The sequence below is a fragment of the Eretmochelys imbricata genome, chromosome 2, assembly GCF_965152235.1.
Source record: "Eretmochelys imbricata isolate rEreImb1 chromosome 2, rEreImb1.hap1, whole genome shotgun sequence".
Taxonomy (NCBI): domain Eukaryota; kingdom Metazoa; phylum Chordata; order Testudines; family Cheloniidae; genus Eretmochelys; species Eretmochelys imbricata.
Genome location: NC_135573.1, coordinates 36,641,433 through 36,713,315, shown reverse-complemented (window position 1 = coordinate 36,713,315; position 71,883 = coordinate 36,641,433). Strand labels below are relative to the sequence as shown.

General features: G+C 42.3%; 1 protein-coding gene across 1 annotated transcript; it reads left to right on the top strand.

Moving 5' to 3' along the window:
- The first annotated feature begins 32,149 nt into the window (after positions 1–32,149).
- On the top strand, positions 32,150–68,590 carry BAALC (BAALC binder of MAP3K1 and KLF4). Its single transcript, XM_077808907.1, has 3 exons — positions 32,150–32,327; positions 64,606–64,775; positions 68,480–68,590. The coding sequence occupies exons 1-3, from the start codon at positions 32,150–32,152 to the stop codon at positions 68,588–68,590; spliced, it is 459 nt and encodes a 152-aa protein (XP_077665033.1).
- Positions 68,591–71,883: the final 3,293 nt, after the last annotated feature.

Here is a 71,883-nt window from a genome sequence, read left to right as displayed (position 1 = left end):
TATCATATCCCCCTTAGTCATTTCTTTTTCTACGTGGAACAGCCCTAATCTTTGTAGTCTCTCCTCACGTGGAATCGGTTCTATACCTTTGATCGTTGTTGCCTTGCTTTGAATCTTTTCCAGTTCTCCTATATCCTATTTTGAGATAGAGTAAACAGAACTGAACACAGCATTCAAGGTGGAGCTACACCAGGGATTTATATGGTTGCACTATTAGTATCCAGAATAATCCAAAAAAATAAGTGGAACATTTGAATAAAACTAGTTAGATCCAATTCCTTTCCTTTCAATACAATCATTATTGACTTTAATTGTCTTGGGGGTCAGGCTGACTGCTTTAATCTTATGTATACTTCTGTTGGAAAAATAGGGCAAAACACCCAATTTCCAGTAAGTTTTTGGAATATATTAGGAACAACTCTTTTGTTTCAGAAAGTGGAGAAAGTAACGAGGGGGACAGCCATTTCTGGCTTGATTCTGACCAACAGGGAGGAATTGGTTGTGAATCTGAAGGTGGAAGGCAATTGAATGAAAATGAAAAGATTTCATGATTCTAAGGAAAGGAAGGAATGAGAGCTGCAGAATGAGGACAGTGGATTTTTGAAAAGCAGACCATAACAAACTTGGGGTATGTATATACTTAAAACACTACAGCGGCACAGTGCTTTGGCATAGATACTATCTATGCCGATGGGAGGGACTTCTCTTGTTGGCAGAGGTAACTGACCTCCCTGAGAGGCCTGGTAGCTAGGTCGACAGAAGAATTTTTCTGTCAGCCTGGTGCTGTCTACACTGGAAGATAGGTCTGGTTAACTATGCCACTCACAGGTGTGAATTTTTCATATTCTGAGCGATTAGTTAAGCAGACTTAATTTTCTAATGTAAACCAGGCCTCAGAGAACTAGTACATAAGGTCCCAGGGAAAGAAAATCTAATGCACAGTGGAGTTCAGGAAAGCTGGCAGTTTCTCAAGGAGACACTATTAGAGGCAAAACTGTAAGCTATCCGGCTGCAAAAGAAAGAATAGTAAGAAGGGTCTAGGGGTTATAGTGGTTCACATTGAATGAGTCAACAATGTGATGCAATTGTGTGGAAAGGCTAATATTCTGGGCTGTATTAACAGGAGTGCTGTATGTAAGATTCAGGAGGTAATTTGTTATGCTCTACTTAACACGGTAAGGCCTCAGATGGAGAACTGTGTCCAATTCTGGGTGCCACACTTTAGGAACAATATGGATAAATTAGGAGAGACAGTCCAGAGAAGAACAACAAAAATGATAAAAGTTTCAGAAAACCTGACCTGAGGAAGGGTTAAAAAAACTAGGCATGTTTAGCGTTGACAAAGAAGACTGGGTGGTGGTAGGAAACCTGGTAAGTCTTCAAGTATGTTAAGGGCTGTTATAAAGAGGATGGTGTTTAGGGTTGCCAATTTTGGTTGGATGTATTCCTGGAGGTTTCATCACATGACCATCTTCAATTAAAAAGATTAATCTTTAATGCCTGCAGCCCCCTGTGCTGAGGCAGGACAAAGTCAGCCTAGAGCATCCCTGACAGGAGTTTGTCCAACCTGTTCTTAAAAACCTCCAATTATTGGGATTCCACAATCTCCCTTGGAAGCCTATGCTAGAAGTTAACTACCCTGATAAAGTTTTTCCTAATGTCTAACCCAGGAGCAGGCAAACTTTTTGGCCTGAGGGCTGCATCGGGTTTCAGAAATTCTATGGAGGGCCACTTAGCAGATGCTGTGCCTCCCCAGACAGCCAGGCGTGGCCCGCCCCGCTCCTGCTTCTCGCCCCCTGACAGGCCCTCCCCCCCCGTTCCTTGATGGGGGCCTCCCCGGGACCCCTGACCCATCCAACCCCCCCTCCTTCCTGACTGCCCCCCGGAACACTTGCCCCATCCAACCGCCCCTTCTCACTGCCCCGACTGCCCCATTCAATCCCCCCTCCTTCCTGACTGCTCCCCCAGTACCCCTGTTCCCCGCCCTCTGACCACCCTGACCCCTATCCACACTCCTGACCACCACCCCAGAACTCCCCTGCCCTCTATCCAACCCTCCCTGCCCCCTTACCGCATTGCCTGGAGCACCGGTGGCTGGCAGTGCTACAGCCGCACCACCCGGCTGGAGCCAGCCGCGCACCGCGCAGCACAGAGCACCTGCTTGGGCCGGGCTCTGAGCTGCGCTGCCCCAGGAGCTCACAGCCCCGCCGCCCAGAGTATTGTGCCAGTGGTGCAGTGAGCTGAGGCTGCGGGGGAGGGGGAATAGCGGGGAAGGAGCCGGGGGCTAGCCTCCCTGGCCAGGAGCTCAGGGGCCAGGCAGGAGGGTCCCGTGGGCTGGATGTGGCCCATGTGCTGTAGTTTGCCCTCCTCTGATCTAACCTAAATCTCCTTGCTGTAAGTTATGCTCATTTTTTGTCCTACCTTCAGTGGACATGAAGAACAATTCATCAGGTTGCCAAATTTTGGTTAAACATATTCCTAGAGATATCACATGTCACAATCTTTAATGAAAGATTAATTTTTAATTCCTGGAGACTCCAGGGCAGTCCTGAGGGGTTGGCAACCATAGCACAGCCAGGACTGGCTGTAGGCACCAGCAAAGCAAGCACGTACTTGGGGCGGCACAATTCCGGGGGGGCATTCCGGCCACCCTTTTTTTTTTTTTTTTTTTTTTTTGCACTTGGGGCGGCAAAAAACCTAGAGCTGGCCCTGAGCCCAACATGCCACCAGCGGCTACTGTTCATTCTTCCCTGAACTTCACTAGACACTTTCTGTAGAAGCTTCTGCAGCCTCCTTTCCATCTGCCTTCCTACTATGGATTGAAAGAAACAGTACATTTCCTTTCAGATGCTAAGGCCCCCCAAGGAAGTTCTATTTAGAAAATACCTAATATCACATGAAGACCATGCAGTGGACTCTTCTATATAGAATCATAGAAAAGGTAGAGCTGCAAGGGAGATGTTACTTATTACATAGTGTGAAGCCACCTGTCTCCCTACTCCAGCTACACAGATTTTCCTCCTTTGTTTCTGATAGAAAGTCTGTTGTTTCCTCAAACAATTAGAAACTGAACCTTTCCTGCACCCATACAGGAGTTTGAGTGGGTCTTCAAAATGATATTTTACTAATTCTCACCTCATGTGACTAATTCCTGTGTACCATGGTCACACTCCTATGCACAAGGCAAAATGAGGATTCTGGGGATAATTCTTTGGGACAAACCCTAAACATAAGGGACTCATTTTACGTATTTCACTGAGATAGGGATTCCTCAGACGTTGGTGACTAGAACTTGTCAAATTTGCAAATATTTTATCTCCATTTAAGTTTCCCCTCTCCCCATTTGTAAACATGTAATTTTGAACAATGGAGAATAATAATCATATTGGTAAAATGGTTTGTCACAATAAATTCTGGCTTATGCTCCCCTAGGAGTTTTCACTATTTGTGCAGTATAACTGGTACCTTAAATCACATGGTTTAGTGTCTTTCCTGATCAGACTGCCTATGTTTTGTAAACAGGTGTCTCCTCTTTCTGGTCACAAGTTGCTTCTGAACAGTTAATTGTTTGGCAAACCTATTGTGCAACCCAAAAGAGTTTTTTGTTTTTTAAGAGCTAATATATACCTTACATGTTCTTTTGAAGAAGTCTACACAGAAAGAAGGCTAATACTTGTACTGTGTAGCGGTAAAAATAAACCCACCTGTTTCAGTGTTCTCCATTAAGTAAAAAGAAGCAGCAATTTGGTTCACTTACTGTTTTAAGATACTTAAATCTCAGGAACAGAATCTTTGCTTTTAAAACACTAGAGGGTACTCCAGTGCTATTTTCAAATAATTTCAGGATGAAGCATTAATTGGGTATGTAACTGGTTAAATTATTTGAATTAAATTGATACTTTACAGCTTTCAGAGTAACAGCCATGTTAGTCTATATATGCAAAAAGAAAAGGAGTACTTAGTCTCTAAGGTGCCACAAGTACTCCTTTTCTTTTTACAGCTTTGTTTCCCTAATTATTTGATGTTTCAAGAACACAAGATCAATTTTATAAAAATTACTCTTCTACTAAATTTTGTGCAGGTTATTTTTCCCTCTAACCATCCAGAGAGGAGTATTCGTTGCTGTGACAATTGATACTTACTTGTTGCTCAAGAAAAACTAGAGTTCTGATTTACAAATTGTTACCTTTAAAGTTTGAAATGTAAATAGAAGGCACCCCACAGCACACTCATGTCCGAAGGATTCACCTTTTAGAATACGCTATTACTGTTTCAAGTGATTTCACAAAACATTGAATTAGGGATTGTTATATTTACTCATTCAAAACAGTGTTATGTTTGACTGGAGATGGTACGCACGTGGCAGTGTTATACATTTTGCAGTTCAGTGGTGTTATTGAGGTATCAAGTATGACTCCATAATTCCATCTTTTATTTAAAAACAGGGATTCAATGTCTTTGTTTTGTTAAAAAAAAAAAAAATACTTTCCCAAAATTTGCGGTACTACTTTGGGAACAAAATAAATATTGATAATTTACACATAAATCTTAGTTTAGGTTAAAATTAATTAAAACCAACTCCTTTAATACATACAACATCTGTCAGTCTGTTCCAAATGATCTGAACAGAACAACACATACACTTCACACTTTCCATATAGTTAAAATGCAGTTAACTGAAATCTTCTGCATAGACTATATTTGAAAAAACTAGGTTGTAATTAATCTAATTTATTGTATCTAATTGCTTAATTGTATTACCATATTGTGTAGGAGCCCTGGTCACGAACCAGGATTCCATTGTGCTAGGTGTTGTACAAACACAGAACACAAAGACAATCCCTGCCCCGAGGAATTTACAGTCTAAGATGAGAGACAACAAATGGATACAGGCAGGCGGAGGGAGTACAAGATAATGAAACAGTATTGGCCAGCATGATAGGCAGTGATACAGCACACTGGCAGCTTAACTGTTAAGTGTTTTTTGTAAGTATCACAGAAAAGGAGAAATTTGAATGAAGCTTTACAGATGTTTGTGTAAAGCTTCTCCTAAGTGTGAGGGGCAGCATGGGAGAAAGTTTGAAAATTTAACAAGTTGGCAATGGAGGCTGGAGTCATGGGTTGATCAGAATCAAGAGCTGACATCTCTCATTCACTATCAAGATGATAGGTAAGGTGGGAATAGTTTATGATCGATGCAATAGAGAAAGGGGAGCCAGTGAAGGGAGAGGTGACAAGGTCAAAACAAGGGGCTAGGAAAATGATCTTCGCAGCAGCATTCTGAATGGATGTGAGCAGCACAAGATGGCATCTGTCAAGCCCAAAGAAAAGGATATTGCAGTAATTAAGACACGAGAGGATGAGAACCTGGAAGAGTTTTAGCTGCATGGATGGATAGGAAAGATCATATCTCAGATGTCATGCTGAAGGAATCAGCAAGATTTAGATATAACTTCAGTGTGAGAACCTACAGAGGTCTGAGTCAAAGATGATGCCCAACTTATGGGCCCAGGAGATAGGTGGAATGGTGGTATTGTCCACAGTGATAGAGAGAGGTTGGGGTGAGAGAGGTAAAGGTCTTTTGGGGTTGGGGCATGGGGACAAGGTTAAGGTTTTAGCCATGTTGAGCTTGAGCTGGCTGCTAGATGTCCACAGGGAGGTGTCAGAGAGAGAGAGACCTAGATTTTACTTTGGACAGAAGAGGGCAGGTCTAGAGTAGAGGTTGATATCCTGAGTAGTTGAATTTGTGTTTGCCAATTACCCAGAGATAAGGTGTAGAGGGAGAATAGAAAGGGATCAAGATCAATAAGCCCTGTAGAAACCCCACAGAAAGCTGGAGGGGAGATGAGGAGGATCCTGTGAAGGTGCAATTAGAGAGGTAGCAGGAGAATCAGAAGAGGACAGAGTCACAGAAACCACGGGAATATTTTTAGCCTATTAAAAAAAAAAGTCAGTCTGAGAGGCTCAGATAATTCTCAAGTGTGCCAATTGTGACATTAGAACTCAACCAATCACTACACTTCTTTAGAGCTAATTTGTATGCAAAATATGGTTGTAATGACTCAGTGGTATGAAAGACACTGGACACGTCACTAGTAGATTATCTTGCCCAAATGTCATTGCTCTTTAAAGATCCTGTGGCTGTACACTAGCATGGGCATCAGTGCTTGGAAAGCTCCATACTGCACTGCTCTCTGGGTTCTGCTGCGTATTGCAGGAGCACTGCTGGAGGCAGACGTGCAGGAGGGAGCCCTTAAAATGCAGAGCCACTGGGACTTGTGGTCTTGGCTCTCTTTGCTCCTCCTGCATATAGTGCCAGTCTCACTAACACAACTCTGTAAACCAATAAGTCAATTGCAAATTAGGGCCAGATTCGCCACTACTTTTTGGCAGCCTTCTGCTGCTCTAGTGCTGTAAGTCAGCTGTTAAGGATTACGTGACATCTATTCTAATAATTTAAAAATTGTATGGTCACATTCTTTTTAGATGTCTTGCTCAGTGTTTGTGTATTACACTTTTAATTAAAACTTAAAGAAATTCCCAAACTACATTAAGATAAAGGTAAAGTTGAAAGTGTGAATCAGAAATTTGAGTTAAAGAATTATGGGGATGTTGTAGTTCTCCCCAAACCATTACAAACTCAGGAGATTCAGAATTAAGGAATTAATTAAGGATTAAAGGAAATCCAGACATGTTTGGGTGCCTCACCTGTGCATTTCTTACCCAACATCCTTAACTCCACCTGTAGTGATGCCATCAGGAGGGAAAAATATATTTAAAAAAATCAAATATCTTTAAAAATCAATCTAATGGAGTCACAAATAAAACTGGTGTGGAAAATTTTGAAGTTTTTCATCAGAAAATGCTGATTTGTTTAAATGGAAACTTTTCATGGGAACATACCAATTTCAATGAAACTTTAGTCAGGAAAGGCTTCTCAGATCCAGGATGGATTTTCAGGGGGAAGAGGGGAGAGACACCTCCAACACAGCATGGTTTGGGACTTGAAGCTACATCTCCCACATCATAGGTGAGTGCCCTAATCACTGGGTTATACAGTCTCTCAGCTTTTTTGTAGAAAAAACTTGGAAAGGTGTTAGTTTGTCCTGCTGCAAAATAGGAAATTTTTTGAAATTTAAAATCTTTCCAGGATGGGAAAAATCACTGCACCTTTAATATTAATGTAATTATTTCTACAGTGCCAGAGGTGTTTGTGGTACTTTATAGAGACAAATACAAGAAAACAAGTTCCCTGCCCCAAAGAACTTGCAATCCAATGTAAATATTCAAAATCTAGATTGGTCAGTTCTGTTTGTTGGGATGGATAGAATCCATCAGGCCTGCTGATCCCTCCCCCAGAACAGGCGCTTCTTGGCAGCCCCACAGTGGAGGGTTTCAAAGAGAGCGAGGCATGCTGAACAGCTACTGTTCTCTCAGCTAGATCCATGGGTGGAGGGAACTATGGAGACAATATGAAAATATCAGTTATTTAAGTTTACTCCAAAGGGCATGTCTATACTACCACTTTTGGAAAAAAATCACACCCGAATGACACAAATTATGCCGACAGAAGTACCAGTGTGGACAGCACTATGTTGGCGGGAGAGCTTCTCACAATATGGGACAGCCCCTCTATAAAAACCAAGACCCGTTTTCATGTTAGAGCAACCAAGGACAGAACGACAGTTTCCTAATATAGTTTTTATCTGTTTTATCTTTCAGTAACTCATTGTATACCCTTGATTGAATCTTTTCTGCCTTTTATTATTCACAGATTTTTCTCTTTTCTTCACAATCTACATCTGTACTCTCATTCAGTTTCCCTTGGTCATTGCTTCTTTCTCCTTTTTTCCTGAATTTAAAAACAAACACTTTAGCAAAGGTTGCAGTTTAGAACAGTTTATGTTGCTAAGCAACAACCTGCCTTTCAATGCAGTCTACTTTCCATATAAGCACTCTGTGTTGAATCATGGTCCATGCTCCTCTCCTAGTTACGTGGCAGTCTTACATGCCAGTTTCACCAGCTCATTTTCAGATGGTATCAGTAGAGCTGGGTGAGAATATGGGGGGAAAAGATTTTCACTTATATTACTGATTCAGTTTTGTGGCTCTTATGCGCAGACATTGGGCTGGGTGACTTCATAAGAGTCTTCAGAGAAAGCAAACATGCCATGAACATTAGTACAAATCTCTCTGCAAGTATTTGCACTGGAAATACTTTTTCAGCTCTTAAAATAAAAAAAAAAGCTCTTTTGGGTTGCACGATAGGTTTGTCAAACAATTAACTGTTCACAGACAACTTGTGACCAGAAAGAGGAGACTCTTGTTTACAAAACAGGCAATCTGATCAGGAAAGACACTAAACCATGTGATTTAAGATACAAGTCATACTGCACAAATAGTAAACTCCTAGGGGAGCATAGGCCAGAATTTATTGACAAACTATTTTACCAATCTGATCATTATTTTCCATTGTTCAAAATTACGTGTTTACAAATGGGGAGAGGAGAAACTTAAATCGAGATAAAATATTTGCAAATTTGACTAGCCCTAGTCACCAACATCTATTGAGGAATCCCTACCTCAGTAAAATATGTAAAATGAGTCCCTTATGTTTAGGGTTTGTCCTAAAGAATTATCCCCAGAATCTTCATGCTGCCTTGTGGTTAGGAGTGACACCATGGTACACAGAAATTAGTTACATGGGGTGAAAGTTGGTAAAATGTCATTCTGCAGACCCACTCAAAAACTGCTGTGTGTGTGCAGGAAAGGTTCAGTTTCTAATTGTATGAGGAAATAGTAGACTTTCAGAAACCAAGGAGGACAGTCTGTGTAGCAAAGGAAGGAAAGACAGGTGGCTTCACACTGTGGAACAAGCAACATGCCACCTAATGAGAGACATAACCTTTATAAATAGGGTCAAAGAGAGTAAAAGACTTCTAGTGTAATTGTTTTATTGAAACAGGAGTTGTATAGAATGAACTATCAAGGACATCTCCAAAGCCCTGTAGCTTTTAAAAAAGGATTACACAGGTATTTGAAGAAAGGAAATATTTCCTTGTGGAAAATTTAATAGGAAGAAGAAAAACTTAGTTCTAAATAAACTACCTTTAAAAACACCTAGGATACCACTCTCTATTAAATTATTTCTATAAAAAGCTAGAGTATGGATAGAACTGGATCCTATAATGCAGGTCCTTATCAGCTTGCCAATTAAGTAGTGTGCACATTGAGTTAAGAGACTGTGGCAGTTCAACACAAGTAATTCTGAAGTTAGAAATGTAAACAACTGCTTTGCTATGGAAACTGCCATTTTTAAAATTAGCTTCCCAGCCAATGCAAATTCATAACCATCCATCTTTTCACACATATTCAAATCTACTTTTAATTTCTTTAGTCTAAGAAGCCATCCATTTCATGTTACATCGTAAGTCCATGTTAGCTGAGAAATCTCTGTGTGAAAGTTGCTCTGTTAATGAATGCTTACTTTCTGTTGCCTTCTAACTCCCTGTAAAGTTTCCAAAAGTATTTCTACATTGAACTATAGAGTCTCTCACTCTCTCTAGCTCAGTGCCTATTTGATTTACACACAGTGGAATGGCTTCAACAGGAAAGACTGAGAGCTCCCCACATCAGAACATCCTGTAGTCCAGTGGTAAGGGCAATCACCTGAAAGATGGGAAACCCATGTTCAAATCCCTTCACATCAGGCAGAGGTGGAAATTGAAGCAGTGTGTCTCACAGCCCAGGCGAGTTGCCCAACCACTAGGCTAAAGGTTATAGGAATAATCCTCCCTCTCACCCTGTCTTGTGCAGGCTCAGGCATGTACTGCTGCCATTCTTTTAAGAAACAACTTATGCACCTGACTTCAGGAGTGCGTTCTTGGCTATGGTTTGCAAGTGGAGTATAGGTGCCTCCCTCCAGCTAGGACTTAAGTGCCTAACTTCCTGAGAAGGGCAGGGCAGTGCCCCAACCCCTCTCCTTGGCTTCAGCTATTGAGTAGCTTAGGCAGCTCCCTGCCTAGGATGCTGGCTTTTATGGATCCCATTCTTAAGCACGAATCTCTCCCCAAGTGTCGCATATGGAGCCTGGGCACCTTATTCAGACTTTGTGGATTCCACTGGGTAGCTACATGGCTAAAAGTTAGGCAATGCAATGCTTAGCATAGCAATGCCCCAAGGTGCTTATTTATGACAAGTCATCTTTACTGGGAGGAGCTGCTGTTAGCAGCCATCTCAAAGATCCAGTTCTTCACGTGCTAGTCCATATGCATATTCCTCATTAGGTGAATGTACATCCAGTGTGCGTGCATCTGAGAATTTTCTAGTCAGTAGCATCCTTCAGGGCAGCAGATGCACCCTTCCCTTCCTCGTGTACTATGTAAGAGTATAAGGGCCTGAGCTGCCTCACCACACCCAGTTCGTTCTCTACTGCCCATGGTAGGTATCGGAATAACTCTCTTTGGGATTTACCTCTGCTTAGTTAACAGTTCACTTAGGTCTCTGAATGCTTCAGGGGGAAAGAGTTTGTTCCCTCGGTGGTTGCTGGCAGTGTCAGCCACTGTGGCAGAGCATGGAAATGCCTGCCTTGAAGAACTGCCCGGCTTTAAGAACTGCCCTTTCTGTGTGGCAGTTATGCCTCTGAATGATAAGACACACACACATCCAACAAAGTGGGTATTCACTCACAAAAGCTTATGCTCCAATACATCTGTTAGTCTATAAGGTGTGTGGCAAGATGGCTAATTTTAGTCTGGTGGGTCCTGTACTTTTCTTGGCAGGGAGCTAAGATGCTACCCTTTGCCCTGCTCTTGGGTGCCAAGGGCCCCGCTACTATCCCAGGAAGGTGATAGAGGAGGGAAGCAGGGGAAGGGGTCTAGGTTTGCTCCTTGCTCTGAGTCCTAGCCCCTCTCAACCCCTGGGGGTTTCTTACCCTCATCCCCCTTAGGTGGGGTTACCCTCAGTCCTTAGATGCTGGGGGGAAGGGAGTCTCCCTGTCCTGCTAGGCAGGATCTCCCTTACTTCAATTTTTAGGTCTCTCAACTCCAGTCCCTTCTTCTTCCTCCTCTTTTGTCTGCCTGATGTAGGGGGTTTTATTAGGTTCCTAAGAGGGCCTTAATTGACTGCAGGTGCTCCAATTAACCTGCAGCCACCTTCCCTAGTCTACAGAGAACCATGCCTTAATTAGTTTTGAGCTTATATATTTCCCCTCTAGCACTCTCCTACTGCTCTCTGTATTACAGGTGCTACAGGACTCTTTGTGGTGCTTACAGATCCAGATTAACATGGCTACCCTTCTGATACAAGACACACAAGGTATCTCTTCTGTCTTAGGGAGAGACATGTCCCAGAGTGCTGTGAAATCTGCAAGTCCTTGAAGTGGGCCCAGCTCTTGAGAGAGGTATGCCTGAGAGCTATCCTTAAGGAGCAGGCAATGAGGTCAGTTTCTGACTCTAGCCTCCAAGCATCTGGACCCGCAGGAGACCAGAGGTTGTAGAAATGCCCCAGCTTCAATGTCAAAACAGGATGAAGGGTCATTTAGGCCTGCGTCTCCTTTGTGTAGGAAGTACAAGGACAGATCAGACTCTGATCGGAAGTCCTCAAAAACAAACATAGCCCCCTCCAGCTCTGGGGCTGCATAAAACCACCAGGCTCTAAGACACTAAAGGTGCCTCAAAACATAGAAAAAGTTCCCCTGACACTAGACCTGGTGCCAGCCAAGTAGACCTGCACATTAAAGAGGCTTCACACCCCATGTCTTTGGGATGAGAGCAACCAGAGAGACTGCTGGCTGACATGGTACTGGCCAGAAGCCTGACTCTATTACTAGCCATCCTATTGCCTCCATGCCAGCTACAGTATGGTCACCTCCATATTTTGCTACAGGCTTTCCATCACCTCTGGTCACTGCTCTTCCTGGCTGGCTTTGGTAGGCATACCTAAAGAATTACAAATGACACTGGAGGGACCTCCCTTGGGAGGACTGCTCACTTTTCCATGAGATCCCTCAAAAATTCCAGAGCAACATTCAGATCCCTCGGGATCTACTCTCTCCAGATAAAGGTACTTCAGACCCCATCTCTATCAACAGTGGTCATTCTTCCACTAAAAACTGCCCAAGCCCATAGGTCCCAGGCAGAGGGCAGAGAAGAAAATCCAAGGGGGGAGGGTCTACTTCTCGGTCATACCTCTGCTTTGGCTTTGACCAGGCAGCAAATCTGACTTATCACCCAAGGCAGAATACCTTTCATTCCATGTTCTTCACCCTCCCCTTCTTTTCTGGCAACTGTCTGGCTCACTTCCAGTGGACCTGGTCATAGGTGCTGACTTTCCAATGTGCCGGAGGGTGCTCGACCCCTGGCTCTGCCCCAGGCCCCACCCCCATTCCACGCCTTCCCCCAAGGCCCCACCCTGCCTATTCCTGCCCCATTCGGCCCCTCTCCCGAAGGCGCCGCGTCCTCGCTCCTCCTCCCCAGAGCCTCCTGCACATCGTGGAACAGCTGATCGTGGTGGGTGGGAGGCATGGCACAGGGAGGGAGAGGTGCTAATTGGCAGGGCCTGCCAGCGGGCAGAAAGTGCTGGGGGAGGGGAAGGTGCTGATAGGGAGCTGCAAGTGGGTGTTCAGCACCCACCATTTTCCCCAATGGGTGCTTCAGCCCCAGAGCACCCACGGAGTCAGTGCCTATGGACCTGGTTCAACATCACCTCAGACTGCTGGGTCTTAGACATGGAGCAGAGAGTCTATGCTATCCAGTTCCTCTCTTTGCACCATCCACCTTCCTTGTCCCTCTTTCGGGATCACTCCCACAAGATTCTGCTTCAACAAGAAAGGCAGTCTCTCCTTGCTTTTAGGCATTGTAAAGGAGGTTCCCCCCCCAGCAAAGGAGGAGAGGAGTTTCTATTAAACGCACTTCCTCACCCTGAAAAAGATTAGGGGACTTCACCCTGTATATAGACCCCTCAACACCTATTTCAAGAAACTCCAATCCAAACTGGTCTCCTTCACCTCCATCATATCCTCCCTGGACCAGAAAGACTGGTATGCTGATTTCAGTGATAAATATTCCATATTGTGATAAACTCAGCACACAAATGCTTCCCAAAGTTTGTGTTGAACAACTAATACCAATATTGGGTTTTGCCCTTCAGACTTCTTACAGCACGCTGGGTATTCACAAAGTGCCTTGCAGTTGTGGCAGCGCAGATCAGAAGGATGGGCATTCGGGTTTTCTTGTGCTTTGGTAACTGGCTGGTCGGGGTCCCTCACAATCTCAGGTCCAAGCCCTCAGTGTGTCCATCCTCCAGCTGTTCACATGTCTGGGCCTGCTGGCGAATGAGAAGAAATCCACACTGACCTCTATGTAGTACATAGAATTCATCAGGTTCTCAACATGGAGACGGCGACTGCCTACCTACCACTTGACAGGTTTCTTATGAAACAAGACCTATGTTCCTGCCTACTGTCCCACCCCCTCATGTGAATGAGAACTTAGAATTATAGAAGATTAGGATTGGAAGAGACCTCAGAAGGTCATCTAGTCCAACCCCCTGCTCAAAGCAGGGCCAATCCCCAGCTAAATCATCCCACCCAGGGCTTTGTCAAGACAGGCCTTAAAAACCTCTAAGGATGGAGATTCCACCACCTCCCTAGGTAACCCATTCCACTGCTTCACCACGCTTCTAGTGAAATAGTTTTTCCTAATATCAACCTAGACCTCCCCCATTGCAATTTGACACCATTGCTCCTTGTTCTGTCATCTGCTACCACTGAGAACAGCCTAGCTCCATCCCCTTTGGAACCCCACTTCAGGTAGTTGAAGGCTGCTATCAAATCACCCCTCACTCTTCTCTTCTGCAGACTAAATAAACCCAGTTCTGTCAGCCTCTCCTCATAAGTCATGTGCCCCAGCCCTCTAATAATTTTCATTGTCCTCCGCTGGACTCTCCAATTTGTCCACATCCTTTCTGTAGTGGGGGTCCAAAACTGGACTCAATACTCCAGATGTGGCCTCACCAGTGCCTAATAGAGGGGAATAATCACTTCCCTCAATCTGCTGGCAATGCTCCTACTAATGCAGCCCAATATGTTGTTAGCCTTCTTAACAAGGGCACACTATTGACTCATATCCAGCTTCTCATCCACTGTAATCCTGAGGTCCTTTTCTGCAGAACTGCTGCTTAGCCAGTCGGTCCCCAGACTGTAGCAGTGCATGGGATTCTTCTGTCCTAAGTGCAGAACTCTGCACTTGTCCTTGTTGAACCTCATCCGATTTCTTTTGGCCCAATCCTCTAATTTGTCGAGGTCACTCTGGACCCTATTCCTACCTCCAGCATATTTACCTCTCCCCCCAGCTTAGTGTCATCCACAAACTTGCCCCACACTGCTTGGTCTCATAGCAGCATGTACGTTCATTACCCAATTTGTGGGGTTGTTGGTCCAATCGCTACCAAAGATGAGGGGTTGGACCACGAAACTTGCTTGCTGCCATATGTCCTAACAATTTCCTAGTTTATTCCAATAGAAAATGCAGGTTACTTAAACATTGCTTCCAAATAGTGTCCAAAAATACCTAAAAATTCTCCAGATCCTTGTATTGGCCTTATGTGAAAGGTGTCAGAGAAGGAGGGAAGACACTGGGGGCAGAATTGTGCTCTGTCAGATCCACCTCCTACAGGGCTTCCGCTACTGAAAAATATTGGGAGCTTCAGCCCTTCCTCCTGAGCTCTGCAGTGAAAAAGAGGCACCAGGTGAGTAAAATAGAGAGAGAGATTTCATGCATCTTGTACACTGGGAGTGCAATGTTCTTTTTTTAAGATGAGTATTAATACTAGCTATCTCACCTTTCTATGGAAATCTAATTTTTGAATTGTCCCTTTCATGTCCATAGTTATATTGTCATTGGAATTGTTTACCTGTGATTATGCAGTCCTTACTCAGACAAAACCCTCGGAGGACAGTGGAAACTTTGTTTCAGTAAGGACTGGAGGGTTCACAGATTAAGACCAGAAAGGTCTTTGAAATTTTCATATACATTTTCACGCACCTGGTGAAGAGTCAGAGTCCATAACTTCTAGTTAAGTTAATGTAGACTTTTAAAAATAAATATCCAGTTTTACAGATTTCAAGTAACAGAGACCATACACCGCTGTAATTTTTCCATTGGTTAATTACCCTCACTTTTAAAAAATTTTCCCCTTATTTCTAGTCTGCATTTTTATAGCGTAAGCTTCCAGCCTCTGGCTAATGGATAGGTCTCAAAATGTTACTATAAACAGGGAATCATCATCAAGCGAGTGTGTTTTCAGTGGCATCCTGCAGGGATCAGGTCTTGGCCCTATGCTGTTTAACATTTTTATCAGTGATCTGGAAGGACACTTCAAATCATGACTGAAAAAGTTTGTAGGTGACACACAAATTGGGGAAGTTTTAAATAGTGAAGAGGACAGGTCATCCATTCAGAACAATCTGGATTGCTTGGTAAACTAGGTGCAAGCATAGGTGCTAGGGGTGCTGCCGCAGCTCCTGGCTTGAAGTAGTAATAACAACCCAGTAGAGGGGTTTGGCCAGGGCTTGTTCCGCTCCGGGGTGGCGGGGGACCACGCTGTCTCGGTACATCCTTCCAGTTGTTGATGGGGAATTAGCCTAGCCGCGGAAGTCTCTCACCGCGGCAGCAGTAGAGGCAAACAAGTTATTCACGCCCGGCCTGTGGTCAGCAGGCAATAGTGAGTCCAGGGCTCAGGTCTTCAGGCAGGAGCCCTGGACTCACTATTATATATTTATATTATATAATTAGCAGGCCCAGGCCCTGGTTCAGGGCAGGGCAGCAGAGTCAATGGCTCAGGTCCTCAGGCAGGGCTGAGCAAACACAGGTAAACAATCAGCCCAAGCTCTCAACTCAGAGGGGCCTGGGAGAGGAGGAAACATACCCTGAAGGGATAGGCTCAAGGAGCTCAATCTATTTAGTTTAACAGAGAGAAGGGATGACTTCATCATAATCTGTAAGTAACTATGTGGGGAACAAATACTTAATAATGGGTTCTTCAATCTAACAGCAAAAGGTATACACAATCCAATGGATGCAAGTTCAGACTGGAAATATGGTGGACATTTTTAACAGTGAAGGTAATTAACCATTGGAACAATTTACCAAGGTTTGTGGTGAACTCTCCATGGCAGACAATTTTTATATCAAGATTGTGTTTTTCTAAAAGATCTGTTCTAGGAATTATTTTGGGGAAGTTCTATGGCCTGTGCTATCCAGTAGGTCAGACTAGATGATCATAATGGTCCTTTCTGGCCTTGGAATTTATGAATCTCTGAAACCTCCCATTGAGGTTTGCTTGACTAAGGCTCTCACGTCACTACAGACAAAATGGGCAGCACAGGTGGGGGAAAACTCCCTTCACAGGAAAAGGATTTAGCCAGACAGTGAAGAGAAAGGAAATTATCTTTGCTGATACTGACGGGCCAGAAATACAATGATGTAACTAGAACAGGAGTACTTGTGGCACCTTAGAGACTAACAAAATTATTTGAGCATAAGCTTTCGTGATGTAACTGACACACACTTGGTTTTACTGAATGAAACCACATTCAGAAAGTTCATAGCCCTCAGACTTACAGTACATCTGATCTGATATTAAAACATACACCGAGCATCGTCATACAGAGAAGGATTAGGAGGAAGGAATAAATAATTTTCTGGGACAGGAATGGATAACGGAGATATATTTTGATACTGATGTAAATAAATCCTAATCAGTGACACTCTGATGAGTCAGCACAGTGGGTGGAAGTGATTTTTATATAATAACAGTATCATCCTTTCTCTTCTACTGCAGTGTCACACAGCAGCAAACACAGGCACTGCACAGCAACCAACGAGTCAGATCCTGTGTACCAAACTGACATGGATGAAACCAAAATATTTACAGTTACATTCGTTATATTTTGTACAGTAAAGAATTAGTAGTTGGTCCCAAGGGACCACTACCTCCTGCTTCCCTAGCAGCTGACCACACAGCAGCCAGAACTTTTGTGGTAATCTAACAGAAAAGATGCTGTGGATTCAACCAGTGTCAAATAGAGAAAGAAGGAGAAATTATTGAGGCTTTGGGGAAACAAAGGCTTTTCCCGAGTCAGGTTTTGTTTTTGTTTTTTAACAGCAGCCAGAATAACTACAGTACGGTAAATCCCCAATTCCATTTACCCCCCTCCAGTGATGAGCTGCTAAAATCTTAACAACGGGTTTCCTCCTCACCCCCTGAGGGGGTTGTTGCCCACCCCTGCCCCCCAGGACTCCTGCCCCATCCAACCCCCCTGCATTCCTTGATGTCCCCGCCCCAGGACCCCTGCCCCATCCACCCCCTTTCCCTGTCCCCTGACTGCTCCCAGAACCAGGCAGGAGGGTCTCGTAGGCCACCATAGTCGGTGCCCACGCCGCCCCGCCCCTAAGAGCCAGAGGCACCTGCCGGGGGGCAAGATGGGGAGTCCCAGAGGTGCTTACCTGGGGCAGCTCCCAGGAAGCATCTGGCATGTCCCTCTGGCTCCTAGGGGCAGGGGAATGTAGTTGGGGGGGAGCAGGGGGAGCGGCCGCTCCCCCACTGATCACATAAAAAATGGCGCCTTAGGCGCTGACTCCCTGGGTGCTCCAGGGCTGGAGCACTCACGGGGAAAATTTGGTGGGTGCAGAGCACCCACCGGCAGCTCCCCACCCCAGCCCCAGCTCACCTCACCTCCGCTATGCCTCCTCTCCTGGACGTACCGCCTTGTTCTGCTTCTCCGCCCCCCCGGCTTCCCACGAATCAGCTGTTCGGCGGGAAGCCGGGGAGGGCTGAGAAGCAGGTGATGGCTTCCCGCTCAGGCTGAGGGTGGCGGAGGTGAGCTGGGGCGGGGAGCGGTTTCCCTGCACGCCCCCCACCCCGGGTTACCTGCTGCAGCGCGGGCAGCCCTCCTCATGCCCCAGCTCACCTCCCCCTCTCTGGGCCTGAGTGCGGTGCCGCTGCTTGCTTCTCAGCCCGCCCCGGCTTCCCACGCAAACAGCTGATTCGCGGGAGGGGCGGAGAAGCAGAGCAGGGCGGTGCTTTCAGAGAAGGAGGTGGAGGCGGAGCAGAGGTGAGCTTGGGGTGGGGAGCTGCCGGTGGGTGCTCTGCACCCACCAAATTTTCCCCTTGGGTGCTCCAGGGCTGGGAAGGGTAATCACCTTTCTGTATACAGAACTATAAAATCCCTCCTGGCCAGAAGCAAAACCCTTTCACCTGTGAAGGGTTAAGAAGCTAAGATAACCTCGCTGGCACCTGACCAAAATGACCAATGAGGAGACAAGATACTTTCAAAGCGGGGAACAAAGGATCTGTCTGTCTGTGTAATGCTTTTGCTGGGAACAGATCAGGAATGCTCTTCATAACTTCTCAGAACTTCTGTTGTTAGTAAGTAATCTAGCTAGAAGTGCATTAGGTTTCCTTTTGTTAAATGGCTGGTAAAATAGCTGTGCTGAATGGAATGTATATTTCTGTTTTTGTGTCTTTTTGTAACTTAAGGTTTTGCCTAGAGGGATTCTCTATGTTTTGAATCTGATTACCCTGTAAGGTATTTACCATCCTGATTTTACAGAGGTGATTCTTTTACTTTTTCTTTAATTAAAATTCTTCTTTTAAGAACCTGATTGCTTTTTCATTGTTCTTAAGATCCAAAGGTTTGGGTCTGTGTTCACCTATGCAAATTGGTGAGGATTTTTATCAAGGCTTCCCCAGGAAAGGGAGTGTAGAGCTTGGGGGGATATTTTGGGGGGAAGATGTCTCCAAGTGGGCTCTTTCCCTGTTCTTTGTTTAACATGCTTGGTGGTGGCAGCATAGGGTTCAAGGACAAGGAAAAGTTTGTACCTTGAGGAAGTTTTTAACCTAAACTGGTAAGAATAAGCTTAAGGGGTCTTTCATGCAGGTCCTCACATCTGTACCCTAGAGTTTGGAGTGGGGAAGGAACCTTGACAGGAGCCCAAAGAATTGAATTGTCCGGTACCAGTACATGCTCAACCTATAACTAAGCCAGCATAGTTATGGGGATTTGCATTGATATAGGAGATTAGTAGCTGCCTTGTGGTGTTTGTGTCACATGCTGGACTGAAACCAAGACACAAACCAGCATCCTGGTGTTTCACAAAGCTACCAAGCCAGAGATTCTCTGTTAGGCAGTTGCCTAAGGAACCTTCATTTAGGGGGTGTTTGTTTTTTTGCAATTAAAAATAATTCACAATGTTAATGCAAAGTTAAGTTTGACAAATTAAAGCCACCACAGCCAGGAAATTCATTTAAGGGTCCAAAATCTGCCTTAACCCACTTGAACATATGCAGCATATTCAGGTCTTTTCAATACATTGTCACCTATGTGACATACTACTGATTAAATACCACTTGCAATAGAAATAGAAATGGCTGAGGTGGCAGAATCTGGATCCAAAGATATTTTCGGCTAGTATTTCTTTTCCAGATTAAATGAAAGCTAAGTTATTAATTGTATTACTATAGCCCCTAAGAGCCTTAGTCATGGATGAGGACTCCATTGTCCTAGGTGCTTAGAAACAGAATGGAAAGTTCCTGACCCAAAGGGCTTACAATCTAATTATAAGACAAGAGACAACTGATGAATCCAGACAAATGGAGTATTACAAGGAAACAATGAGACAATGTTCGTCAGCATGATAGGAGTGGTCTCAGCACCCTAGCAACCTAACAGTTGTCAAGATTTTGGTAAGCATCATGGCAAAAAGAGTTAAGGAGAGATCTGAAGAAGGATATTGAGGTAGTTTGTGGAGGTTGACAGGGACCTCCTTGCAAGGGTTACCAAGCTCTCATCATATCATGGCTTGATTACTTCAACATTGTTTGAGTTGTATGGTGCCGAAAACTTTGGGGCTGTCCTTGTGAGATTCCAGTCCAAGGCGGTGATGTCTTGTTAGAAGAAACTACTTACATGAGGTGATCATTCAAGCTGACAGTATTTGGTCTTGTTGAATAGAATAAATCTTGTCAGATCAGCTATTTTAACAAGACATCTGCCATTTTGGGCTGTGTCTAAACCATTTCTGAAAAAGAAGCCTCAACCAGTCTGGGATCTGATCCTGGACCAAAACTCAAGGAACAGGGCAGGATCCAGGAAATCAAAGTCCAAACCTCCATATTAAAATTTGGGGGAAATGGCTCTGAAGTTCTGGTGTGAGCTCATTTCTAGACAGAAGACTACCACATGGAAAGATGCAAGTCTGAAAAGGATTATGGCTGAAGTAGGACATCGGTAGGTCCTCATCAAAAACAGAATGTCTAAGCTTTCCAGTGGCTGTATAAGGGCCCAATCATGCAACCCCTAGCTCAGATGAAAAGTCCACAGTTCTTCTGACACATTTCTTCCCTTCTGTTAAGCAGGAAGTATGGGAAAGGATCAATAGACTTCTAGGGAGTAAAGAGAGCAATTAGGAAAAAGAAGGACATTGCTGAGAAGCTAAGTGATTTCTTTGCATCATGCTTCATCACAGAGGATGTTGGGAAGAGATCTGCTCTTTTCTGGTAAAGAATCAAAAAGTTCAAGGTAAGTGGAATGTTTAGTGGACATTTTGAAATTCATGTTTGAATACTGTTGTTGTCAATGAAATTAATGAACTGACAGTGCTCAGAATTGTCATTGTTTGATCTTTATTGAGTTAAAAGTCTATTTTTATTCAGACTGGGTAAAGTGATTATTGATCAGAGCAGGGCCATATTTGTGGACTAAATCACGTATTTTAGTTACAGTATTTCACTACAAAATATGACAAACTGTGACATAAGCGTTTTTATTTGCATTCTTCTATTTCAGAAATTGCTCAACCAAATTTAATCAAACCTTTCCCATTTCTCTGTTCATCCCTCCATCCTCCTCACCCTCCCACCCCAAAAAGAAGACAAAGAAGCAGCTCTGAAACAAAAGAATGGCAGGGTTATTTTTGCAAAGTTTATGTGTGGTTGACTAAATGGTGCTTGTATGAAATTAGGATACCCCCTTTAGCCTCACTAATGTAGTGCTGTAATTACTGCAGTGTACCTATGTGTGCATTACCCTGTTACTGACTGGATTTATTTCACTGACTTATTGCTTTATGAAAGAAGCAAATAGATTACCAATAAATAATCAAGTGAAAACATGCCTGTTTATTTTTAAATATTAGTAAATCAGTGGATGTGTCTAAAGGTAAAAATCAAGGATATTTAACTTTTACCAATTAGGAACATAACACTTCTGAGATACCTAGTCAGGAACATCCTAAATGATCAATGGATTTAACGTGGTTGCTTATTTACTTCAAATGCTAATTTCATAATGATGTTTTATAATATTATATAATAATTAATAATAAAACCCTAGTCCTTGTGAAGAGCTTGAGGTAAGCAGGCTCTCTGCAAAGGAGTTCTGCAGATGCAAGGGGAAATAAGAGAAAGTGAATCCTCTTTCAGGCAGTGAAGCTATTCCACAGTTGATACTCCAGCCTCACCTCTCCAGTAACCCTAAGGTTAGTTCCTTTACCCAGCCTTTACAGGCAGACTGGTGAGTCTGTAACACCGACGGACCCTGTTCATCGGTGGGCAGAATTGAACCTAGGATCCCTGGAGCCTCTACTGCATGAGCTAAAAGCCATGTGGCCCTTAGCTAAGGTTATAGAGCAGACTCATTAATTTCTCTCTAAGTGGTCTCAGTGCCACTACATGGGACAGAGCACCACACCCAGGAGGTGTGTGGGTTACAAGTAGGTCTGCATAGTGATGGATTCACCATTCTTAGCCCCTGAGGTCTGCTTCCCCAGAGCTCTGTGCTTGAGCAGGAAGCCTGCAGAGAGCACATATCTGAGGCTTGAAGGAAGCTCCTATGTGTGAGATCCTGGCTCTGCTGGTAGGAATTGCATTGGCTGGGCAGTAGTCAGGGCCCCCTTTGCACTCAGAGGCCACTTTCAACCAGTATATAAACTCTATCAGATACTTACAGCAAAGTATATATCTAATCTGTCTTTGTTTGCAGAAAGGACTGCTTTCATCATCCATCAGTTTAAGTCTTTACTCCTGAAGGCATTCTGTGCCAAAAAATTAAAAATTCTCTGCACAGTATTTCAAAATTCTGCAAGCTTTATTTGTCAATAAAAAAATAAATGGAGAGGCTCCAGCATGGCAGTAGGGAGCACAGGCCACTGGTTGTACCAAGGTGGGAGATCACCCTGCAGCCTCCCTGTCCCCTACCCACAGAACATGGACTCAGCGATGAGGCTGCACCTGACCCTGACTCAGCGCAAGGCCTGGGCCTACCCCAGAAACACCCTGGAGCCCTGTCCCTCTGCACCATGTGTGGGGCAGGAAGGCTCAACCAGGCAGGATCCAAGTGTGGATGGGCTTGGTGTGGGGTGAGAGGATTCTGTGTGGGACAATCTGGGTGCAGGCAGTGAAGTGGGGGTGGGGGGTCTAGTGTGGGGGGATCTGGAGGCACAGAGGCTCATTGGGGGGTTCCAGGTGCAGGGGCAATGGGACTCTGGAGGGGCTTCCAGGTGAAAGTGGTTGGGTCTCAGCAAAGGGGTGTGGGTGTCTCAGCGGGGGGTGCTGGGGGAGTGGGGCTTGGTGGGGTGGGGGTCTGGGTGCAGCTGGTTGGAGGTAAGTGGCATGGGGGTCTGGATGTGGGGGCTCAGGGTGGAGGTTTGAGTGTAGGGAGCTCAGTGGTGGATGGTCTCGGTGCAGAGGTGGAGATCCGGAGGTAGGGGGTCTGGGTGCAGGGGGATTTCAGATCAGATGCAGTGGTTAAGGTTCAGTGGGGTGGGTTTCAGTATGGAGGGCTAGGGGGGTTCTGGGTATATGGGGTGAGACTTGGCGGGGGTGTTTGGGTATGGGAGGTCTGGATGCATGGGGTTGGGAGGATGGGGGAGCAGCTCCCCCTACAGTGACCTCTCCCACTGCAGCTGAAGAGCAAAGGGGGCAGGAAGCAAGGGAGGGTGCTGAGCTTCCTGCAGCTGTGGGAGGTCTGACACAGCCCCAGACACCCTTTTCAGGGGAAGAGGAAATCGCATCCTCCCCTGTCTCCAGCCCAGCTGGGACTAGCAACTGATCCCAGCTCAGGGTAGGAGCCACTGCTCTGGGTGCTTGAAGCAACGTACCTGCGTAGCTAGGGTGTGGTGCCTAACTGCTCTTGCAGCTTCCCTTTGCTTCTCTGTCAGAAAGTCATTTTTCTGAGGGAAAGCAAAGAAATCTGCCAGGGACATGAATTCTGCACACACGCAATGGCGCAGAATTCACCCAAGAGTGTTAGGTATAGGCCTAGATTCTGACTGTCCCTGTGCCATGGGTACACCAGGGGGAAGCGAAAGAGGGCTTGGAGTGCTTTGCTCCCCAGATTATTTGAGTAGGATGCATCTAGAATGCCAGTCCTTATGTACCTGCAATGTAATGGGAAAAGGGAATGGCTACCTAGAACAACCAACAGCTCTTAATACTACAAATCTGTGCGGCCAAAGCATCATCTTCATTCTCTCCTTACCTCCCTTTTGGACCTGCTTGCACTCGGTGGCAGGTGCTGTGAGAATACATGCTGCACCTTTAAAAAGGAGGAATAATTATCTCATCAGAGCACACTTCTTGGGCCTTCATCTGTCTTTCACAGGCAGAATGCGTCCGGCAACTGCCACTCCCTCCTCCTCACTACGGGGTGGGGGGGGAGAGAGAGAGTGAGTGAGTGTTCTGGCTATGAAGCCAAAATGCAGCTCATCATTTGCAAATCTCTTTTAGTGGTTGAAAACAAATTGAATTACAGCTCTGAGTAAATATATTGTATTTGTAATGCAGAAAAAGCACATTGAATTTTCTTTCTACATAAAGCATTTCTTCTTGTTCTCTTTAAACCATTTAAACTCCCAACTTTATGCATAGAAGTTAGAAATGGAAAAATACCTTTTAGGCCTTATCCTTCCACCTGCAAATACTGGATATTTCCCTACAGATAACACTGAAAAAAGTGATATGCAACTCCATGCAAAATATGCATTCCAAACCCAAGGGCAGACAAACATATTGATAAAAATCTTTGGCAAAATATCCCATAGTGAAGGAACTTTTAAGGCTGCTGCACATCAGTTTTGCATTATTTGCACAGAAAGTTGTGATTATTTCCATATAATTCAACAGGGTATGTATTGTCTCTAGCAACTTCCATCACTGATTCTGTACTCCTTGTGTATCCAAAACTTCCACTGCTATCAATATAATAATTATTTGTAATACTTAATGGAAGAAGAGATAGGGCAGAAAGGTGGTGACCAGAACTAGGGATCAGAATTTAAATTCAAATCTGGTCCAGAGCTATGTTTCAGAAATCTCCTGAGCTGTCCTTGTGAGAGATCAGCCCAAATTGGTGGGATTTCCATCTTATTAGCCATTCTCATGAGATTTCCACCATGCTGGGCTAAACTTTAACTGGATGTGAAAAACAGTCCCTTTTTTGTTTTGGATTCAACTTGGAATCAAAAGCAGTGTGGCAGGCCCAGATCTGGGAATTCAGATTCCTTCTCCCTAAACATCTCAGTGTTGGGATTTGAAATTCTGTTTCAGTCTGATCTCTAAATGGGAAACTATGAAGTGAAAAGGGTGAATTAATTATTTGATAACTTTAACTTTCTCTTCTGTATATTAAATGTCTGCTGACAGATTACAAATTCTCTGACTTATTCATTAGTCAAAACTTGCAAATTTCTTCTGCAATTAATTTTTGGCAATTTGCAAAGAGTTGGTTGCCAATAGTCACAATTTGAAATTCACCGTCTTTTGATTAGTTCCATAAGTCACATGGTATCGGTGCTGTTTCCTGGTTTAAAAACATGCATATCTAACATAGCACAAATTGTAAATTGCAAATTACACAAATTGAAATTCATTTTAGGGAAATATCTGAGCAATCAAGTTAAAAAAACACAAAACACTTCACAAGTATCCATGGCATGCTATGGTGCTTGAATTTCCAGTCAAGGCAATTACATTTATTGGTTCCTTTCATTCCTATCTTTCTTTTTTCCATGTTTCTTTCCACAGGGAAAAAAGAGATTATTCACAGCTATGAACAATAAAGCAAAATACAGTATTTGTAATGGCAACCTTCTCTGTGCTAATAGGTATTTGAGCCAAGAGATGATGCTCAGGTTAAGCTCATTTGCCTGTTAGATCAAGAAGAAGAAATAAAAGAAAACAAACAAACAATTGGTTGCCTTATATAAATGCTACAAAATGCAAAGGCAACCGGATTTGAATTCAAGTCATTCAGCTCCAAAATCACAGTCCTGGTGTATGAGATACTTCTAACCCATAGACTAGCTTAGAATCACAAAAGTAAGAAATGGAAAGATGCAGTCCATCACCCTGCAAATGCCATTCCATATACCTGTCTAGGTTCTTATGTGCCTCATCCCACATCACTGTACAGTAGTGAAGGGAAAGAAATATACTTTTAACAGTGTAGTGAAGAGAAGTAGGGTACTCAAATGACATCTGCTTAGAATGTACAGAAAATGTTGTAGGAAAAAAACACCTGGTTCTCAAGTGATCTCATATTTGGAATATGTTGACACAGCTGTTACTGAGAAGTACAGAGTAATTGCAATAGTAGCTTTAAGCTATCCCAATTGTGGGCTGTGTCTGGGGACTGCTTTTAGTTATACCTAGCTGTTTATAGCCCCAACAGACCACTCCAGCAGCTGGGAACAGTTGGGAGTGTAGTGGTGCTTTGACCACACCCTCTATACCAGTGGACTAGAAGAGGGAAAGTGTCTATATTCCCCAAAGGAATCCTCAAGTAGCTGATTAACTGGCTTTCTGACTGCTTTCCATTACAAAGCACACTGATCATAGGCGAGATCTGGGGGCTACATATAAAAAAAGATATGTGTATGTTAAACATATGTAACTGAATGAGGAAACATATAATCTAGAAATTCTAAAGAGAACATGACAGGTTTTGGAGTAGCAGCCTTGTTAGTCTGTATCTGCAAAAAGAAAAGGAGTACTTGGGGCACCTTAGAGACTAACAAATTTATTTGAGCATAAGCTTTTGTGAGCTACAGCTCACTAATCTCCCCACTGTATTTTCCACTGCATGCATCCGATGAAGTGAGCTGTAGCTCATGAAAGCTTATGCTCAAATAAATTTGTTAGTCTCTAAAGGTGCCACAAGTACTCCTTTTCTTTTTAAAGAGAACACATAACATCTTGTACCTTATTTCAGTAACTACTGTTTCTTCAGAACATAATTATCAAGGGAAATATAAAAGGTCAATTTCATCCACAGTGTAACTCATTTGACTTCAGTGGAGTTACAAAGTGATGAATCTGATCCAATAATTTGGGAGAAAATTATTATTAATGAGACTCATTGTAATTGTGCATGGTGCTTTACAGAAACACCTCCCCCTCCATAAAATCCAATTAAAACCCATTTTGAAAAATTTAAAATATGAAATGATTGAGGGGGTTTTTTTGGTTGGTTGTTTCCCTCCCCTTACCCTGAGCCTTGTGAACTGTTTGGAGGTAAATGTCCCTTCCTCAAAAGACAATGATAACAAACAACATCTACAGAACAGCCTTTACTGACCATCTTTACTCAGGTGAAACATTTGCCCCATGTAACAGGATGGCTTGCCCATGAACTGGACAGCCTGGGGCTAAGCCAGCACTGATTACACAATAAGAAAAGGAGTACTTGTGGCACCTTAGAGACTAACCAGTTTATTTGAGCATGAGCTTTCGTGAGCTACAGCTCACTTCATCAGATACATACCGTGGAAACTGCAGCAGACTTTATATATACACAGAGAATATGAAACAATACCTCCTCCCACCCCACTGTCCTGCTGGTAATAGCTTATCTAAAGTAATCGTCAGGTTAGGCCATTTCCAGCACAAATCCAGGTTTTCTCACCCTCCACCCCCCCACACAAATTCACTCTCCTGCTGGTGATAGCCCATCCAAAGTGACAACTCTACACAATGCGCATGATAATGAAGTTAGGCCATTTCCTGCACAAATCCAGGTTCTCTCACTCCCTCACCCCCCTCCAAAACCCCACCCCCATACACACCCAGACTCACTCTCCTGCTGGTAATAGCTCGTCCAAACTGACCACTCTCCAAGTTTAAATCCAAGTTAAACCAGAACATCTGGGGGGGGGGGGTAGGAAAAAACAAGAGGAAATAGGCTACCTTGCATAATGACTTAGCCACTCCCAGTCTCTATTTAAGCCTAAATTAATAGTATCCAATTTGCAAATGAATTCCAATTCAGCAGTTTCTCGCTGGAGTCTGGATTTGAAGTTTTTTTGTTTTAAGATAGCGACCTTCATGTCTGTGATTGCGTGACCAGAGAGATTGAAGTGTTCTCCGACTGGTTTATGAATGTTATAATTCTTGACATCTGATTTGTGTCCATTTATTCTTTTACGTAGAGACTGTCCAGTTTGACCAATGTACATGGCAGAGGGGCATTGCTGGCACATGATGGCATAAATCACATTGGTGGATGTGCAGGTGAACGAGCCTCTGATAGTGTGGCTGATGTTATTAGGCCCTGTGATGGTGTCCCCTGAATAGATATGTGGGCACAATTGGCAACGGGCTTTGTTGCAAGGATAAGTTCCTGGGTTAGTGGTTCTGTTGTGTGGTATGTGGTTGTTGGTGAGTATTTGCTTCAGGTTGCGGGGCTGTCTGTAGGCAAGGACTGGCCTGTCTCCCAAGATTTGTGAGAGTGTTGGGTCATCCTTTAGGATAGGTTGTAGATCCTTAATAATGCGTTGGAGGGGTTTTAGTTGGGGGCTGAAGGTGACGGCTAGTGGCGTTCTGTTATTTTCTTTGTTAGGCCTGTCCTGTAGTAGGTAACTTCTGGGGTGGAGGGTGAGAAAACCTGGATTTGTGCTGGAAATGGCCTAACCTGACGATTACTTTAGATAAGCTATTACCAGCAGGACAGTGGGGTGGGAGGAGGTATTGTTTCATATTCTCTGTGTATATATAAAGTCTGCTGCAGTTTCCACGGTATGTATCTGATGAAGTGAGCTGTAGCTCACGAAAGCTCATGCTCAAATAAACTGGTTAGTCTCTAAGGTGCCACAAGTACTCCTTTTCTTTTTGCGAATACAGACTAACACGGCTGTTACTCTGAAACCTGATTACACAATGTGACTCACCTGGTAGGAATCAGAGGTTGCCAGTATAAAAGGCAGCAGGAAGCTGTAGGGGTGGGTAGGGACAGAGGAGGGGGAGATTGAGTGCTAGACAGCTGCTGAGTGGAATAAGGTCTCCGTGGCTGACAGGAGTGTTGGAGATGGGTATGAAAAATGGGGCTACTATGGTGGACTTTGTATTTGGGGCACTGAGGACTATTTTCAGTTAGGGCTATTGACCCAGTGTCAGTGGAGTGCTGGTGATAATCCTTAGAGAGACTATATGCTGTTCCCAAGGGCTCCTGAGGAGAGGAAGGACCTTGCTAAGACACCTCTGGCCATAAGGTGGTGCCTGGGAAATGGCACCCGTATTACACCAAAGAACTGAACAGGCAGCATAAACATAAAATGGCTAAAAAGCTATGCAGATCACATTAGTGTGCAGTACACGATTGTACTTGTGTTAATGGCTCAAAGAGAGAAATCACAATTTACTTCCATGGTAGCTTCCTAGCATTGTGGCAACAGCATGACAAATAAAAGGTGACAATGAGAAAATTTTACATTCTCAATCTCACTTTCTGGTCTGCTAAAACACCTGGGGCATTGAAGCAAGGAGAGAAAACAAGCTGTGAGCTTTCTCCACCACAATCTATTCGGATTGCTCTTCTATAGTCACATGTAGCTCCCATTCTTTCTTGCTCCTCACTGAATGCTGCCTACCTCTGTTCACAGTGGATCAATGGTTCACTCCAGGGATGAATTTGCCTTTATATGCAAGCATAAACTTTCTTTTTATGATGATATTACATCTCCTTTCTCCATTAGTACAATTGTGATCAATGCTCTTATTTCAGAAGTGCTGTAGCTCACGAAAGCTCATGCTCAAATAAATTGGTTAGTCTCTAAAGTGCCACAAGTACTCCTTTTCTTTTTAGAATGTACAATGTAATTCTAGAAGACTAACTCACTTGTCCCATTTATCACACTATAACCTCTCTCTTTCTTTATGTAATACATAAGTTCTTTTCCCCACACTTCTCAAGATACAGTTAGGTTTATTTTACTACTTGTTTTTCAGGCTGGAATAAAATAAATGCTATTGTGTTGTCTTATTAAGTATCATTAAACTTTGCCTTTATGCTTGTCTCAACCAACTAAAAGACTGCATTTGCTTTTGACATGTTGTTGTGCTTTCCAGACATGGTCATGGACCACTCAGAAAGCTGTATTTGTCCCAGAAGTCCCTTTTTAGCTTGGGGACTAAATCAGAAGTGCACATATTGGAAGTTCTGTTTTAGTCCCACCCCGTGGGCCAGAAGTCTGGTTTTGATGTGGAGGTATCTTTGATTCCTATAGGGCAGTTTTATTAAAAGAAGGGTACTGCTGAAGGTACAAAACTTAACATGTTGTTTATATTATTTAGTAGAGTTAGTGAATGTAGGTTGTTAGCCAAGGTTGTCTAAGCTTTTTCATTCCAATATTTTTAACTGTTTATGATCTTAGTCAAACTTTCATCTTTGAGTCTGAAAGTGAGCAGGTCTTGTCTGTCTTCTTTTCTTTCTCTTTTTTAAAGTTGGTATAAAACTAATTAGCCATTTGAGTCTGAAGGCAGTGAGGGGAAAATACACTTTTATATTATAGAAGAAAAATGCAGAGGTTTTTAAAAATAGCTTCAGAGACTCAGTAACAGTTGGTAGAAATCTGCAACAGAGTGAGATAGCACTTCTAAGTTGTCCGATCCAGTGAAAATTAATTTTGATATGAGCAAGTCATAATGGTTAAAAACCTATTTCACCTATGTACACTAATTCTACCCTAACACAATTTTTTTGTTTTTAAATAACCTTCCCACTGTTCTGTCACTTCTTCTTTCTTTTGTCCTAGCAAACTGAATGGAAACTTCAGTCTTTGAAGGAACATATGGAACAGCATTCTATATGATGACTGAAGACACCTATGGAATGAGCCGGGGCCACATAGGAAGCCTTTGATGTTTGAAGGTGAATATGGAATAAGGCAGGGCTTACAAAAGGCACACTCAGGTAAAACACCCTCTTCAGGACCCAGTACTCTACTGCTGTCTAGAAAGTAGTTCCCTATGAGTACAATGTACTTAGATTTGAAACATGATTAAAATCCACAGTAGTGCACAAATTTTCATTCAAAATCTTAAACATTTCCCCGAGGAGCCTTTCCCTAGAATCTCCTGGTTAGAGGCATATGGGGTGCCACCAGACTCCACTGTTCTGCTTAGCTAATCTGACCCACTGGGTAAGGTAAAGAGTCAGAAGGGGTCCTCTTTAACTGTACCCACGGGGAACAGAAATGTCTGCAATGGCACCATGTGTCAGATCTCATGAGTTAAGCAGAACTATAGTGAGTCAATACTTGGATGAGAGCTTGCTAAGTGGTTGGCTGCTACTGGAACAGTTGTGTGATTCAGCAATACGGGTGGCACTCTTCATTCTGAGTCACTTCTGAAGCAGAAGGCACTATTGGATGAGATGTAAAACTGAACCCCTTTGTTTATTAAAGATCTCATACCATAGTTTGAGGGCTGCTGACATAGATGACTTAGTGTGTTTAATTCTAACTGTTAATTATATTCTGGTGATCTAAATTTCCCCACAGTTCTTATTGGATATATTCCCTTGCCTACAATTGTGTAGCTTTGCTGTGTGCTGCTCCTGCATTTCAGTAGTGGATGAAGTGATCCCTGTGAATAATTTGTATTCCCTTTTATAAAGGGCTTTAGGAGGAAAGGTGATCTTTAAATATGACAGGTTTCAGAGTAGCAGCCCTGTTAGTCTGTATTCGCAAAAAGAAAAGGAGTACTTGTGGCACCTTAGAGACTAACCAATTTATTCGAGCATAAGCTTTCGTGAGCTACAGCTCACTTCATCGGATGCATTTAGTGGCTCACGAAAGCTTATGCTCAAATAAATTGGTTAGTCTCTAAAGTGCCACAAGTACTCCTTTTCTTTTTTCTTTAAATATGAGTATCCTATACCTGGTTTGCAGCCCTGTACTGATGAATGATTATACAAGAGAGAAATTATCTGGGGAAAAACCTTTCTCTCCTACAGCTCCCCAGAAAATGGGGCCTCTGAGAGTTGTGGTAATATAAACATGAAATAACAATAACGAGTCAGAACCCTATTCATTTCAGCGGTTCCCTCCTCTGTCACTATTCACTATGGCAGATATGATTGCTGGTTGCTATCAGTGAAAGTCTTAATGACCCTTACTCATGAATGGAGTGACTCGTTGTCTGTTGCTCTGAGAGAAACGGGTTGAAGTGCACAATCCAGCGCACGAAGGAGCTGGCATTAAAGGGCTGAATTACACGTGTTGCCCTTTTAACAGCAGCAACAGAGTTAATGCAGCAATCCAGAGCCAGTCGCTGTTGCCCTCGCATGCTAGGAAAAGGAAGGGTGGATTCATGAAATGGGGCGCCCAAGGTTTGTTATGGCTAGTGCCTGCCAGGTTTGCCCATCCCAAATATTAACAATGGATCACCCGTTAATGTAGGGAACCAGCATCTCTGGGCGGCCGCTTTCTCCCATCCCCGCCTCTTCAGGGGCTGGAGGCTGAGGAGTTGCGGAGGTCAGACAGCTCGCTGAGGAGCCTCTTCCAGAGGCGTCGCCGCAGGCTGTGCCGCGTGGGCCAGGGCTGCGCAGAGCCAGGAACTCCCGGGGAGCGAGGCGGTGCAGACGGCGGGGAGGCGGGACACCCCCAAGGCCGAGCAGCGGGAGGGGGAGGCGAGGAAGGGAGGGGCGGCTGCCTGGCAGAGGGCACAGCGGCGAGGACCGGCGCGCTGCTCCGGCGGGTCTCGGCCCCCGGGCGGGCTGGCGGGCGGAGGCGGGATGCGGTGCTGGCCGCGCCCGGGGCACTGGCACTGAGCGGCGGGCGCTGGGCTGCAGCCGGCCGGTCCCGGGGCCGGCAGGATGGGCTGCGGGGGGAGCCGAGCCGATGCCATCGAGCCGCGCTACTACGAGAGCTGGACCCGCGAGACCGAGTCCACCTGGCTGACGAACACCGACACCGAGCCTCCGCCGCCGGCCTGCGGCCACGAGAGCGCCCGCGCCGAGGCCGGACTGCGGGAGCAGGGCGCGCCGCACCCGGGTGAGTGCTGGGCTGGGCGGGGGGTCCCCGGGGCTGCCGCCAGAGCCCCTCATCTCCTGTCCCGCTCCCCTCCCTCCGGCTCGGTCCCCGGGGCGAGCTGGGGTCCCCCGCCGGCTCTGAGCTGGGGCGGGTGGGCTGCCCAGCTATCGTCCCTCCGGAGCCTAGGAGCGGGGACAGCTCCGTGTTCGCGAGCCGCAGACCCCGGGCGGACCGGCAGGACAAGCGGCTCCGACTGATGCGCCGGGAACCTGGCCGGCGAACAGCGTCTGTACGCCGCGGTGAGACAAATGCGAGGGGTCGGGGAGATCGCCGGTTAAGGCTTACTCCTAGCGATCTGTGAAGTGTGGGCCGTTTCTGTCTCTCATGAGTATACCACGGTGCTCCTCAATTCACCGAGCCCCAGGTATTGGAAATTCCCGCTGAACCCTAACATCGGGCACATAGAAAATGTCCTCACTTATGTGAAACACCACATTTGAATCCAGCATCCCCAGGCTGGACGGACGAACTGTCTGAATCTCTTTATTGTTCTGTTAAGAGTTTAATCAAATGCGTGGACACGGGTTTGCAACTAGCACCAAAGCGGTATTCTATAGAGTCTAGTTCTCTTTTTTCCCTTGGGAAAATATGCTTTTTTAAGCCTATGCAGGCATCTAAGTCTGCACTTTAAAAACTTCGTGTTTGCTGCAGCAGCACTGCATCGTGTATCAAAAAAACCCTTCACTGGTCTCATAATTTCTTGTAGTTTCCAGTGGACATGGAAAAGGAGGAACTTTCACATTCCTATGCTTTTATTAGAAAAGGCTTGTTCTCTACCTACCACACTTTGATAATGATGCTTAATTTTTTGAGGGAGAACATATAAATGGCATTAGTTTTGTGATAATCTCACTGGAAGAGAATGTGACTGTATGGTCTCTTGGTGCAGAATAAATGACCATGCAAAACAAGGTATTAAGGAGTATATTTTAAAAGTGGTACAAATCAGCCAACCCTCCCTTCCTTAAAACCCCCATGAAAATAAAATTCCATGGACCATGACATTGCAGAAAATCAAGTTGACCCAACTGTGTGAAATAAGGCAGTTGGCCTACAATTTGACTTTTTATGTTTAAGGTTTGTCACATTGTTAACCAGCAGTGGACCTAAGAATTTACAGTGGGGAAAGACAGAGTGAGGGAGAAAGGGGAGGAGAGATTCAATATGCAGGTGTTAGATAAATTAGATTCTGAGGGCATTTCAATCGGCCTATGGAATCATAGAGAGGAGAGAGAAAAAACACAAGTTGTTTTTCTGTCAGTTTGGGATTGTTCATAGAATACATTTTTTTGTATTGTTGGAGCTCTGTTGGTCCCAGGATGTTAGAGAGACAAGATAGGTGAGGTAATACCTCCTATTGGATCAACTTCTGTTGGTGGGAGAAACAGGCTTTCTAGCTCCTGGAGCTCTTCTTCAGGTCAGCTATAACTTCATACACCTTCTCTCTCTAATATATATAGTCTAGTGTTTTGTCCACTCAAGTTTTAAATGCTCCAGATGATGGAACTACCACTACTTGATGGTAAGTTCTTGGGGTGATGTGCCACTATGAGACAGGGTTGCTGGTTGCTGCTCCTAATACATTTTAGGTATTATCACAGTATAAATACCGCAATAATAATAATAGTTAACTTAATTCTATTGGGAGACTATTCCTTAGCTATATCTCACTGTCAGGAATTTTTCCTAATATTCAAACCTTGATTTTCCCTTTCCTGGTATCCTGTCATTCCTGGTAATACTCCCATGTACCACAATAAATAATCAACCCCATCCTTGGTATTAATAATACCTGTCAAAAATATTTTCAGAATACATCTTTCTTTCTCTCTGCCAGTATATTTAGCTCTGTTTATGTAATTGCACTATAGATAAATGTGTGTGTAGCCAAACCTATGATATTTCATAACATTTTGGCATAACTTTTTATTAAATAAAATTACAATTCATTACTGTATGTCTTTTTTTATCTTCTGTCCCCCTCCATATTTCATCTTTTCTTTCTTCCTGTTCTAGTTTTTTTTCTTTAGATTATTTATCAGTCTTTTTACATCTTTTTAGCATGAATGTTTAAATAAACCAACAAAATTTCAACATCTCTGTATTTTTCCCAAGAGTAAATACAGAACAATATTCATTGTTAAAAACCTGTAAGTGAAATACTGAAAACTGTAAAAGAACAGATCCTCTGTCCTCTGACCAGGATCATAACAGAAGTAAAATATACTCGGTAGCCATTCATGAAAGTCCAAAGCTGAGCTTTTGATAGCACCAAACAGCCTCACATATTGAAGGGGGAGAGAGAGATAAAAATACAGGTAACATTATGAAGCATTGCAGGTGGTGAAATTGAAAGAAACCTTTTAAAAGACAAACTTGTCTAAACTTAGGGTGTGTGGTTTCCAGGAGTGGGAAATGAGAGTTTCTAGCAGAATACTGATAAGAGCCTCCATTTAATTCTAAGCTAAGAACTTGTCACAGAATCTTGGTTTCCCAAACCTCCGCCAATGCTCAGTCTACAGTTGGGCATAATAATAGTACTGTTTTTCCATAGAAGTACATAGGGCTTCATCATGCAACTCATTACACTTGGTTCTCCTCTCTAGAGTTGCCTCATTGACTTCAGTAGAACTACTAGCATGAGTAAGGGTTTACAGGATCAGACTCAGTCACCAATAGGCTAATCCCCCACAAGAAAACCACCGGGTAAATAATTTTTGAATAACCACCAAAACTGTAATGTCTCAGTTCATATTTATGTATAACTTGCTGCAAAAACTATGATAAACATCTAGTGGGAATGTAAACAGTCTATTAACTGCAAAACACAAACCTCTATCAAAAACCCTTAAGAGTTCCATTAACTCAATTACAGCTGAAACCAAACTCAGTATTATTGCTCAGAAGTAGCTCCTTTTAAGTCATTCTATTCCCACTCTCTCCTAAATCAGCAGCCGTGTTAAACTCAGTTTTTGCTTATTCCGGAAAATGACTTTGACTAATAAAACAAAATGCTGCCTCTTGCTCAAAAGGTCATATAGTCATGATCTGTCCCTTTTGATTGACAGCTCCTCAGAGCAGATACCGGCTCTTACTATGTATTTTTACAGCATCTATCACCAACGGGCCCAAATTTTGTCCGAGGGTGCTGCTGCATTATAAATAATAATTCATCTTTAATTGATCAAAAAACTTACTTAAGAGCACATCAAGTAAGACTTCTTTTTAATTACTTGAGTAATTTTGTTGTTTGACTTGGAAAAAACAAATAAACCTTTCTGTATTAGTTTTTGTATACTTTACAGTTGTAACCTATCAAAGAACATTATCCACAGTATATTTTATGCAAATCAGCCTGACATACTGTAGAGCAGTGGTTCTCAAACTTTTTTTTTCATGGACCACTTGAAAATTGCTGAGGGTCTCAGCGGATCACATAATGATCTTTCCAAATGTTGTTTGTACCATTAGCTAACTATTGTAAAGCGCTTTGGATAAATGCGCTATATAAAAACCCCCTTAATTAACGTTTTTTTTGTTCTACAAATAAAAGCACACAACTCATATTAATATCAGTAGTCTTACCTTTCTAATGCAATGGATGTGCCCTCTCTCCCCCCCTGCAGCAGCCCTGGAGCTGGGTCTGGGAAGGAGGGCCATCTCTCCCTAGCAGCTGCAGCCCTGGAGCTGGGGAAAGTTGCCTCTTTCTCTAGCTGCTACAGCCCTGCACATCCCAAATTGCCCCCACCCTCTCTTCTCACCCTACTGCCCCCTCCCACCTATTTCCCCCAAGACCACCACCTCACCTTACATGTGCATCTTCTCCAGGGTCCAGCCACCTAATTAGTGAAGCCACCCAGGTGCACACCTTAGAAGGAACTATCTGCGGACCACCTGAATGGAGCTCACGGACCACCTGTGGTCCACGGACTACAGTTTGAGAACCTCTGCTGTAGAGGAAAACATATTCATGGTGTTAGCAAAGGTGCCTACTCTCAGTGGGCAGACTTATTAGCAGAAAAAAGTATATACCATGGGCCAAATCCTTCTTCTGAAATCATTGGCAAAATGTCCATTAAGCAGGATCAGGATGGGGCCCTTCATGAACTTGTTAGGGAAATTTCACCAGAATAATAGGAGGGAAAACTCAACAGTGACACAAAAAAATTAATAAATTAAGATCAGCTAATCAACAATATCAGGCTGATATTTGGCATAATTGTCTCTATTTAGATGCATTTGTGTGTGTTTATGAAAAAATATTTTTGTTCTGTTGCATTTACTTAAGTAAAATACCAACTGAGAATGATGTAGTTGTTCTACAAATGTGTGATCACTCACAGCGCCAGGAAAGGCTGATAGATATCACCTTGGCACTTAGGCTGAGGATTCCTGCTCAAGAATCAGCATACTTGAAATAAAATAAAGGGGTTCAAAGCACTGGCCAATTTTTTTATGGAAGTTTCTGAAAGTTTCCCTTCCCTTGTGTGTTGCTTTACAATAGGAGAAACTGAAAGGAGTTGTAGAAAACCAGGGCTGTTTGAACACTAGTTGCCATAACAACAGAGAGCAGTATTGGTTATAACCACAGCTGCAGTCATCTGCTGTTCCATTGACCAGGTAAACATGAAATTAAAAGTTTAACGTGAGTAAACAACCATGAGGTTGCAAATGAAAATCTCATCTTGTGAAAAAGAAAGATGCTTTATTAAATCATTATATCTTTAAATATATTTTACAATAAACAATTTCTGCTGGAGAGCCCATTAATGCAATGTCCAGTTCAGTAATGCATAATAAGGGTATATCCATGCCACGCTCTATGTTCTTATACCTGCCTTTTCCTCCCCCCCCCCCATAAGATCATTTAAACTCTGGAATATATAAGGAATGTGTCATAATAATTACTCTGATGTTTAATCGCTAAATAAGAAGGGGTGACTTTATTACAGTCAAGTGTTGTAGTGACCAGTGGATAATTAGGACATCCTTACTGAGTGTAAATGTGTTCCAGAACTTTAGTATAAACTTTACTGTTTGATTAAATTACTAGATAACGTGGCCCATTTTTTATTGTCAATGTATTTTATTCTACACACTCTTTCAACTTCCATTCCCCATAACTTCTGCTGGGAATATATTGTGTTGAACAGGCCCAGTTCTCAGCAATGAAGAAGAGAGCAAAAGGGAGGAGGAAGAAAGGAAGAAGAGATGGCAGGAAAATAGTGTCTAGTTTTCAGAAAGTGGCCATTTATGTGTACGCAAAGTTGAGCAGACACACTTTTCAAGCATTAATATTTATACATGCAGGTGATATGCAAAACCTCGGTAAATTTTATTTGTACAGTGGGTTAGTACAGATGTTTGTGCATGCATAAAAGGATGGGTTGCGATAATGCATGGGTTGAGACCCCTTTGCAAATCAGTCCCTTAAATCATAATTTGATGGGGATGTTCTCCAGATTGGCATGAATGGCACCAGGGTTTACAGAATACTTAGCACCCAGGGAAGAACATATAAATAAACCTCTGTGCTGCCAGTACTGTAAGTACAAACACCGTATTAAACATAAAAGCAAGCCAAAAGCAATCTGAAAGAGTGCAAGACCCTGCTGCTTCAGAGGAATTAATCTGAACATGTCATTCACATATATACCTCATCGTTCAGTGACAGCAAATTCAATTTTTCACAGACTGTCCACTAAAGATTGATGGGAAGTACTGCATGGACTGAAAAGAAATAACACTGATGCACAGCATAACCGCCTTTCTCCCTCAGTTTTCCTGCCAAGAACAAATCACATCTTTAGTTCAGCCCATGAATCAGGGAATTATAAATAACCTTAAATGGCAGTAGATGAAAAGAATAGTTAACTGGATATAGTGTGTAATAACTGATGGGCGCAAACCAACCGGAATTGACACTACATTGAACATTTGCATTCTTCATTCAAATATATATATATATATATTGTATTCAACTTGGAATCCAGTTAAGGTTTCCTCTTTGTAGCCTAAACTTATATTTACAACACATCAGTTTTAAATTAGATGTTGTCCTAGCAGATAAAGAGGAACTGATCACAGACGTAAAAGTTAATGGTAGCTTAGGTACAAATGATCATGACTTCATTACATTTATAATGTGCAAACAGAATAAAGTTTAGACCAGTAATGTAATGTAATCCCCCCACCCCACCCCACCTCACCCCCGGCACACACACACATACACACACAGCACTTTAATAGGGCCGATTTCACAAAGCTGAAAACAAGTACAAGCCAAATCAGCTGGGAGAAATAATTTAATTAGAAAAAATATGAAAGATAATTTGGGAATCACTTAAAAACACCTTACTAGATGCCCAAAGAGCCACAATTGAGGAAGATGGCCATGCTAGTTAAAAAACCAAAACAAACATGACCGAGTTTACAGGGAAATGAAGGTAGCTATACAACAAGTGGAAAAAAGGGAAAGTTGATAGTAAGGAATATAAATCAGAAGTTAGGCATTGTAGAAAATGATAAGGGAAACAACGGGACAAAAGGAGAAATTTATGGCCAGCCGAGGTAAGGACAATTTTAAAAAGTTTTTAAAATGTATTAGGAACAAACAGAATTCTGACAATGGTATTCGTCCATTAGCAAATGGAAATGGTAGAATCATCAATAATAATGCAGAAAAGGCAGAAATAGTCATTTATATTCTCTATTTGGGGAAAAACAGATGATGTAGTCTCATCATATGATAACACTCTTGCCATTCCACCAGTATCGCTAGAGAATGTTAAACAGAAGCTACTAAAGTTAGATATTTTAAAATCAGCAGGTCTAGATAATTTGCATCCCAAGAGTTTTAAAAGAGCTGGCTGAGGAGCTCGATTGATAAGGTTAATTTTCAATAAGTCATGGAGCACTGGGGAAGTAAATGGGATAACCCAGGTAATGATGTCATTCTGATATCAATCCTGGACATGATAATAGAGCAGCTGATATGGGAATAGATTAATAAAGAATTAAAGGGGATTAATGTAATTAAAAGGAATCAACATGGGTTTATGGAACTCAATCCTGTCAAACTACCAGGATATCTTTTTTTGATGAGATTACAAGTTTGGTTAGTAAAGGTAATAGTGTTGCTGTAATGTACTTAGACTTCTGTAATGTGTTTGACTTGGTTCCGCATGACATTCTGATTAAAAAATTAGAATGATATAAAAGCAACATGGCACACATTAAATGGATTAAAAACTGGCTAACTGATAGATCTCAAAATGTAACTGTGAATGGGGAATAGTCATTGAGAAGATGTGTTTTCATTGGGATTCTGCAGGGATCAGTTCTTGGCCCTGTGCTAAGTAACATTTTTAATAATGACCTACAAGAAAACATAAAATGATCACTGATAAAGTTTGCAGATGACACAAAAATTTGTGAGGAGAAGGTCACTTATTCAGAATAATCAGGGTCACATGGTAAACTGAACACAAGCAAACAATATGTATTTTAGTACAACTAAATGAAAATGTATATATCTAGGAACAATATTGTAGGCCGTACTTATAGGATCGAGGACTCTATCCTGGGAAGCAGTGACTGAAGAAGATTTGAGGGCCGTGATGGATAATCATCTGAACATGAGCTCCCATTTACTTCCCCAGTGCTCTTGATGCTCTGACCAAAAGAACTAATGTAGTCAGGCAACACGTGATCAGGGGAATCTCAAGTAGGATTAAAAAAGTTATTTTATCTCTATATTTGGCTCTGGTGCAACCAGAGCTGGAATACTGTGTCCCGTTCTGGTGCCTGCAATTCAAGAATGATGTTGATAAATTGGAGACAGTTCATTGAATAGCCATGAGAATGATTAAAGGATAGACTAAGAAAATAAGAATGGCCATATGGGGTCAAACTAATTCTCCATCTAGTGAGTATCCTGTCTTCTGACAGTTGCCAGTGCCAGATGCTTCAGAGGCAATGAACAGAACAGGGCAATTTTGAGCGATCCATACTCTGTTGTCCGGTCCCAGCATTTGGCAGTTGGAGGTTAAGGACTCAGAGAGCTCAGTCTATTTAACTTAACAAAGAGACAGTTAAGGGATGACTTGATTCCAGTCCATTACTAACTACATGTTAATAATGGGCTCTTCAATCTAGCAGAGAAAGGTATAACACAATCCAATGGCTGGAAATAAGCATGACTTTTTAACAGTGAGGGTAATTAACCTTTGGAACAACTTACAAGGATCGTGGCGGATTCTCAATCACTGACAATTTTTCAATCAAGATAAAAAAACCTCTAAAGATATATGCTCCAGGAATTATTCTGGAGAAGTTCTGTGGTCTGTTGTGTACAAGAGGTCAGACTAAACATTCACAATGGTTTCTTCTGGTCTTGCAATATATTAAGCATGTGGCTAGATTCAACGTTTTGATGGCTCATGGCCATAAATGTAAAACATCCATCCAATTCTCCATGTATTGTACAGCAATTTTTCATGCCACTCTCAGTTGTATCTCTTCAGCGATCACACTGACACCAGCATCTCTGTGAAATTAAGATGGCATTATGTTAATGACCTATATTAGAAGCTGGAAATGTGTAGATCAGGAGAAGTAATAGTAATGTCTGCCTTGAGGAGCAGGGATAGTATTGAAGCAATATTTACTTGGTAAATCTGATTTTTCTGAAAAGCTTTTATATTGGTTTGATTTATTTATAGCTTCATAGATTTCAAGGCCAGAAAGGACCACTGTGATCATCTATTCTGACATCTGGTGTAACACAGGCCATAGAGCTTCCCCAAAATAATTCCTAGAACAGATCTTTCAGAAAAACATCCAATCTTGATTTAAAACTGGTCAGTGATCAAGAATCCACCACAACCCTTGTAAATTGTTCCAGTGGTTAATTACCCTCACTGTTAAAAAGTTATACCTTGTTTACTGTTTGAATTTAGCTAGCTTCAACTTCCAGCCTTTAACCTTCTGTTTGTTAAATAGATTGAGCTCCTTGCGTCTATCATTGTAAGGCATGTTTCTAATCCATTAATCATTCTTGTGGCTCTTCTCTGAACCCTCTCCAATTTACCAACATCATTCTTGAATTGCAGGCACCAGAACTAGATGAAGTATTTAAACTCTGGTTGCACCAGTGCCAAGTTTAGAGGTAAAATAACTTTTCTATTCCTACTCGAGATTCCACTGTTTATGCATCCCAGGATTGCATTAGCTCTTTTGTTCAGAGCATCACATTGGAAGCTCATGTTCAGCTGATTATTCATCACGTCCCCCAAGTCTTCTTCAGAGTCTCTGCTTCCTAGGATAGAGTCCTCTACCCTGTAAGTATGGGTCACACTAAGTGAGGTTTACAGTTCAGGAGGTGGTACTCTTCCCTAAATCAGTGTTCTTGTTTTGAGCTACTGTGCTGGTAGAGGTGGGGACTTTAGGATGCGTTATATAATCAGTATCCTCATCATTTGTGGTTTATCAACAGACCATACCATTTTTCACAAAATCCCAGATGAATTCCAATTTGTATAATTACAATCTGTCTCCCTAAATTCCCCCTGCATTTCAAAGTAGATGGAGTGGGACTGATTCCACATGATCTTCCACCTTGTGTAGTCATTTGCACGTGGGTAAAACAAATTCATTGAATGTGCCTTGTGCATAGGCCCTCAGCAGAGGGTCTCCCTAGCTGTCTTGGTATCTCCAGGAGAGAGTCTAGTGGATACTGAACCACTTGGGATATACAGATTAAAAAAACAAAAACAAACAAACAAAAAAACCCCATAAAATTGAACTTGGAAATGTAATGGAAGTTAGTCCCAATCACAGAGCACAGGTGTAATGTGTTTCATATATAAACACTGCTAAGAACGCAGGCTGCTGCATTCTGCATTAATGAAACTTCCTAATGGTGTTTAGGGATAGCCTCATGTTGAGCACATAATTGTAATCCAGTCTCAAGGTGACAGAGGTTTGGATACCTGTAACAAGAACAGCATTATAGACACAGAACAGTCAAAATAATCATGCCAGTCCCACTTTCGGTGTAATGCACACCTTAAAGGCAAGGGAACTTAATTGCAGTGTAAGAAATTCTGAGGTTGAAAGTTGTTTTTTATTTTAAGCTCAGATTCAGTTAATGTCAGGACTGAAAAGCTGTGCAGCAATCCTGCTAATTTTTCTTTTACATCAGGCCTCATGTTTGGCAGAGATGGAGCAGTGCTATTTTGTTGGATTATGCCAGTTCTTCTTATCAAATGCAGAGCTTGCCAAGCCAGTTTGCGGCACCCTCATCAGCAAAGTGCAGAGCCCTCAGACCACCCTCAAATCTGGTCAGAGGGCAGCTGTCAGTGCTATGTGACGTTGTCTGTCTTTGGCCACAGCTGTATGTGAGATCCTCTCATTGTTCCTCAGGTGCAGGAGTGCTGGAACAATTTGTATAGAGGGGGTGCTGAGGGCCATTGAACCAAACTGCAAACCCTGTGTATGATGGAAACCACTTCAAGCCAGGGAGTGCAGCAGCACCCCAACCACCCCTAGTTCCAGCACCTGTGCTTAGGGGTGAAGACTGGCTGCACATTGACCCTGGTCCATTCAAAATCTGTTCAGAAGGACCCATGAGCAGCATGGCAAATCAAAGCTGGGTACATGCACAGTCAGGTCAGTTATAGGAGAGTGGTTTCTGACATCAACTCCAGACTATTCTTCATGCCACATCAATGTTACAGAGAAATCTGGGCACGGCAAGTAGGCCTGCAATGGGTGCTTTGAAGACAGGTGTGCTTTTGGGTAGTCAAAGAGGACTGTATGGTGGCAGGTTTGGGTTTGCCCTGATCTTCTCACCCATTGAGGCTGTAGCATCCTTACAACAGATGTGTGGATGAGTGGCTTACCTCGGGGAGTCATAGTGCTGGGATGGATGTGCATGGTTGAATGTATCTGTGTGTCAACCAACTTGTTGTAAGACAGATGGAGCCAGACCAGAGTACAGCTGCAGAGTAACAGAGAGCTAACTCAGATGATCAGAGAATTTGAGTGTTTGCTCCCCATGAAGTCCTGGTCATTTTGCTTAAAAGATATGTTCTGAGTCCTCACGTTAGGCGCCTTTTCCTCAGGTGGTTAAGATATGTAAGAAATCTATCAAGAATTATGCCGAGGTAGTTTGGCTGGGATTCATATTTCAAGTGATGAGAAAGATGTTCAGCATTTTTTCGTGAACCCATGAGTACCCGGTTCATACCAGGGAAACTGATGATCCAACCAGCAGACAGCATTTGAAGTCCTTTCTAGGACTGAATCTTGGTCACTTGCCAGCCAACATTCCTGATGTAATTCTGCCTACCCCCCGAACATTTAAGCCTTTGAACTAGCCCTGAGAATACTACAGCTCAACACTAAGGGATTGTCGACAGCTAAACACAGCATTCTCAGTGATTAAGCCAATGATGCTACATGTTGTGTGAGTATGTATATTTCCCACCAATGGTCTTGCATGGAAACAATGGCTTGTCCCCGTTTTGTACCGTAATCAGTAATGCGCTCTTCTCCAACAATTTTCTTGGCTATTGGCTTAAGTACTTATTATTTCTTTAGTATCAAAAACCTATTTTGCCTTTTTTTCTATTATGATCAGTAACAGTGTATGCTTTTAAAAAAGGAAATGGGTAAATGAAGGTGCAGTTTTGTACTGAGGGAGTTTGTAACTGTGAGCTTCACTGCAGGAGGTAAGGTTGGGTTTGTTTTTTTTTAAAGTTGTTGGATTTATTTTTAAATCCCTCTAGTCAGTTGATTGAAGAGTCAAGTTTTCTGCTTTGCCCTCTGCTGGTTGACTCTTAAAGTCTTATGTACCTCATCAAGCAAAAGTTATCTTGAGCCTTTCTGTCTTCCCAGAAGATCATGGATTCTGACTGAGTTGCAGGCCAACCTATCCAGGAGAAAGACTGGCCATCTGCAGAAGAGCAAAATAATTTTCCAATCCCTCTTGTTTTGATTTTTGGCCCTCCATTTTTCCAGCAATACATTTTATTGTGTTTCGGTTCCTGCAGCTACCAACCATAACATCCCATTCGTGTCCTTCCATTCCCAGCTCTGTGCCTTCCACCCTGCTGATCCTACAGAATGACTTCTCACTCCCAGTGCCCCAAAGCCTACAATCTCTTCTCATTCAAATCCTTCCTAAAGTCTCACTTCTGGAATTCCCACAAACCTTAACCCACATTAGTTGCCTTCCTTTTACCAGTCCTTTCACACTGCCTCTATTGTACCATATCAGGACTTCATATCAGGAAGATCTGACTCTCAGCATCAAAGTAAAATTAAAGAACTCTAGATCTCACAAACTTCCAGCACAATAAGGTGGTTGGGACTAGCCTAATGGTATAGGGGTAGCATAATGTACTACTGTGCAATGAATCAGGATTCAGACAAGTTCTCTGATACCTGAACAACACATTCAGCTTTTGGGAAGATGGACTACTGTAGCCAATTACTTCATTTTATCATTAATTTATTGTGTAATGTTATGATAAACTAACATGTCATGTAATTGTAAGCAGAGTCAGAATGAACTCTACCCTGACATCTGGTGGTGAGCTCTGGAAAAGGACTTCAAGGGCTGATCTCGTTTGCATGGGCACACCCACCCTGCCTAGAATGATGGACTGCTTGCCCAAATGGTAACTTTGGCTGCTGTGGGATCCCCAGTCTCTTTGTCACTGGGGCAGAAGTAATAAAGCATTGTTATCGTCGTTATGTGAATCAAGGACAGTAGAACTATACTTGGCATTTTATGAAAGAGGGACTCGCCCTCAACTAAGTAACACTCACTAGGCAACGAACATGGGTTCCAAACCCAGTGAATTGAGAGAGACTGGGGACAGGTATGTGTACCTGATAGTTTGGGACTCTTCTGAGGGCCTGAAACACTATTTTGACCTCTCCTCTCTCTGCTGTGTAATAGCAGAGCTAATTTTGGCTCTATTAGGAGTCTCATTACATGCTGCAGAGCTGAAATCACTGATACCTAGGTCTAAGTATTAGACCTAATTTGGGCTAGTGGTGCACAAGCACTAAGGCTCCCCTACTACCAGCTAAAAATCACTGATAGCTGAAATCACTAAAGAGCTGAAGTTACTAAGAGCTGAGATCACTGAGAGCTGTGTTAAGTGTGTGGGGGGGTTTGAAGACAAGTTGGTGAGCGGACAGCAGGACGGCTAGCGTGGAGAGCGGAGCAGAGTGGCTAGCTGGGCAGCTGGCAGAGAGGAGCGGACAGGAGCATGTAAGATGTCCCCCATACCTCCCTCCACTTCCACCCAGGCTGGGAGGTAAACTCTGCAGATGAACTTCTGAACTCTGCGGGAGCTGCACTGACCAAGGACAGAAACTGTGTGTGTGTGTGTGTGTGTAGGGTGACTACTGGGTTGCTGGACTTAAGATCTTGAGGGGAAAAGGACACTGCCAAACTTACTTGGGGTGGGTCTTTTGCTCATGGTTGGTGTTATGAATCCTGTTTGTGGTGTTTCCCCAACATAATGCCGCATTGTTTCCCTCCTTTATTAAAAGGCTTTTGCTTCACTCAGACTCTGTGCTTGCGAGAGGGGAAGTATTGCCTCTTAGAGGTGCCCAGGGGGGTGGTATGTAATTGTCATAAAGGTCACTGGGTGGGGGCTCGAGCCGGTTTTGCATTGTGTTATTGAAACGGAACCCCTAGATACTAAACCCGGCCCTTGTTGCTGCCAGCTCTGATGGGCAAAAGGGTTACATAATGTATAATCATTGTATGCTAAATAGATTTAAACTGTAGGATTATAGAAGTATAAAATTGATCAGTAGTCAAAAGGGATAAGAATGCATTAGGTATCTAAGTAAGTAGGGCTGAAATGCAAGGCCTACAGGCAGAGGCATGTAAAATGTCAGCTTAACCATACTAGGACTTAGGCCTAAGAAATGCTTGACATAAATAAGTGACCAAAGAATGACCCTGTGCTACAAGATTACAGGAAAAGATGTGCAAATGGCTTAAAAATTAACCACAAGAGTAATTTTGACTACAAGATACCTGGTAGTCGCATTGTTCTAACACGGGCCCTAACTGCAGGGTATACATTATGCATAAATGCTAATGAGAATAACCAACCTATGAAAAATGGGGTACACCATTATTCTTGGGGGAACAAATACAAATAAGGAAAAAGAGGGTGGACACCTTCACACACTCGTGCAGAGTGTAGGTGTAGTCAGAATCACAAGATAAAAGAGGGCTCCCAGACTGAGTAAAATGAGTTCCCTACAGGAAAACTCCAATAGGAACTATCCCTCTACTGATGATCAATTGGCAAGGCATCCATCAGACCTTAGAAATATTGTTAAGCATGCGAGTATGACTATATTTGTAATTTATGCATAGGTCTTTATGTAATTTCTATATGCATAGGTAATCATAACCTTAATAACCTTTAATAAAACTTGTAAAACAGACCAGACCTTGTACTTGTGAATGTATGCATGGCCACTAGCCTTGGTCTTTATGTGTTCCTAGAGACTCTAAATCTGAAGCAAGTAGCAGAGGTGACTTTCACTCTCTTAAGCTTGAAACTAGCCACCAGAGCCAAACCTACAGTGGCATAATACCACATTACTAAATTCACTTTAAATAACATAAAAGGCTACAAACACCCTGCAGAGATTTCTAGTGATTCCAAAACACTCAGAAATTATATTTATAGGCTCCAGAAGAAGTGAGATCCAATCCTCGTCAGTCAGAAAAGAGTCCAACACATGGTTTGAAGGTGAGAAGGAGAGTCAGAAAGGGGGAATGTTGTGAGGGGATGCTATGGTAACTCTTACAGATCAGAGCCGGTCTTGTATAACCTCTCAGATTAAAAAAAAACTCATTGTTTTGTAATTTAAGACATTCGAACTGAAAATAATTGTTTACCTCCCTCTCTAAAGAGGAATTAATCCCTATTTGCTGTTCTTTACCAGAGTAAAATAATTGATTTGACATATGGATGTGCAGAACATAAATGCAACATTAACCCAGGATTATATGTACGTTACTATTGGAAGACTTTGCTGTGGTAGCAAGTGGAGATCTGATATTTCTGATAATGTAAATACATTTTCCAGTGGCTGAATAATGAAAATGGACTCTATTTTGTTTGCCTATGGATTATTTCCAAGGTGCACAATAGGAAATCCTTGATAAGAGTTGTTGATTGAAGTGTTACAGCTAAAAGGATTTCAGCAAGATAAATGAAAATTAATGTTATATTCTAGTACTTTTATAACCAGAAACAAGAAAAACAATCATCCCCAAAGTTACATTAATATTATTGTTTTAACCCTTTGATTATACCGAGGGAATACTGAATCCCTAGTATTTCTTTAACTGGTTTAAACAAATACATTTTCACCATAGCGACCAAGGAACATGTCAGCGGAGTGATTCAGAAGCACTTTCTCTCATTCAAAACCATGTAATTTTTCATCACTAATTGACTTATTATTGCAGAACCATTTGTGTTGCTATATTTAAGGCTATGAGAACAACATTGCCCAAACCCTGTGGGAGTACTCAGAAAAGTTAATAAAACCTAACACTGTTTAATGTTTCTGCTACCTCTCCCTGCACTATGGAATCCCTTTTCACTCTTAAGGTGCTTCCAGAGGACACTCTCCAGAGAAGAAAGCCACAGAGGACTGGGAGACAGCAAAGAGACACCAGGCTACCATACAGGGGGCCCTGGCTTTCTGAGTGTGGCTCTCAGAGGATCCACAGAGGGTGAGAGATTGAACCCCTGCTCTTCCAGGAGCAAAAAGGGAAGGCAAATGCCACCCCAAAATGGAAGAATTAGGAGGGAACTGTTTTTGTTTCCTTCTTCCTTGCCCTCCTCCTGTGGGCATATCAGCAGAAGAAAGGGGTCTAGGTCTTAGATGACTGCTGTATCCAATAAATAAGACCCAGAGTGAGGGACCAGGAGCCGGAAGGTCATGCTGGGATCTACCCTGTCTGGCACTGGATTCCTCTGTGGCTTTGGGAAAATTAGTGAAGCTAGTAATGTTTACCAACCTCCCAGAAGTGTTGTAAGTGTTTGCAGAGTTCTTTAATGACATAAACCTCTCTATGTACTAAGTATTTATTATTTAAGGCCTAATAAAAGGTTATTGTCAAGGCTGACTGGCCTCAATTTAACTTTGAAATTGTTTTTATTTTACTGCTCTCCTGGACCTGGAAAGTTGTTCCACTCCTTAAAATGAAGATCACAACTTAAATTCAAATTTATGTGCTAGATGATTAGACAAGTTTTAAGCCTGTTATTTTGTGTGTAGTGTGTGTGGGGTTGTGATCACAGGCAAGTTGTTAAGTTCGGTACCATCTGTATTTTCCTTCCAGAACAAATATAGCCACGATATTTGCCTCTTTATTTCTTGATGGTGTATCAGTGCATGGGGTGTGTAACAGGGTGGCACCCACCTCTCGCGAGCATCCCAGGGCAGGTGTGCATCTGCTCCACTCTCAGTCTGTGGTAACCCCTGTCAGTGGTTTTTCAGGCAGTTCTTTTGAGACTCAGCCCTCTGACCGAGTCACGCACTGTTGGTGTGCAAACAAAACAAATCCCTTCTGCAGCATACAGTCCAACTGGGTCTATTTCAGGGCCCTCCATAATGTCCTGCAGCCCTCCTCAGGCTCAGTCCTTTAATAGTATGACAGTCTTTACCTGGCCTGGGTATTGAGCCATACCCCAAGGCTTCCTCCATGGAGGCAATGGCTTTGCCCTCTCTGGATCCTTCTGGCCCCAGCTCGCCAGCTGAGCCACTAAGCAGTGCAGTTCCCCTTCTGCGAGTATCACATTTCAATATTCAGGCCACTTCCCCGTGGCTAATGCGGGGGAGGGAACCCAGACCCACCCACTACTCCTGGTCCCAGCCCAGGACCCTCTGAATAGCAGCTATGTGCCACTGTGTCCTCTTTAACTCTTCACTATGCTGCTTCAATTCCCTGGGAAACTTCTCCACAGCCCCAGCACCTTCATATATGCTTCATTCTTACTGTAGGGTTGAAGTCTTGTACTCAGTCCAGCAGCCAGCCAAGAGCTCCTCCTTGATCCCCTGGTCCCTGCCAGCAACTGTTCTGTCTGCAGTCCTGTAGTTCCCTCAGCCATCTAAGAATGCCATCCACTCTCCTCCAGCTCCAGACAGCAAGTGCTTGTCTTGAGCGTTGCAGCTCTTTTTATACGGCCTACCTGGGCCCCGATTGACTACTCCTTGCAGTCACTCTAGGCAGCCTGTAGGAATTCTTTACTGCTTCTTTCTAGGATGGTGTGTGGTAGTATCCGGAGCCCTCCAGAAAGGGCCTCTGGGCCTGGTACACCCCATCACAGGGTGCAACACCAAACATATCAGTATCAAGGCATTATTCTGTATCCAGACATATCAGTGGGGGAGAACCCGGTCCCAAAAATTTGCAAAGAGCTCCATGTTGTAGATGCCTGTACCTGCAAAAGCACAGGGATGAATCCACATGGAGCTCACTGCAAGATCAGAGTCTATACGTGCTTGATCCTGTCGTCGGTCATTCATTAGGTATCACCTGTCATACTATATTTAAAAATCACCAATTGCACTGCAGGGGATGCATACACTTCATATGACTCATGCTGAAAATGCATGAGCTACTTTCCAAACAGAAAAGGTGGCCCTGTCCATGCTCTGGGGACAAATTAATGTCGGACAAACATACAGAGGTTAGTCCAAAGGGTATGACACACAAGAAGAGTGGTGATTGGCCATATCTTGATAAGTTATTTATTTTGTATACACACAAGTTATGTAGCTTCCTGCTGCTTTCCAAGCTTTGTGGTATTATGCTGCCAGTCAGAAAGCAGCACTGAGCCCTAAATGTTTGCAAAGGTAGGTGGAGTCTCCCCTCCATAAATATATATGAAGGGGCACAACCCCAGGCAGATCTCCCTCTGTCTGCACAGAATGCCTTCTCCCTGGCATGTAGTGGAAGCCCTTCCAATGGGGCTCTGTACAGAAGGGACTCCTCAAGGGTTTGGGACAGGAGAAGGTGCAAATGGCGCTTCAGGATTTCATACAGATCAGCTTGATTTCCACAATCGAAGGATCCAGCAAACTGCAGCAGGGTTCCTAACAAAGTCACATGGAGGCACAGCTGTCCTTCTGGATGGGTCCTATCTCTGTGGATCTCATGGCTCCTTTCCTTCTGGATCCCAGATTGAGAAGCTTCACCTGCTGCCAAGTCAGCGAGCCCTCAAATTCTGCCCCCTTAGAGGATGCTTTCCAGGAAAATCTCTGATGTTATCCTCATGGAATGTTCCTGCCTCTCTGCCCCCTTCCCTTAGGTTTGTCCATGGTAAGAAGTGACCTGATGCTTCTAAATTTACCTCTCCTTGCATCCCCACCTACACTCATTAAATTAAGGGTGGGAGTATGATCCACAGATCATTTTAATTTGAACAGGAGAAGCATATAATATGTATGTACCAGTCCTCATTTCAGCAGCTCTGTTTACGCAAACAGCAATAGCTTCTTAGAGAAGCAGAGGGGGAGAAATAGGAATTCCAACTTGTAATAAATACATAAACTTTGCTTATGTCACTAAAAATATTTTAAGACTAGAAGAAAGAAACTTAACTAAAGTCACAGATAAATACTTTCTCTGGTAGAAACTGCCTGTGGTAAGAAAACTAGCTATTCCTTCTTAGCTGTGAAATATTACTCAAAATGTTCATCTTTAATGTCTAAAGCTCTACAATACCTTTTTATGACTACACAGCATGACACATAAAAGCTTATACATTGTTCATGAGACATCAACCACAATAAATAAGAGGTGTTGCTGAACCAGAAGAATTTAACCTAACCAGACTGTACCACAGTCAGTTCCAAAAATATAGCATTGTTAATTAAATAACTCCACACTTCCCATCATCTGGAATTAAAGAATGCTAGGTGGCACATATGCCAATATTCAGTCACTTTAAACACAGGTATGCCTTTAATTCAGTATTATAGTATCATGTTTATGATATCATAGCTTGATTATATAGGATCATAAGAATTGCTGTACTGGATCTGACCTATGGTCCATCTACTCCAGTATCCTGTCTCCATGGCCAGCACCAGATACTTCAGAGAAAGGTTTAAGAACCTTGCAGTCGGCAGATGTGAGATAATCTGCCCTTAAGAAGTTCTCATCCTAATCTCTAATAGTTAGAGATTAGAGATTTAAACCCCAAAGCATAAAGTTGTAAATGCCTTCTAAATGTTTTGTTAACATTAACTTTTATAACTCTGACTATTCTTGTTATCCATACAAACATTCAATCCCTTTTTGAATCTTGCTAAATTCTTGGCCTCCATGACATCTTGCAGTCAATGAGTTCCACAGTCAAATTTTGTATTGCATGAAAAGGTATTTTCTTCTGCCAGTTTTGAATTTTCCCTTTCAGTTCCATTGCATGTCCCCTTGTTCTTGTGTGATAAGACAAGGAGGATAGAAGCGCCTGATTTAGTTTCTCTAGACCATTAATTATGTTATATACTTTTACCATGTCTCCTGTTATTTCTTTTTTTTAAGATAAACAATCCTAATCCTTTCAATCTAATTATTCTCATTCCCCTTCACTTCTTCTGCATTATCCTTTTTGAGATGAGGTGACCAGTACTGCATATGGTATTCAATATGAGGGTACATCATTGGTTTATATGATGGTGGTATAATATTTTCAGTATTATTCTTGTAATGGGGTCAGCACCCGTTTCTCATGTGTGCCCCCTTTTCTCTGGCCAATAGTGCCTGCAAACACAGTTCTTTTCATGGGGGAGGGGCAGACAACACCCACCTCTCATGGATGGCCCCCTTTCTCTCGGTTACGTGTGAGCCTGCTTTTCTTTTCTGGTGATACATCAGGGTGGCTCTTTCCTCTCGCAAGCGCACCCCCGGCCACTGGTTCTCTCAGCTGGTCTTCAGCAGCTCAGTCCTCAGCTGAGCCACACATGCTGTCCCCCTTCTGGGGTATACAGTCCCAAGTTCTCATCATAACCCTGGTATGGGGCCGTTGTTCTAAAGCTTCTTCCCTGAGGGACCGCCTTCTTCAACCACCTAGCTGGGGCCCACCTCAGTACCCTCGAGTCAGCTGGTGTCCTTTTCAGCAGCCCTTCCTGGGCTAAGTCTGCAACCAGACCAGCAGCTCCCATCTCTGTACCCTCGCCTGGTCTGGCCAGGTCCTGGACTCAGTCCCCTGGGCTCAGTCCCCTGGGCTCAGCCTGCTCTCACTGACCTTTTCATTGTCCTGCTGCTGTTCTATCCAGCCACTTGGTCTTGGCAGCCTTCCCTGGGCTCAGTTCTGCTGGGTGAGCTCTCTGCAGTGAGCTGTCCATGGCTGGCTGCTTGTGTAGCCCACCAGGCACTGAGTCCTCCCTCGTCAAGCTCCATACAGCAACCAAAGGCTCTGCTCTGCTGCTGCTTGCGTTTTATCTGGCCCTTCTGGCCCCTTATTGGTCACTCCAGCAGCCCCTCTGATTGGCCGCTCTTCTGCAGCCAGGCTAGGCTGCCTGGAGGACTTCTCGCTGCTCTATTCTGGGACAAGGTGATACACAGCCGTGAGCCTCCAGCAGGGGGCCTCAGACCTAGTCGATCTTGCCACAATTCTCCATTCCATTTCTTATGTAGCCTTATTGCTTTTTGCCCATAGCTGAACATAGAGCCATGGTCTTCATTGAGCTGTACATAGTGATGCCCAGGTCACTTTCCTTAGTTGATACAGATAATTTATAACCCTAAAGCTAAAGTGTATTAATAATTCAAATGTTTCTCTCCAATGTGCATTACTTTGCATTCATCAACTTTGAACTTCATCTGCCATCATGTTGCCCCATCACCTAGTTTGTCAGGCCCTCTGAAGTTCCTCATATCTTTTGTGGACTTGACCAGCCTAAGGAAGTGTCATCTGCAAGCTTTGCTATCTCACTGTTCACCTCCTTTTCCATGTCATTAATAAATATATTAAACAACACTGGACCTAGTATAGAACCTTGAGGCATCCTGCTGTTAACTTTTTGACATGATGAAAATTGACTCTTTATTCCTACTCTTTGTTTCTTGTCTTTTAGCCGGTATCATCCGTGACGATACTTTGCTTCTCACCTGATGGCTACTTTACTTCTTTTGCAGCATCTTGTAAGGTGTATTGGCAATTGTCTTTTGAAAGTCGAAATAAATTATATCAACTGGTTCTTGGTCAGATATGTGAGGGTGGGACACTGCTGCTTTGGAATTTCAGAGAGCTTTTTTTTTTTTTAATTAGGATTTATATAGTAAAGTCCCATCCTAAGCATCTTTAAGGATGTCTCACATGACAGAGTGGGGAAAGGGACTTGGCGTACATCGCTGTTCCAAGTTTAAAGTGCAGCATGAAAGAAGAGATGAGCGTAGCAGTTGGACAGGGTGAAGGGAGCAATCGGAACGGAAGATCACTGGCAGTATACAGAGCAGTAAGTGTGAGATGGGCAGTGCTCCACTCTGGAGACGTCTGAGAATTTCCATAACACATTCAGATGGCATTTGATGAATTCTATGAGTGGGATTATTTGCTGCTTAGAATTTTGTAAAAGAGAAGTCTTTTGTGCTCTTAGAAAATGGGATGTTCCACTTGTCACTGATACATTTCTTTTTAGTCTGAAACACAAAGGATCTTGATGACAATGACTGTGGTTAATCAATAAAGACTTTTAAAGTAGAGATACAACTAAGAATGCACCATGGTCTATGTATTAGGATTCCTCCCCTTAAAAGCTCTTTTTTTTCCTCTTTTTTTTATTTTTTTTGGGTAGCTTTCTAGGCAGGGCACAGAATGAACTCAATACAACAGCTGACTGATCAGGGCGTTATACTGTGCACTCTAAATTTTGTGGACTGGGGTTGTATTTAGTGATTCCTGCTAGGAAATGATAACAAAATGACCACATGCCTATAGTAAGCCAAAGATACTCGGCATAATTTTGAGATTTATTTTTTTCATTCAGCTTGTAACGCAGTTATGTGACTATCCCAGAAAACAGAAAAGTTTGAAGTCCTACTGGAAGTTTTAATCGATTCCAAAGCCAGAAGGGAGCATTGTGATCATCTAGTCTGACCTCCTTTATAACACAGGCCAGAGAACTTCTCCAAAATAATTCCTACACACATCTTTTAGAAAAATGTCCAATCTTGATTGACAAATGGACAGTGATGGAAAATCCACCATGACCCTTTGTAAGTTGGTCCAATGGTTAATTAGTCTCACTGTTAAAATTTACACCTTATTTCCAATCTGAATTTGTCTAGCTGCAGCTTCCAGCCACAGGATTGTGAAACAGTCAACATTATGATCAAGCATTGGTTATGAATGGCAGATGTTTTTGGAGAGACTATTACATTAAAAAACTTCCCCTTTCTATGCTATTCACACTATTTACATAAACCATTTGAATATGCTCTTGACACCTTTACAAATATATTGATAACTTGAGTTTCACATTTGTGTTTGCTTTAGGTTTTTGTTCTTATTAGATTATACTATTTTAATGTATATATCATAGGGAAAAAACAATAGACATGTTAGAAGGGCCAATATCTTGCTGTTCTTGGTTTTCATGTTGAAACACATTAGATTCTAAGCAGATTTCTCTGTCTATAGCACATGAGCACATTTGTAAAACTAGTACAGTGGTATGCTTTTTTAAAATTGTGTGTAACCCTTCTGCCCGTCAGAGTTGGCAGCAACAAAGGCCGGGTTCAGTATCTAGGGGTTCCATTCCAATAACACAATGCAAACCGGCTCGAGCCCCCACCCAGTGACCTGGGACAAATATATACCACACCCGCTGGGCGCCTCCAAGAGGCAATACTTCCCCTCTCGCAAGCACATAGTCTGAGTGTAGCAAAAAGCTTTTTAATAACAGAGAGAAACAATGTGGCATTATGTTGGGGAAACACCACCAACAGGATTCATAACACAACCCATGAGCAAAAAATCCACCCCAAGCAAATTGGGGCATGCCCTTTCCCTTTGGTTCTTGAGTCCAGCAACCCCAAATCACCCGAAGTCCCAAAAGTCCAATGACCCAAAAGTCTCTGTCCCTGGTCAGGGCAGCCCCAGAGTTCGAAAGTTTATCTGCAGAGCTTTACCTCCCAACCTGGGTGGAGATGGGGGGGGGGGAGAAAGAGAGAGGTAAGGGGCACCTTACATGATCTGAAGCTGACCGCCCCACAGCTCCATAGGCCTTCGCTCCGCTCCGCTCCACCCCACCAGCTGCCCCACAAACTGTTTCGCTCGGCTCAGCGGCCCACAAGCAGCTCCCGCCATCCCACGAACTGCTCCACCAGCCTGTTCACAAGGCACTCCAGCCATCCCGCAAACTGCTCCACAATATATCTTCAGGCTCCCCCACTAATTAACACAACACTCAGTGATTTCAGCTCTTAGGTGAATTCAGTTGTAGTAAGGGAGCCTCAGTGCTGGTGCACCATTAGCCCAAAGTGAGCTCAGCAGCCTGTAACTAGACTCCTAATGGAATCAAAATTAGCTCTGATATTCCACAGTGGAGAGAGGAGGAAGCGCAATTAGCATGTAAGGCCCTCACCAAGGGGCCCATGCCACCAAGTATTAATACTTGTCCCCAGCCTCTCTCAATTCACAGAGTTTTGGAACCCATGACCCTTGCCTATCGAGTGCTACTTAGTTGATGGTGAGTCCCTCCATCATAACAAAAGGCCAAGTACAGTTCCAAGCACAGTTCCCATAATCAGGGTAATTACAATTTATTCTTCCTGCCCCAATAACAGAGACACTGGGGATCCCACAGCAGCCAAAGTGACCATTTGGGCAGCTATGGCCTCATTCTAGGCGGGGTGGGTGTACCTATGCAAATGAGATTGGCCCCCGAAGTTCTTTTCCACAACTTGCCACACCTCACCACCGGATTTCAGGGTGCAGCTCATCCTGACACTGCTTACATGTGGAATTGTTGAAACATTACCCAGAGCTGAGGTTCTCTCTGAAGTTCTATAAGAACTAAAGTAGTGCTAAGGAGGACAGGTTTTAGTTTTGGTTTTGCAAAAAAAAAAAATCACTGGCCAGAATTGGTTTGAATCCATGTTCTAGTTTTTCCAATCCACCAACATTTGGGAGGTTTGGATAAAAGGGTCTAGGTTCGTCCTATCTCTACTAGAGACAAATCTGGGAGGGGATGGGGGCCTTGGTTCTGCAAAACATAATTCAAGTTTTCAATTTGTAAATACCAAAACAAGGGATAGTTTGCAAACAGGCCCCATTTGGTCCTGTTTTTAGCTGTGAGGGAAGTTTTAGATAAAAGGTTATTTTTTGATGTATTTGTAATCAGAACCAATACTGGTCATGGCTAGTGCTCTAAATATTTCTGGAGATTTATAATCTGGACCAGAAACATGTTAGAAGATGATTTGGGCCATAGTGTTGTTTCTATTATGCTGTGTTGTGCTGCCATCAAGAAGGTCTTTTATTTATAGACAATCACAGACCTCATTAAAGCTGATGGGTAGTGAACCATCCTTCATTCAGGCTAAGTGGAAGGAGCAATTAAAAACCACTTTATATAATGATAACTAGAAACAATAGTGACAGGTTTCAGAGTAGCAGTCATGTTAGTCTGTATCCGCAAAAAGAAAAGGAGGACTTGTGGCACCTTACAGACTAACAATAACTTTGACAAATCTGGTCTCTAAGGTGCCACATGTGCTCCTTTTCTTTTTGTAGAAACAATAGAAAACCACCACCCAAGGCAACTGGCTACATGGCAAGGTTAAAGTCAGGAGTTAAGCCACATGGTCTCAGGATTCTCTGGGACTGATTGCAAATGCAGGGGCTAAAGGATTGTCTGATGTGTGTCTGTGTGTGAGAGAGACTCAAAAAGTTACCGGTAAATGAGAGAAGCAGTGGTGAGCATGGTCCTGGGAGAAAGTCGAGAGATAGAACTTCTTTTGGGCACAGTACTTGCTGGAAAGGCAGATGTGGCTGCTGTTGGTTCATACTGTGAACAGAGAACCTAGAGTTTGCATACATTTTTTGCAAATAAACTGGATTGTACCAAAAGAAATATTTGACTATCATCGATTTCTGCTTCTAATGGAAACAACTCAGCAAGGCCCCAAATATTGGATATTTGTTAGGATAAAAGGAGCAACGTTACATTATTTGAGGTTTGATAGTCTGTCAAGGGGTCAGGATTTGGGAGAAGAGCTACAGAGTCTGTCAAGCATGCTAATTCACTTAATAAAATAGATGAGCTTCAAAGAGCATGTTATGGACTATACTACTTATCCAGGCCCTGGGAGGCTCTCAGACAATTTGAGTGGGCTTGTCCTGACAGAGAGAATTGGATGGTGATAAGGAAAGCATAATTATGCTTCAATTCCTGCTTTGAGAGCTCTGCAAGCTTACAGAGAGGAAGGGGTGTGTGAAAACAGGCACTCTGACATTACTATGATAAGGACATAACAACGGCCATACTGGGTCAGACCAATGGTCCATCTAGCCCCATATCCTGTCTTCTGACAGTGGACAGTGCCAGATGCTTCAGAGGGAATGAACAGAACATGGCAATTCGTTGAGCGATCCACCACCTGTCATCTAGTCTGAGCATGTGGCAGTCATAGGTTTAGGGACACCCCTGGACCTATCCTCCATGAACTTATCTAATTCTTTTTTGAGCCCAGTTATACTTTTGGCCTTCACAACATCTCCTGCTAATGAGTTCCACAGGTTGACTGTGAAGTAATACTTCCTTTTGTTTGTTTTAAACCTGCTGCCTATTAGTTTCATTGGGTGACCCCTAGTTCTTTGTTATGTGAAGGGGCAAATATACTTCATTATTCACTTTCTCCACACCATTCATGGTTTTATAGACCTCTGTCATATCCCCCATAGTCATCTCTTTTCCAAGCTGAACATTTTCAGTCTTTTTAATCTCTCCCTATACGGAAGCTGTTCCACACCCCTAATCGTTGTTGTTGCCCTTCTCTGTACTTTTTCTAATTCTAATATCTATTTTGAGATGGGGTGCCCAGAACTGCACCAAGCCGTGGGTATAGAGCTTTATATATTGTCATTATATTATTTTTGTCTTGTTATCTATCCCTTTCCTAACATTCTGTTAGCTTTTTTTGGCTGCTGCTGCATATTGAGCAGATGTTTTCAGAGACACAGTGACTCCAAGATCTCTTTCTAGAGTTGTAGCAGCTAATTTTAGACCCCATCATTTTGTATATATAGTTTGGATTATGTTTTCCAATGTGCATTACTTCGCATTTATCAACATGATGATCATGACATAAATGCCTAAGCAGTTTGGTTTAAATTATACTTAGGCAAGACTCAGATACAGGATGTTTCTACCTTAACAGCTTGCAACTTCCAGATGGTGAAAGGAAAAATATCTAACCAGTCATTCCTTTATTTGTGACATGGCAGTATTCTGCTTCTCTTATAACACTACCAAACGCTTGCCATCTGGAGAGCAAGAAGTTTTGTGCCTAGTTCTTTCTTTAAAACCTTGTCTGTTCTCTAATTAGGATTCATATATGAATTCATGAAATAGCTAGCATCTAAATTATGTTTCATTTTCTGATTTGTCAACAGAATCTTGTGCTCTAGCTTCCATTGCTAATGAATTGTTGTTCTGACTTCACACCAGTGATATATGAAGAGGAAAGTGAATACAATAAGTTCCTAAACTTGCAGTGGATGATGCTAGAATTTCCAAGAGTCTTTTTTTCTCTAGTCTTGTGAGTGTTTTATGCTTTGTTGTGTCTGGGTCTTCTGACACATAAGGTCTCACTCAGGGTTTGTTGTGGCTGCTTACAACATGGCTTCTTCAGCCTCCTGAGTTCTCAGACAGTTCTCCAGCAACTGTTGCTTCCAAACAGTTCCTCCCAGGAAACAGCATGCTGCCTGAAAGTGTCTTTCATATTGTTACAGCCGGCTCAGTAAATCACTCCCTTGTTGATGAACAAGGGTTCTAAAACAGTTTCTTACTTTTAGAAAAGCAAACATAATAGCGTCAGACTAAAATAAGGATAAAGCCTGCAGTACATCAATAGACCCCGATAATGGCAATGTAACTAATAACTGGGCTCAATGGAAAGAGAGAATGGAACTGATATTTGCAGTCCCAGATGCTGATAAGTGGTTAGTTTCAGATAAGTATTGGACAAAATGTCTAATCTCAGCAGAGTGTGGCTCTTAAGCAGCAAATTAGCAGAGTACACAAATGAACCAAATCTACCATTTCCAGTGTTTATGGTTTTCCACAATCCCAAGAAAGATACATCTATTCCAATAAATCTGTTCCGTGAAAGACAGAAAGCGGCAGCACAATCAGCCGATGAATGGATAAAACAACTGTACCTAATAGTGCTACAGTAATACAAATCAATACAACTGTGCTTTTCATAATAGTACTAACACAATAAAATAGTATTGTTATGGGCTCAACCTCCAAATAGCTGCATGGTGAAAGTAGTGCAGGAGAATGAACCCACAGAAGAAAAAACTGATAACCTGTGGGTCATGGGACACTCCACTCATCACTGGAGCACCTCCTTCTGGCTGTATCTGGGAATTAGCTCTGCCAGTCTGATACCCTTCCTGCAGTTGCTCACGCCATCACTCTCTCAGCCTCTCTGTCTTGGGACTCAACTACTCTTGCTTCATGGCTTGGCCCTCCACCCAGGTCACTGTAGTCCTCACCTTCTGGGGTATCAAAGGACCCACAGTGCCAGGCATTCTTCCCTCTCGCTGCCTCTTAACGCCCGCTCCCCAGGGGCTGGTAGGGGAACCCAAGCCCACTCTCAACCCTGGGTTCCAGCCCAGGGATCCTATAACAAGCAGTCAAGGTCTGCACTGTCCTGAACCTTGCACCTGTCTCCCTCAGGTACTTCCTACCTTGCCTTCTCTCATCCTGAGAGTAACTGCAGCTTCTCTCTCTGCAGCCTCCTTCTACTCTCAGGTCCTGGGCTTATGCCGGCCCCTCTTGTTCCTGTCCAGCTAAGCTTCCTCTTTAATTAACTCTCTTTACTCCCTGGCTTCTCATCCAGGTGCAGCCACTGTGCCACCTAGCTACCTTAACTCCTTCAGGCCTTGTGTGGGGTGGACACCCCATCACACCATATGTTTGAAATGTCCAAATATCCAAATACTTAACACTTATAGCACTGTGCATCTTCAAAGACCTGTAGTAACACATGCTTACAACACCCCTGTGAGATAAATAAGTAAGTATCCTTATCTCTGTTTTCAGATGGGGAAACTGAAGCCGGGAGTAGAACCAATATACACAAGACCACACTAAGTCAGTACCAGAGTGGGGCATAGAACTTGGGAGTTCCTGGCTACCAAGCCTGCATTTGTTTCCATAGGCTATGCCATAAATACATAAACAGTTCTTGAGCTGTTCAAGTTCCTAAATAACTAACTGGCTCCTCATGTCCCTTCCCACAAATCATCTGAGTGTGCAACAGTAGTCTAGAATCCTTTGTAACCCTGACCCATGCCAGGTGACTGGGACCAAGAAAAAAAGTATCATATGACTTTTAAAAACCAGCTTTATATCTGTGGATAATCTAAGCACTATACCCAGATGTACAGACACTCTTTTCCAAAACTATGTCTTATATAGTTTTTTTAACATTCGTTTTAATAAATGTTTTACTACTCTGCTGCACACCTTAGTCTGGAAAGCAGCAGGGAGGTGTGAGATTTAAAATGTAACCTGCTTGAGTAGACTTCATGGAGGTGCAGGAGAGGAGATGTTTACTGCTGAATGAGGGGAGGTGTCAGTGCTGTGGAATAAGAATATAAGAGCTACCACACAGGATCAGAAGATGGTTCATCTTGCCCAGTATCTTTACTCCAACAGCGGCTCATACCAAAGGTTCACAGGGAGGGTACAGAACAGGGCAACTATGGAGTGATCCACCTCATCTTCCGCTTCTGGGGGTTGGAAATGTAGGGTTGTTCTGAACATGGGGTTGTATCTTTGACCATCTTGGCTAATAGCCATTGATGGACTTATCCAGTTCTTTTATGAACCCAGTTATACTTCTGGTCATCACAGCATCCCATAGCAATGCATTCCCCAAGTTAGTTGTGTGTTGTATGAAAAGTATTTCCTCTTGTTTGTAATAAACCTGCTGCCTGTTAATTTCATCAGCTTTTTGTATTGTGTGAAAGGGTAAATAAAACTTTTCTATTAACTTTTTCCACACCATTCATGATTTCATAGACTTCTATCATATCCCCCTTAGTCATCTCTTTTCTAAGATGAACCTCCCTAATCTTTTGAATCTCTCCTTGTATGGAAGCCCTTTAGCATCTTTGTTGCCCTTCCCTGAACTTTTCCCATCTCCACAATATCCTTTTTGAGAGAAGGGAACCATAACTGGTTCAAGGTGTGGGCGTACCAGGGATTTATTAGTGGCATTATGATATTTTCTGTCTTATTTTCTATCCCTTTCCTAATAGTTCCTAGCACACTGTTAGCCTTTTTGACCACTTGCACATTCAGAGGAAGTTTTCAGAGAACTATCCTGGTGATGACTCCAAGATCTCTTTGTTGGTGGTAACAGCTAATTTAGAACCTATCATTGTAAATGTATATTGGAGATTATTTTTTCAAATGTGTATTACTTTGCACTTATCTATGTTGAACTTCATATGCCATTTTGTTGCCCAGTCACTCCGTTTTGTGAGATCCCTCTGTAATTCCTTGCAATCTGCTTTGGATGTAACTATCTTGAACAATGTTGTGTTGTCTGCAAACTTTGCCACTTCATTGTTCGTTTCCCCTTTTCAGATCTTTAACAAATATGCCTAACAGCACAGGTCCCAATACAGATCCCTGTGGGGGCAGTCCACTGTTCACCTCTCTGAATGGTCAGTCTTAAAACTGACCATTTATTCCTCCTGCCCTTTGTTTCCTGTCTTTCAACTAGTTTCTGATCCATGAGAGGGCCTTCCCTCTTATCTCAATTGCTACGTAGTTTCCTTAAGAGCCTTTGATGAGGACCTCATCAAAGGCTTTCTCAAAATCCAAGTACACTATACCGAGTGGATCACTCTTATCCACATGCTTGTTGACTCCCTCAAAGAATTCTAAGAGACATGATTTCCCTTTACAAAATCTGTGTTGACTCTTCCCTGACAAATCATGTTTATCTATGTGTCTGATAATTCTGTTCTTTACTGTTGTGTCTATCACTTTGCCCCGTGAAGTCAGGCTCACCTGCCTGTAATTGCCAGGATCTCCTCTGAAGCTCTTTGTTAGAGGCAGATAAAGAGATGAGAGAAACATCAGTTTTTTCCTCTCACAGAAAATGACAACTTCCAAGCATTAAGGACTTTAAAACATATTTTTTACATAAAATGCAATATTGATGTTAAAAAAAAGCTAATTCCATTTTTTATTTATACAAACCAAGATTGTCTGGACTTTTTTTTTTTATTATTTTTTTTCACCTGACAGTCCTACAGAGAAACTGGCACATGGAAGCTCTGTCACCATCTGTTGACAGTTTAAGAAACTGCAATAATATATTTTTATTCACATTTCTCATGCATTAAGTCACCTTCATCACTTTCAGCATCAAGACTGGAAATTTGGGTGGACCTTTTCTTGCAGTTTGGACAGCTGTTCTGGTATGTCCCCAGTTGCTATTTCCATCGTCTTTACTTTTCTCAGTCATTTCCTTTGGAAACCTGCTACTGAAAATTCTTTCTATTGATCAGGCAGCTTTTCCTGCCAGGTGTATTCCCTGCAGATTTCTGGGCGAGAATACAGAGCTACTTCTCTTTCATTTGTTGTGTCCTTAATGCTACACTTGTATTCATATCTGATTTATGAGAATGGGTTTGGTGATGCAATGCACAGTTCAAACAGCAATAAATGTTTTCCGTATAGTTCCTCTTCACATTTATTTCCCCTTTGTATTTATATACACACCCTTACTTCTCCATCCAGTGATCACAGCACTTGTACAGCCATAAAATAAGATCATACATTTTTTCTGTTGGCATGTAAACAAGCCTCTTTATAAACAGAATTTGTTAAGTATTTTTGAACAACGAAAGCTACAGTAACCAAAGTGACACATCCAGCCTTGTTCTTTTTTTCATTGTTGTTATAACTTTGGCCATATCCACAACTCAGATTTGAGACCCAGAATTACAACTAGAAGTTTAATGAAGTAGGCTTATTGTAAATGATAGCTTAGTTCAGTTAATGCAATAAGATGAGGAAACTTTTTTAAGCTCACCCATATCATATTGCTCTATGTTTGCCTTGCAGTACATTCAAACCAGAGCTGAAAAAAAATTATTCCTTAATAATGTGACTATTGATGGACACAATGTTTTGATAAAATATGTTTTTTGTGTCTATTATGCAAGTCCTCATAAAAATTAAGGGTACCCTTCTAAATAAAAATCATATTTTTATCAGAATATTTCTTACCTACCATTTTTATAAGTAACCCCTAAGATTACTAAGGTTAGAAGGAATTCAAGGGGAGAGGTGTCTCTAGTTATTTTCCAGTGTCTTCCTTTGTATGAATTTGATCATACTTTCTATGCAGTCAGTGTCACTGTTTCCTTGTATAGTCAGTTAGGCCATGATCCTCCAAGCCGCTCTGCATTGGCAAACTCCTGTACCCATGAAGTCAACAGGCCTCTGAGGTAGAGAAAAGGTCTGCTCATGTTCAGTGGCTTACAGGACCTGGGCCCACCACAACTCATATCCCATTTTGTTTGTGTAGGACAATGACAGGAGAGGCATTTTTAAGACAGGGAAATGTGAAGGTAAAAATCACAAAAATAGGCAGGAGACACAGAGGCAACTTTACTATCTGAAATTTACTTTTAATTCCTTGTTTTATATAAACTAGGTTTCAAGTTGACAGTGTTCTAGGGTGACCAGACAGCGAATGTGAAAAATCGGGCGGGGGTGGGGGGTAACAGGAGCCTATATAAGAAAAAGACCCAAAAATCGGGACTGTCCCTATAAAATTGGGACATCTGGTCACCCTACAGTGTTCTTTAGTTAAAAGTTACAAAATAGTGATACAATGTAAGGGAACAATGACCATTAGTGTCAAATGTTGTTGGAATGTGATTTCATGTGTTCTTATTAGGTATGCTGGAGGATGAAAAGTCAACTCAGACCTGTGTTACCATGTCCTCGACTGCAAGTGGAATAATTAATACTGAGAAGAAAACTAGCTGTGGTACTCAATGCACAAAACCTGCAGTCCATCCCTCTGGAACGATGACACAGAAACACAATAACTTCAGAACAGCAGAGGTAGGTTTATAATTATGTTCTGTGACTCTCAGGACTAGCTTCAATGGAACTACAATTATTTTTGTGACAATTCTCCATTTTACAGTCAAACCCCATTTAGCATCTTGAAATACAATAAAATACTTACACTGCAGCCACAGCATATTGCATGAGAAGCTGCAGATCTGGGCAGAGGCAGACTTTGAATCTACGTCTTCTGACTGATGATTAAGTGCTGACAAGGGACAGACCCAAAGGCCCCTACCCAACTGCACAGTAGGATCATCAGACAGGTTCTCTCAAACATTTACCTCTGGGATGGGAGAACAAGCATGGGAAATTTGAGCCCAAAAGGAATTTGTCTGAGAAAATAGACAGCAACTGGAAAAGGGAGTTTAGAATGGAAGCCACATCTCAACCTTACCTCTAATGTTCATTAATAGCAAACACAATAGTATGTGTGTGTTTATTTTAAACCTTCTTGTACTGTATTATTCATCCTTCATTGCTTCTGCAGCATGGAAATATTTCCCCTGTGACCTACACCCAGTTGTGTCTTTCCATTTAAGTATTGCAGTAGCAGGAGTACAGGGACACATTCCACGTCAACATGACTTCAAGAGCCATAGGGGGATTGCTGAAAATGAAAAAGTGCAAATGCTTGTCATAATCATGAGTCCATTGAGAAATTTAATCAGTCAAATTGAATATGGTGTAACAGAATCAATGTAATTATAAAATCCAATTTGTAAGAGACTTGGCAGCATTTCAGAATTAGATTCTACAAATGATAGCTCTAATCTATTATTCTTATTTTTTTAGCAACAAGAATACAAACATTTTAAGAAGAGCTCTGTGTAAGCTCGAAAGCTTGTCTCTCTCACCAAGAGAAGTTGGTCCAGTAAAAGATATTATCCCACTCTTCTTGTCTTTCATTTTATTTGGTGTTACTAGAGATGATGGACCAATTCCTGCAATCCTTAAATCATGTTACCATTGACTGCAATGGGGCTACTCACATGAGTATGGATTACTTAATTGGGCCCTCTATCATTGGCTTGGAATGCATTCTTCCAACTTTTTCTGTCAAACAAAGATGCATGCAATCAAATATTATATCCATGTGCACAGAGAACTTGGTTGACACTAAGTCAAATCTTGGTTATGTGATTTATGTGAGTACTCTCACTGACTTCACTTTGCCTTCTATCTTTATTGGGAGGCAGTGTTGCCTAGTGCACAGCACACAGGACTGGGGATCAGGAGACCTGGGTTATATTGCTGGGTCTGCCAATAGCCTGGTGGGTGACCCTGGGGAAGTCACTTGTTCGTGCTGTGCCTCAGTTTCCCAATCTGTAAAATGGGAATAAAGCTCTTTGAGATCTACTGATGACAAGTGCTATCTATTTATCTATATAGCTATCTAAACTAGGTATTATTATTTATTACAATATCTATTCCTCCGTTGTCTTGCTGAATCAAACTGTAGTGCCAGCAAAGATGTATGTCAGTAAGGTGAAAAGGATATGGGCCTAAAAGAAATTGATAATAAAAACAATTCATAAAATAATGAAGGAAATACAACGGTTGGACACTCAAGGGGTTAATGTTGGGTCCAGGATTATTGACTATATTGTATGAAAGATCTGACGGAGGAGGTGCACTGGGAGTTGAAGTTTGCTGACTGACATTAAATTATTTTGATTAACAAAATCTGTGGAGAACTGTGAGAAACACCAGATCGATATGAACACTTTGGATCATTAGGCAGCACAATGGCAGATGTAATTCAACTTCCATAAATATAATGTACATAGGCAAATGTAGGGGCCCAATTCTGCCCTTAGTTGCAGGGGTGTAACTCCCACTGGCTTCAGTGGGAGTTACACTTGTGGAAGTGAAGGCAGCATTGGCTCTGTAATCTAGATAATCTGCAGGAAAAAGATTTCAGATCCATTGTGAATGGCTAATGAAATGTTTGCCAGGTACATAGCAACATTTGAAAAGGCAAATAAGTGAATTAAAATAGAGAGATAATATTATAAGACCATTTCAAACACTGGTGTGCACTCATTTATCTTGTCCAGATATGGTTAGCACACTTTAAGAAAGATAGAGTGAGGACTGGGAAGGTCCAGAGAAGGCATGTATAGATATAAACTGTGCAATAATTATTTAGTCTGGAAAGGCAGAAAAAGACTTGAATGAATTATTAAAATTATCAAGGGGAGATTGAAGATTTCACAAGAAGGAGGCAATCATTCAAAATAAAGGGCAGTAAATTTTAGATAATTACAATAAATATAACTTTAGATAGTGTACAGTCAGCCTGTGGAATCGACTACTGCAGTAGGTCACTGAGGCAATTGCTATCGCTAGATTTCTAAAAGGTAAATCTTTATTTTGCATGGGGACTATATATACTGTACATGTCCCCAATATGCACTGTATTCAAAGCTAAACTTGAGGAAAAACATAGCTTCTCCTGTTAAAATAATCAGATTAATATGTATGAGCAGAGGTTAATGGCGAAGGAGAGTTCACATCTGTATGGGACATATGCCTCACCTTTCCTTGTTCGCCACAGAAACTGCTCAGACTCTCTTCTTTTAGTGTCCACTCCATATAATTTATTCAAGTCCCTTCAACCAACACCTGTACAGTTCAGTACAACAATTCTAATTCCTGTAGCTCTATTACCATCAGACCCCTGTTCATCAGGGCCCTGGAAGGAAAAGAGATCTCCCTTCCTTGGGATCTTCTTCAGTTTGGGCACAGCTGCCCTGCCCCAATAACACTTCCTTCCTGCCTTTTATCAAGTTAGTCATCTGATGAGCCAATTAGTTCCTTAACTCACCCAGTTTCCCATCTGATTAGCTAATTCCTCCCTATTTCCTCAGTCAATGACTGCTGGGGAAACTAACTGAGACAACAGTGATCAGAGTGCTGTCCCATCTATTAGGCCTCAGCACTCTGTCACAACCTCATTTTAAAATGGACCATCTGAGCTATTATTTACATGATGGCACATACATTCTGGGACAAATCCTCCTGGCTCTACTTGCCCCAGGTTAGCCCACAGGGTAAAAAGGATTTGGCCCTCTGTTTCCTGTATTTCACAATAGCCACAGGACAATATATTGCATTATGAATTTTGCTTCAGGGAGTAAATAGCCAGGGCTACATCACTACATCTTGTTTTAAACAGAACTGCCCAGGGACTTCTTGATGATTACTAAGAATAGAGTAATTCAGAAGGAAGCGACACATCTCCTACATCACAGTGATAGAACACCCCAGTTTCTCATGACATTTTTTATATATTTACTTAAGTGGAGGTCAAGCAAAGTGTCGGAGAAATTGTGCTGGTTTTGAGTAACAAGTGTATGGGTTTTCTTCTTGTACAAAACTTTTTCAATCTGTGTACAGAGGTGCATGCATAGCAGTGTTAATGGCGGTCAAAATGATTTATTGGCCTGGTCCAATGCCCACTGGCATCTATGGGAGTCTTTCCCTTGATGTCAACAGGCTTTGGATGAGGCCGGATAGATATCTATTGTGATTAACTAAAAAATTTACCCCAAATCACTAAAATGGGTGGAGAACACTTGGTTTTTCTGTGTATTTAGCATATTTATTTTGACAAACCTCTGATAACTGTTGTAAATGTCTCACAATTTGCTGCCAATGTCAAACTCATGATATTGTTTTAAACTTTTTAACAGGCTAAATGGGACACCAAGAAAATGCCCACAAAAGAAGGCACCATTAATGTTACAAAAAGCATCAGACAAATTGACAGCGACAGAAGAATCAGAAAGAATTGTGTCAATTAAAGGAGTAAAGCAAAAGTGAAGATGGACCTGACAATACTTTGCTGCACTTTAACTGTGACCGATCACTTAAGATTTGAAGATCTCAAGGTGTTCTGTGTTGAATGCAATGCGCAGCGGCTGCTGAGTGCCTTGAGAAACGTTGTCTTAACTAGCAGTAAATAGCTGCAAACACTGTTGGATGTTCAGACATGTATTTATCTATTGCAATGACACTGTACAAAAATATAACAAAATATGTACCATTTTTTCTCCAAGTCCTATGCTATCTAATTGTAGATTTTCTATGCTGCATTGCTGTTAGGATGAGATTGGACAATTAGAGCTGCAGTTCATCTCACTTTAAAACAGAGAAAGAATAACTAATCTGTGTTATTAGTAAGTAGCCTGAAATGTGTTACTTTCTGTTTTACAAAGTTAAAGATCTGACTTTCATAAAAATTCAAACCCAGATATCTCAGAAGTAAAGAAACACAAATGGCTTCCAATTTTTGACTATATACGTGATCCATGAGTCATATTGTCTTCTGGTTAAATTACCTTGTTTTAAGTTAGTTTCTATAGCAGAAGAGTTTAGGTCTTGAAAGCAATAATACTCATGTTGTTATCAGTCTAATGAATCTGAAGTACCCAGTTTAAGCTCATAGGTAGTGTTCAGTTTACATTCTGTCTTGGCTCTTGCTCAATTCTCCCTTCAGAAAGTCCAAACTGAGAACTGTTTTACAAGAGTTTGTAAGACACCCTTCACTTTCCAACTTTATATATAAATAATCAGACTTTCCCAAATAATTTCTTAATGCTGACAACTGCAAGAAGATGATCTTTATTTGATAATTAAATTTAATTTAATTTGGCTATATATTCTTGTTCTTCCAATATATAGAAATGGGCAGAACATACATTTTAATTGCATTATATTGTGTCACTGTTCTGTATATTTATCATAAGTATATTCCCAAGAAATCAATGTAAACTTTTGTACGGACCACTAATTAATACAAGACCCTGTTAACAACAAAGTCATGAGTTTGATATAAACCCACTGTGGTTTTGAATTTGGACTTTCATGGAGATAAGAGCAGTACAATCATTTGACTTACCCATTATACACCTATGAGCATCCTTAAGGTGTCATTTACAGTAACTATTCAGCTACCATTAACACTCATGACTTATAATAGGTGGAAGTGGGCAGAAACTGATCTATGTCTGAGCTGCATGAGGTGCTTCTTTTTTATAGACACAACCATAAATAGATTCCTGGAACGGCACCCTAATGTATTCCACATGAGAATTCTTTTAAGAAATCAACATCAGGTTTATGAGTATTTATTACTTTACTTGGAATACAGCAAATATATGCAGCAAAGAATTGTTTAAATAAGTAATTGTTTTTATAATTCTTACACAAAGACAAAGTAAAGTCCAGTCTTTGCCAGAAATATTTTGCATGCAGTAGAGTTTGTATAGTTTTAAAACCATTTATAATACGTAGATTTTCAAAGGAGGGGGCCAAAGATCTCATTCTTAGCAATTCTAATTTTTTTACCTGAGCTGTGCATTTATGTACAGTAACGAAGCAGCATTGAAAGTTGAGTGGAGTAGGTGAAAACAGCTGCTACCCACATTTATCTTACCTACTTAATGGAACCTGCCAACTTGCTGCACCTCTTAGACTCGCTCCGTAAAATAAGCAGTGGCTGTTCAATATTCTTCCTTAGCAATGGGTGGCCATTGTCGTCTTTGGCAGTATACAAATCTAACGGAAAATACAAATTAATGATTCTGTGTTATTTATGTAGAGCATAAAGTATAGATGGTATTGTCCATGGACAGCTGTGCCAAACCAATAACATTCTTGACCCACAGGGCTTACAGTCAGAGACAGTACAGTACAATCCAGCAAAGAAGCAGTGGGTGGCCCATGTAGCCAGGATGCATCAGGGAACAAATAGATTTTAGAGTGTCTTTTGAAGAAGAGAGAGGTTGCTTTACATACGTTTGCTGGGAGGCTGTTCCACTGGTAGGGCGGTATGGAAGAAGGTAAGGAGTGGGGCATGAGCAAAGGAGACAAAGTGGGCAGAAAGAGTTCAGGTAGCGAGATAATTTGTAAACTAATAATTTCAATGGAAACATTGCTTTTGTTATTTTGATTTTTTTTTAGTTTTTATAGTTTGTGTTAACCAAACTCAGAAACTGAAGATCTACTGTCCAATAATGTAAACTGAATTCAGAGGAACTTTTTGTATTAAATAACTGGAGATACTCATAGTACTACAATTTAAATGTGTAACTTACTAATGATTAAACCCAGTGTAACAGGAAATCAAGACATGGAAAAGAAAGGCTGCAATCTAGGTGTTGTGTGAAGATCCTACCACAAGCATTACCTGACTTTTGTGACCGTTGTATACATATTGGGAAAGTGCTATGTGTAAACTGTTCCACACATCTTTTTCTCTAGAGATGGGCCCAAACTAAAACATTTGATCCAAACACCCATGAATTTTATGGCTTTTGAAATCCAGATTCAAATTCTGTGTCTTGTGCCAATCCACTAAGTTATGACTGTTTGATAAAGGCCTATGGAAAAAAACCTATTTCTCTAAAGGCTGGATACCCTTTGGATCATACACTCTTATGGTTATTACTTAGAAAGACAACTACTATAAACACTCAAATGGGGGTCTCAGAAATCTTCATTCAGTCCATGTGTGACTTTCAAATGGTATAAGGTAGTAGATTACAGCTCCTAACAGTCCATTCACTTTCTGACAATGTGAGTTGAGCTGAACTCTGTGAGATGCTTTGTTTTTAACTACTTTATTTTACACCACCTACATAGTATGATAGGATTTTTGTTGATGGGAGAAGAGAAAGCAGTCTACTAGATACATTGTTCCTGGTAGGGAAGTTTAAAGTATCAGATGGAGGAATTTTGCCTCTGTTCTGAATGCCCAGGATTGGATCCATCTGCCTATATTCTCTCATGCAAAAGCAGGTTGCATATTTTCTATAGATGAAAGAGTGAAAGTCAAACCATTTTACCAATGGTTCATTCAGCAGATTATTCAGCCTGTCAAGAAACTGTGAAAGAAAATAATTAATATCTAGTCTATTAGTCCAGGAGGAGTTTATTTTTGTTTTTGGCATGTATGTAGAAAGCTTTGATAAATGTAAACCTTCTGCCAGGGTACCAGCACTGGGCTGTGCTATTATTAATGTACTTCTAGGTTCTGGTAAGCTCATGAAAACATTACACATTAGATATAAAATTATTCAGGGTGGGAAGTGCT

What these genes read in the sequence shown, in the direction of transcription:
- BAALC (XM_077808907.1), top strand. Translation starts at nt 32,150, where the DNA reads ATGGGCTGCGGGGGGAGCCGAGCCGATGCCATCGAGCCGCGCTACTAC. An exon ending in GCAGGGCGCGCCGCACCCGG is followed by an intron (nt 32,328 to 64,605) that starts GTGAGTGCTGGG and finishes TGTTCTTATTAG; the next exon opens with GTATGCTGGAGGATGAAAAG. An exon ending in ATAACTTCAGAACAGCAGAG is followed by an intron (nt 64,776 to 68,479) that starts GTAGGTTTATAA and finishes ACTTTTTAACAG; the next exon opens with GCTAAATGGGACACCAAGAA.